Source organism: Hoplias malabaricus, chromosome Y (genome assembly GCF_029633855.1).
Source record: "Hoplias malabaricus isolate fHopMal1 chromosome Y, fHopMal1.hap1, whole genome shotgun sequence".
Classification (NCBI taxonomy): domain Eukaryota; kingdom Metazoa; phylum Chordata; class Actinopteri; order Characiformes; family Erythrinidae; genus Hoplias; species Hoplias malabaricus.
Genome location: NC_089820.1, coordinates 22,192,898 through 22,264,986, shown reverse-complemented (window position 1 = coordinate 22,264,986; position 72,089 = coordinate 22,192,898). Strand labels below are relative to the sequence as shown.

At 39.8% G+C, this 72,089-nt stretch overlaps 3 protein-coding genes across 11 annotated transcripts; 1 reads left to right on the top strand and 2 right to left on the bottom strand.

The window, feature by feature from the left end:
* Positions 1–7,325: 7,325 nt before the first annotated feature.
* Positions 7,326–17,879, bottom strand: LOC136678215 (MOB kinase activator 1B). The gene is made up of 6 exons (XM_066656179.1): positions 17,634–17,879; positions 12,854–13,020; positions 10,587–10,680; positions 10,253–10,386; positions 9,880–10,043; positions 7,326–8,909 (listed from the first exon to the last, which is right to left on the bottom strand). The coding sequence occupies exons 1-6, from the start codon at positions 17,645–17,647 to the stop codon at positions 8,832–8,834; spliced, it is 651 nt and encodes a 216-aa protein (XP_066512276.1). The 5' UTR covers positions 17,648–17,879; the 3' UTR covers positions 7,326–8,831.
* Positions 17,880–18,772: 893 nt separating this feature from the next.
* Positions 18,773–23,856, top strand: LOC136679259 (G-rich sequence factor 1-like). Of its 3 annotated transcripts, none has more exons than XM_066657689.1 (11): positions 18,773–18,899; positions 18,995–19,153; positions 19,323–19,464; positions 19,631–19,783; positions 20,497–20,631; positions 20,729–20,867; positions 22,050–22,147; positions 22,291–22,370; positions 22,985–23,120; positions 23,479–23,535; positions 23,619–23,856. In XM_066657689.1, the coding sequence occupies exons 1-10, from the start codon at positions 18,837–18,839 to the stop codon at positions 23,529–23,531; spliced, it is 1,158 nt and encodes a 385-aa protein (XP_066513786.1). In that variant the 5' UTR covers positions 18,773–18,836; the 3' UTR covers positions 23,532–23,535; positions 23,619–23,856. The 3 variants fall into 3 exon arrangements, with proteins under 3 accessions (XP_066513786.1, XP_066513787.1, XP_066513785.1); XM_066657690.1 differs by having other exon boundaries at positions 18,788–18,899; positions 18,998–19,153; positions 23,619–23,855; XM_066657688.1 differs by having other exon boundaries at positions 18,818–19,153; positions 23,619–23,847.
* A 734-nt stretch (positions 23,857–24,590) lies between these two features.
* Positions 24,591–44,594, bottom strand: LOC136678970 (protein RUFY3-like). 7 transcript variants are annotated; one of them, XM_066657186.1, is made up of 19 exons: positions 39,476–40,114; positions 36,222–36,281; positions 34,281–34,454; positions 33,566–33,683; positions 33,371–33,472; positions 33,149–33,272; positions 32,821–32,885; positions 31,939–32,004; positions 31,763–31,832; positions 31,243–31,335; positions 30,866–30,949; positions 30,590–30,757; positions 30,294–30,391; positions 28,637–28,756; positions 26,789–26,912; positions 26,590–26,666; positions 26,478–26,502; positions 26,049–26,123; positions 24,591–25,683 (listed from the first exon to the last, which is right to left on the bottom strand). In XM_066657186.1, exons 1-19 carry the CDS (start codon positions 39,651–39,653, stop codon positions 25,540–25,542), a joined length of 1,965 nt encoding a protein of 654 aa, XP_066513283.1. In that variant the 5' UTR covers positions 39,654–40,114; the 3' UTR covers positions 24,591–25,539. The 7 variants fall into 7 exon arrangements, with proteins under 7 accessions (XP_066513283.1, XP_066513282.1, XP_066513284.1 ...); XM_066657185.1 differs by lacking the exons at positions 36,222–36,281; positions 39,476–40,114 and adding an exon at positions 44,149–44,593 and having other exon boundaries at positions 26,819–26,912; XM_066657187.1 differs by lacking the exon at positions 36,222–36,281 and having other exon boundaries at positions 24,592–25,683; positions 39,476–40,112.
* Positions 44,595–72,089: the final 27,495 nt, after the last annotated feature.

Here is a 72,089-nt window from a genome sequence, read left to right as displayed (position 1 = left end):
ACTCTGGGACATGCTGTGTATTTAAAGCATTTGCAGTCAAGTAGACAGCCCCTTGAACCTCACACAACTCAGTGTGCCCTTGATTACACTTTCTCTGGACAGTTTACTTCCAACCAAAATGTTTTCAAGGTCACAACTAAAGTCTTTCCTTCACAAACTGGGCCAAGTCTCAGCACAGCATCAAATAACTGTAACCGATAAATGGCTCACCACAGCACTGACTCCTTTACACTGAGCTGTTGGGATAAACTCAGTGTGACACTCCTGTAATGATGGTGGCACTTTCTGAGCACATTCTTTATAAGTCACTGGCTCCTGAAACTGAGATATGCACGTTACTGCAGTGTGCCACAGTGGGCTACGAGGAGAAAACTGGGCCACTTGACAGTAATGAGATGTTGAGAAGTTTTCCAAACTCAGAAAATGGCTGGCCTTGTCTTCAAAATTGCAGATCATTTCAAAAGAGGAAATAATCACTTGCATTTGGTACACTCACAGTGGTAATGGATTATAAATACAAGCCTGAACTTAGGGTGCTGCCACACTGCTCCAGTGTCATACACCGAGACGCTGAGCACAACAAAGTGACCAGAGTGAATATTCCACTAATGACGCATGGATGGGGCTGATTTCCATGAATTTCTGATTTCTTGGAGTGTTGGATCATGTGCTTTCAAATGTCATCCATTACTCTCTGAGTCTGACCTATGCAAGGGTGTCAGATTTCCACATGGTCAGTTTAGTAAATCAGAAAATGTTGTAATGGGTGATCAACCATTACCCAGAAGGTCACAGGGATCCCACACTGTGGGTTTTGACCATCTCCTCAGTTTTTAGCTGATACTGAATCTGGGGACGAATAATTTTAGCAAGAATCTGCATCAAGTTAAATTATTACTCAAAGACTGTGACAGTCCTGTGACTGGTTTTAACAGGCTTTACCTGGTGATCCAGACTGTAGGCATAAACGTGATAATAAACGTGACCAAAATAGAGTTACACTCACTGAACGCTTAAGTAGGAACCTCCTTGAGAAATCGTTTTTAAAACTATGCCATGAAACTTAATACAATGTCAATTACAAGTCAGTTTTACTGCTGTACAGAGAATGGCCTAGCACCCATGTAACATCGTGTGACAATTAATTCATCTATTTTACTTGGGCTGTCAAGAATAATTGATGCAAAGCACAGAATTCCTAAAAAATAGTGATTATTTATGAGTGAGTGAGTGAGTTACAAGGAGGTGCTTCACAACTTGTAACAATATTGCAACTGTAATTGAAACTAAGCTCCCGGTGTTCCATCTCCTTGAGATGGCCTGTTTGTGAGCTCTGAATTATTAGGTCAAACCTTAAACCAAGACATCATTAAATCATTCAAAATATAATATAAATACCATTCATTCATTCATTCATTATCTGTAACCGCTTATCCAGGGTTGTGGTGGGTCCAGAGCCTACCTGGAATTATTGGGCACAAGGCGCCAGTCCTTCACAGGGCAACACACACACACTCACTCACACCTACAAACATCTGTCACCATTTTGTCAACATTTGTCATTGAGTCACCAATCCACCTACCAATGTTTGTTTTTGGACTGTGGGAGGAAACCGGAGCACCCGGAGCAAACCCACGCAGACACAGGGAGAACACACCACACTCCTCACAGTCACCCGGAGGAAACCCACGCAGACAAAGGGAGAACACACCACACTCCTCACAGACAGTCACCCGGCAGAAACCCACGCAGACACAGGGAGAACACACCACACTCCTCACAGACAGTCACCCGGAGGAAACCCACGCAGACACAGGGAGAACACACCACACTCCTCACAGACAGTCACCCGGAGGAAACCCATGCAGACACAGGGAGAACACACCACACTCCTCACAGACAGTCACCCGGAGCGGGAATCGAACCCACAACCTCCAGGCCCCTGGAGTTGTGTGACTGCGACACTAACCTGCTGTCCCACCTTGCCGCCCCTAAATACCATTCTTGAGTTTGAAAATTATTAACATTTCACTCCCAGATTCTACAACCCCAATCCCAATGAAGTTGGTACATTGTGTAAAACAGAAATAAAAACAGAATACTATGATTTGCTAGTACAGGCCACGCCCATAGAGGCTGAAACAGGGAGGTGAACTCAGAAGTTTTTGGGGAGGAGTTCAGTGTGGCTTATGAATGCGCATGAAGCCGGATCCCCGTTGGATAAATTAATGTAAGAAAAAGGTGGAGACGAGGTGGAGCAAGTTTGTCTGACACAGAAATGACGTGAATTTGCAGGGTATATATAGGGCTGAGAGGAGGAGTTCTGGCATGGTTCTACTCCCAAAATTATGTTATTACATGACTTCAATTTACAAATCCTTTTAACCACCATTCAGTTGAATACATTACAAATATTCACTCATTTTGAATTTGAGGCTTGCAACACGTTCCAAAATGAATTGGGACAGGGGCACCAAAAGACTGGGAAAGTTAAGGAATGCTTAAAAAAACACTTGTTTGGAACATTCCACAGGTGAACAGGTGAATTGGAAAGAGGTGACTGGGTATAAAGGGAGCATCCCTGAGGGGCTCAGTCATTCACAAGCAAGGATGGGGTGAGGTTCACCACTTTGTGAACAAATTGTTTCTCAACATACAATTGCTAGGAATTTAGGGATTTCATCATCTGCAGTCCATAATATCATCAAAAGATTCAGAGAATCTGGAGAAATCTCTGCAAGTAAGCGACAAGGCCGAAAACCATTGTCAGTGAACACAGTTCGTCGCTCCATCTACAAGTGCAAGTTAAAACTATACCATTCAAAGCAAAAGCCATATATCAACAACAGCCAGAAACGCAGCCGGCTTCTCTGGGCCTGAACTCATCAGATATAGACTGACGCAAAGTGGAAAAATATCCTGTGTTCTGACGAATCCACATTTTTGGAAATCATGGGCGTCATGTCCTCCAGCCAAAGAGGAAAAGGACTGTTCGGATTGTTATCATTGCAAAGTTCAAAAGCCAGTATCTCTCATTGTATGGGGGTGTGTTAGTGCCCATGGCATGGGTAACTTGGACCTCTGTGAAGGTGTTTCATTAATGCTGAAAGGTACAGCAACATATGCTGCCATCCAAGCAACCTCTTTTTCAGGGATGTCTCTGCTTATTTCAAATGTGTCACACATTATGAAGCGCAAAATACGACAACGGAGACCCCGGACTGTTGAGCAACTGAAGTTGTACATTAAGCAAAAATGGGAAAGAATTTCCAACTACAAAGCTTCAACAATTAGTGTCCTCAGTTCCCAAACGCTTAATGAGTGTTGGTAAACGGAAGGGTGATGTAACACAGTGGTAAACATGCCCCTGTCCCAACATTTTTGGAACATGTTGCAGGCCTCAAATTCAAAATGAGTGAATATTTGCAAAAAAAAAAAAAAAAAGTTTATCCATTTGAACATTAAATATCTTGTCTTCGTAGTGTATTCAATTGAATATTGGTGGAAAAGGAATTTGAAAATCATGGTGTTCTGTTTTTATTTATGTTTTACACAATGTCCCAACTTCATTGGAACTGGGGTTGTACTTCTTGAGTTTGTAATGGACATGGCACACTGATGTTCCAGAGCATGCCTCAGAGACAAAGTAAGCAACACGGAGAAAGCCAAACCCACTTACTCAGCACTAAATATTTTACATTTCCTCTTGGCCTTTACTTTCTCCCTCTATCAGATCTCCAGCCAAGCCACCTGTCTGCTCTGTGCAACTCCTGTCTCCACTCTTCTCCACTGTGGGTCCACAAGATGAGACATTTAATAACATTCCTGCACCAGAGATATTTGAAACAAAGACACTGGAGAGTACAGTTAAGGGCCCTAAAACATTCCCTGTCATCTTTAAAGCTGTCCGACACAACGTATGCCTCTGGCACATTCCAGACCTTAGTCTGAGGCACAAGGGCAGTGCAGGATTTTCCGTAGAAGCACAGACAAGGCAAAAGACTGCAGCTCAGGCCAAAAACAACCACTACTCAAGGCTCCTCACACAATACAGATGGGTATTAATGTTGGATGTTATTTTGAAGTGTTAAAAAAATCACTATCTACAGTAGAGTAGGGGTCTGCAGTGGGACGGTGTTACTGGATGTCAACAATGGATGACATGTGACCTTATGCTAATGTTTACTGTGTGTGAAACACTGATAATGTGTGCTTTGGTGTTATGAAGCATCATCCGATATATTGTCACTGTCCAAAGATAAACATACATTTATTCAATCATTCATTCATTATCTGTAAGTGCTTATCCAATTCAGAGTCGTGGTGGGTCCAGAGCCTACCTGGAATCATTGGGCGCAAGGCGGGAATACACCCTGGAGGGGGCACCAATCTTTCACAGGGCAACACACACACATTCACTCACACACTCACGAACATTTTTGAGTAGCCAATCCACCTACCAAAGTGTGTTTTTGGACTGTGGGAGGAAACCCACGCAGACACAGGGAGAACACACCACACTCCTCACAGACAGTCACCCGGAGGAAACCCACGCAGACACAGGGAGAACACACCACACTCCTCACAGACAGTCACCCGGAGGAAACCCACGCAGACACAGGGAGAACACACCACACTCCTCACAGACAGTCACCCGGAGGAAACCCACGCAGACGCAGGGAGAACACACCACACTGCTCACAGACAGTCACCCGGAGGAAACCCACGCAGACACAGGGAGAACACACCACACTCCTCACAGACAGTCACCCGGAGGAAACCCACGCGGACACAGGGAGAACACACCAAACTAAGATAAACATGTATCTCCGAATTAGTCTAGTCTGTTTACTGGAGAAGGGAAAAAACCTTCTTGACGTTGAATTAAATGCGAGTCATTCTGGAGCGTTTCGTTTGATCCATTCATAATGAATTATTTACAGAATATGAAGGACATCTGTTTAAATGGTGTAGTAAACTAAAAATCCACAAAAATGGATTTTGTAATATTTTTAATGTTATTCATTTTAAAATAAATGTTGAATGAGCTGGTGCCCACAAATATTAGTCGTAATTAATTACACACTAAATAGGACAGATTCTGCAAAACAGAGGCTGAGATTAACTGGCTATTTAGGGTCAACTGACACCCCCCTGTGGTAGGAACATAAATACTGCATGCAACAAACCGAGGCACATGGCACATACCATATGACATTGGACTATCACAATAACACAGAAAGTTATCTTTTCAATACATTCATGTCCATGTTCTCCCACTGCTGCACTGAGCTGTAGAGGATGCCCCCAAATGTACTCAATCCTTCACTCATCATCTGTAAAAACTTTATACTCTTTAGAGCCACAGTGGGTCAAGACAGGAACACACCCTGGACAGGGTATCACACACTCACACAAATACACATTTAGACAGTTTCACACAACCAGCCCACCTACTAATTTGTGTTTTTGGATTGTGGGAGGAAGCTAAGCAGCTGAAGTAAACCCCCCACACACACAGGAAAACACAGAACTCCTCAGAAAATGAACCAAGGCAAGGATTAAAACCCACATCCCCAGGACCCATTTTTGCCTTTGTTTTGACATTTTTCTCAGGAGCTGTTGAAATGTTAGATTCACCTCAAACGATTTTTACTTGGAAAAGCTTTTGTAAAACACACCACAAAATCTAAAGTGAGGATGAGGCCTTTGTACAAAACCCCCTTGTATCTGTGTTCACCTGCTGAGGCAGACAGACAGCTCTGACTCAGCAAGCCTCAGGAGCCAGAAGCTGTGAACTGACATTCATCCAGCTGCAAACAGCAGCATCCCACAGCCAGCAGGGCTGAAGTGAGGCCCTGAAAGGCCTGGCTGGGGAGACAGGGGCTCAGACATGATGTGAGAATCATAGCTGAGCTAAGACCTCTTCAAGCTATCAACAATAACAAAAATCTTCATGATTGTGATGTCACAGACACAGTTCATACTCTTACTACTGAGAATTTAATGGAATGACTGCAGCAAGTCTGTACATGTGTCAGTTTCCAGTGGCCTCTAAAGAACAGCCTGTTTCAACAGGTAGCATTAGCTAGATTATATTTAATCATGCACTGAATTCCGTATTCATAAAATACCTTGCAAATATTGGACACCTATTTTATATGTACTTTGTATTTTCCTGTCTATTACCACACGGTCCTCATATGTCATACAGCTGGGTCATTTCTAAAGGCAGGTGGTAGGATGACAAAATTAAGAGCCCCACACAGAACTGTAAAAGTTCCACTAAGGATCATGAAAAAAAGATAGTAGCTTATGCGACCAAGTTCACTCGCTTGTGTCATTTTGACACAGAGGGACACACTGTTATCTATTAAAAGAATGGAAAAGCTCAAAACAGTAGTAGCATCCATGCTAAAGCCTGAACTTTAACTAAGCCTTTGTTCATTAACCTCCATTAGCTTCAGTGCAAATCTAAAGAATGAGAGTTTGTTTCGGCTGATTGAGCAGTCAGGGTTAAGAGGATGGAAAACTCTGAATTCAGTTGTTTTGAACTTGAAATTCCTTTAAGAGAAGATCATCAGAATACAGAGCTGTAAAGTCTATTTGTTTTTAACAATACAGGTCAACTCATTAATTTACCAGTTGCTCGCTTATTACAGCATTAAAAACCTAGCACAGAAACGATGACCGAGTTAAAAGACTCAGCTGTTCAGAGACGCCATTGTTTTTTTTAAGATAACGCACAGTAGCAGCTGCCATTAAGGCAACCTCCAGCAGATGGCACCCTACAGCAGTGGGTACTTCAAACGTACCAACTTGGAGGAGCTAAACATGACCAATTTAGCAGATGGCAGTAATTTCTGTAAAATTAAACAAGGAAATTATTGTTTAGAAAACAATCCTTCAGCAGTAAGACCTTAACTGCAAACGTAAAAATTAACCGTAGTCATTCATTTTCTTTTAACTATATTTTCACATTTCAAGGTCGCAACAGGCCCTACCTGGATTCACTGGGTGCAAGGCAGGAACACACCCTGGACAACCCACTCACATCTTTGCACTTACTTATGAACAACTGCCTACCTACAAACATGTGGGAGGATAACTGAGCATTCGGGAGAAACCCACACAGACACAGGGAGAACACACCAAACAGCTCACAGGCAGTGACCCGTGGTGGTGTTTGAACTCATAACCCCAGGATCTGCATTGTTGCCATGCCAACCAATAAAACACATGCTGTATGATTTAATGAATAGAGAAAACTCAAAAGACAACATTGGTCAAACAAATTTTATTATACTATAAACAGCATTCAGTATGGTACCACAAAATCAAAAAAGTTAAGCTCTTTTCTCTTCTTCCCACTGCAAACTTAACCTGTGTACATTATTTACAAGTCTTATATAAAAAAGAAAAAAAAAAAAAAAAAGATAGTGTTTAATCACTGCTCTCAGGATTTTATTTCTTATATCATTTTGAAATAAAGTCTGTGGAAAAAGTCAAGCAATCATTTCCAGCACTAGCTCCTACCTATTCATTAACATTCATAAAAAATATGACATTCATGGGGTGAAACCAAATCAATCAACAGCAAATAAATGCGATTTCATTCTATTGCAGTAGGGACACACTTTACACAAACCGATAAAATCTTCTTTTGCAAAATAGCATCATTATCATAAATCTGGGAAGAGGTAGCTTTAGTGGAACTCACAACCTCTTAATATGCAAACAATTCAAAGTGCAAACAACAAAAACCAACCAATAGTACATAAAATATTCAGATATTCATATGGATTTATGCTTAAAATGTTTACACTGATCATATATTCCATTTATGCATTTCTTACAAGTCCAGGTTTCCCTCTTCATATTTGTCTCTAATGGGAAAAAGCATTAAGGAAACATCTTCAGTCAGAACACAACAAACTTGTAGGGTTAATGTCAGAGAGAAAGAGGGGGAAAAAACATGAATGAAAAAGCCGGCACTATGAGTTTTTCTCCAGACGTTTGCGGTTACTTCGATTTTACTCACACAAGGGGTCCACAGTGGGCTGGATTATTGGCACTAGCTGTAATTTCACGGCCAAAACCTCTACAAATGTGGTCTATGGTATGAAGCGCAAAGGAATACAGAGATTTAATGAATGCAGATATTGCATAGTAATCTTATTAGCCCCATTTCCTTCCCACCAAAATCTAAAGGCCCACCCGCCTGTAAGGGCATTCGTATGTAAAATCAGAACGTTTCGATGCATGTAATTAGTGTTAATTTCTCAGTTACTCTACTAGTACAAAAAGGTCATGTTAGGCAACTACAGGCCCAGTGCAAATTTTTATTTTCGTGTGCAGCACCACTACGACTAATAAATGATAAAGGCTTACCCAAGAGAGAAAAAAAAAAAGGTCCAGCTATGATAGATTTTAGAACAAACGGTACAAACTGCAAAAGCAAGCAGGGCTCATCTTCATCTCTTTATGTCTGAATCGCTTTTCCCTTTTCAGTGTGATAGTGGTACTTCTTTCATAAAACAATTACAATTTGAAGGTGGACGTACGTCAGGCACTTACGTAGATACGATCTGCTTTGAGAAATAACCTCACACGGACATTGGTAACACAGGGAGTTATCATTACCCAAGTTAAAGGAACCTTTTGTAAAGTTGTGGAGAGTAAGACACAAATCTATGGAGGACGCTTCTACAACGGTTCGGTTTAGTCTTCACTGTTCCAGGAGCCAGCCTCACAATTTGAGAGCAAAGCCAGGCTGTTTGTGCACAGTAACCAGGGGGAGACTGGAGCACAAGTAAAATGTGTTTTGTTTTTATCTGTCCTTGGATGTCAGCTTCTCGATCAGCTCCTGAAGGGGCGCAAGTTCCTTCCTGTCAATCAAGTTGAACTCCTACAAAAGAATAAGAAAAATTAGAGGGGTGCACCTTCGAGAAAGGGAATGCAGATTATGCAACTAATCAGGGACGACCTTTTGTTCAGCAGAATAACAACAAGACATCGCGTTTTTCCTAAAAGCAAAACCGACTGAGAAGTGAAAGGCCACAACATGGAAAACATGCCTCACAATGGAAAGGAAAGTGTCAAGAGGAAGAATCTTTGGATAAAGAGGTATGGGGGAAAAAGTAAAGGATATTGGTTTACATTTTTGTGTGAATATTAAATGTACAGGGGGTCCTCGACTTACGACGTTGATCCGTTCCTACGTCGCAAACCGATTTTCGGTGCAAGTCGGAACATACGTACATACTGTATAAATAACATACTGTAAGCACTCATCCCCACAACTATCCTCCTCTGTCCCGAGGTATTCTTCCGCCGCACACACCAAACACGGAGTTCGCGTTACGACGTTTATGACGCAAAACCACTTAAGTCAAAACAAGGCTTTATACAGTAAATGGGAGATAACCACGAAACATCGTAATTCAGGACTGACGTAACCCGACGACCTCCTGTACATATTATGGTATTTTTGATTATAATATTGATGAGGTTAAATCAAAGTTGTGGAAAACATGATGTAAAATGACTACAGAACAGTTTTTTGTTTCTAGTGATGTACTTATGAAGAGCATCAGGACCGAGTTAAAAAGACAAAAGACTCTTAATGTACTTTGTAAAGACTATTCTCTGGGACACTAAATATATGAGAAAATGTGTATTTATGTATGTGATTAAATGTCTAGGTGTACGTCTGTATACTTATGTCTGTACATGAATATGTAAGCAATAATTTTCTTTATTGATTAATAAATTTTAAAACAATTTGTGAAAAATACTGAATTTGTTTTATTTATTTATTTTTTTAAAGGCAGCTTCATAGCTTTTCGATTGCACCAAACTATATCACGCCCACACACCTGAACGAAGAAGATGAAGTGCTTGAAGGAGGTGTTGAGATGGGCCTCCTCCTGCAGCTGGATGACTGAGTCAAAGTGCTGGTGGTAGATGTGAGCATAGACACGGAACAGTCGTTTCAGGATGGTCTTCGCCACAGACATGAAGTTCTTTGGGAAAGGGACACCTGGGATACAGAATTGAGAGGGACTTAAAAAAGGACTTATAAATGAGAACACATTCTCAAAGTGATCCATTTATTTCAGAGCAAAGCTGAAAATGTATAGAACTTCAGGACATAATTCCAGTCACTTCTTAATCATTATCAAAACATTTTAAACGTAGTACATTCAATACAGACACATCAGTTCATTTGCAATAAATAAATCTTCCTACCGATTTTTGAAGGAAAGAGTGTTTCATCATCAAGCTGGTCCTGAACCCAGGTCATCAAGTAATCAATGTACTTGGGAGCGGAGCATTTGATTGGCTTTTTTATGTTGGTTCCATCAGCCCAGTGATATTCATACCTGGAGATCAATTCAGATCATATTTATAAGCAATACATAACAATCATGAATCACAGAATGACGCTGATCTCAAATTGATTGCACACCTTAATGCATGTCCTGCTTAGCACAGTTACAACACAATAACTCTTTTATTCAGTATAGTTTCTCCTGAGATATTTGGCACAGAACAGTTAAGAAGTGCAAAAAGTGTCACTTACTTAGGTCCAGCAGACATTAGAGGGCAGCTTTCCTCAGTGCAGAAGTCAGTGATGGTCCCATACAGCATGTTGATCTGATTAAAGAAGTCCACAGCTGGGGGAAAACACAAAGATATGTATTAGTAGCAAATCAATGTGCAATATGCAATGGGCACATTAAGAGGGACTGAGAACATACATTCATTAAACAGGCTTTCTATAGTTTGTATGTCTACTGTAACTTTAAGTTTTAAAAAGCTTTTCCCACTATCAAAGGGAAGAAAAGGGGTTAAGAGCGCATATCCATTTGAACACAATAACAGCGAGAAACTGAAAGGGAAATTTACCTTTACATGTATAGTAACTTCAGTGAGATGCAGCATGTTTATATAAAATGTCAGTCTGCTTTGCTCTTACTAGGCTTAAGCCTTGAAGCTACACCCATTTGCTCAGTCCTCCGCAATTAAATGAAACCCAACACCATGGACGTATCAACCAGACTACTGCCACTGAAAACCGCCTTCGCCTGAGGCTAACAGACACATTAGAAGCTAGTTCCACTGCCTTATCTCCATTGTTCTAAACAGGCTGCAACCAGAGGCAACAGTCAATGCCTCAAGGATAACACAAAATGGGTAGTAGCACACTAGAAGTAGGCTAACTATGTATAGAAAGGAAGAAAGCAGAAAGAGAGATGAACACAAACCAATGGAATGCAAAACAACATTGATATTACAAAGGGAGGGGGATTATGAAGCTATATTGTTCCACGTTAGAGTACACACTGGGAATCCTATTTTTACCCCTGTCAGTTCAGTGTCTTGGGAAAGTCTGCCACAGCTGAATGGGGCAATGGGCCACTGAACCGTGTGGAACATCAATAGAAGTTGTATAATGGCTTGTCATAAAAGTATGCAGCCTCAAAAGATGCAATGACCCACACCAGTATGTATGTTCACTGATCCATGGCCACTAATAAACCCATCTAAGTTGTACACAAAGGGTGGAAAAAGCTTCTCAAACAGTAGTCAAGAGTTAGCAAGACTTTGAGCATGGTACCAACTAGGGATGCCTGACAAAAAGGGAAAAGACTATTTACAGGAATTGAAAAAATTGAAATAGGCCTACAACAAGCGGTCAAAATCTAATGAGAATCGAAGACATCAGTGTTTATTGTCAGCATAGACATGAAGCAGCAACAAATCAAACAGCCCCAGTTCCACCCCACCCCCAGCTCTGGGTGTATGCTCACAGCCCCTAGTGCAGTGGTGTGTTTCACAAACAGAAAATTAGTGAATCAAGTTGTTCAATAAAAAAATTGGAAATCTTTTTTTTTCTGTACTTTTTTCAGTAAAATAAAAGTTCAAATGAATTAATAAATTATATGTGTTTTATTGTATTTTACAAAATGTACCAACTTTTCTGGAAATGGGTTTTGAATATAGTGAATATTTGAATATTTTTGGAAACATCACTAGAATATACTCCAATTTTATATTCATAAAATGTATGTAGGGGCGTCACGGTGGCGCAGCAGGTTAGTGTCGCAGTCACACAGCTCCAGGGACCTGGAGGTTGTGGGTTCGATTCCCGCTCCGGGTGACTGTCTGTGAGGAGTTGGTGTGTTCTCCCTGTGTTCATGTGGGTTTACTCCGGGTGACTGTCTGTGAGGAGTGTGGTGTGTTCTCCCTGTGTTCGTGTGGGTTTCCTCCGGGTGCTCCGGTTTCCTCCCACAGTCCAAAAACACACATTGGTAGGTGGATTGGCGACTCAAAGTGTCCGTAGGTGTGAGTGTGTGAGTGAGTGTGTGTGTGTGTGTCTGTGTTGCCCTGTGAATGACTAGCACCCCCTCCAGGGAGTATTCCTGCCCTGCGCCTAATAATTCCAGGTAGGCTCTGGACCCACCGTGACCCTGAACTGGATAAGCGCTTACAGATTATAAATGAATGAATGTATATGTATATCCAGGATTTATTTTTAATCATGTTAAACATGGCAAACACTGTTTTATGGTTAATTCACACTAAATCTGTGTAGCAAAACATAAAGTTTCTTGTATTCTAAATATAAAAAAATAAATATGTTGAGGCCTACAATAGACCTCACCTTGTTTTTGAGATTTTTTTAAAAACACTGTGCTTCTGAGTAGACGCACAGAGTACCAAAACACCAAACTCACAGCATCTTTAGAAGACAGAAGCTGGTTGTAAATCTAAATGAGTAACAAAACCCTGAAGCAAAACTGAATCATACTGTATGCACATGCAGGAGGATCACATGATGCTTACTGTTGACTGCCACCCATTCATTGAGGTCCTCTCCATCCGGGAGCATGACGGCCATGCGCAGGTTCCCACTGCCCAGGGTGGCCTCGGCATGCTTCAGTAACTCATACTGGTGAGAGCCCTCTGGAATATTCTTTTTCGGCTTGAACGTCTTTGACGAGCGGCTTCCACTGTGAGAACGTAAGAGGAATCAAAGTGAGAAACTATTCAAAGTAAAAGAGAACACATTGAAAAACAAATAACTGTGTTTTTTTTGTTTTGTTTTTTTTTAAAGTTCTCATGAATCCACTGGAGCCCTTTCTTACTAAAACACTACCTTCCACAACCTCCTGTTTTGACCTTGAAACCCAATTCCCCTAAGGAAAGTTTTAACTTTTATCCCTGAGGACAGCTTTAACACGCTGCAGTGCGCACAAAGCAATTCTGCAATGCTAAACATGATCAACACAGCAATATAATATCCTCTCATCAGGGAAGTGAGTCGTGCAATGCAATCAAATATCACTTGAGGCTTAAGAACATTTCTTTGACCTTGACTCTGAAGGGAAAATACAGAAAAAAGAGAATATTTAAATTTAATTTTATTTTTTGTATGATTTTGTGTTTTTCATACATGCAGAATATAATATTACCATATTTTCTATTTTATTTAAAGTATTGTAGCAACAAATTGCATGTTAAAAAATAAGTAAACATGAAACATAACAGTTGCACTGGCAAGTTAGCAAGTTGGCCCTCAGTATTCTCATTATTCAGCCCATTAGCTGTTACAGCTACTTTGATCACACAGAAGCAAGGCCCTCATTAAACTTGCAGGCAGCATAACAACAGTTTTCCCAGGTCAATTTGTGCACATACGGAGTATATAACAGGTATAAGACTAAATTAGAAGAAAACATACAAGGGTATACTTGAGCACTAATCTGCAAAACACAAATGGAGAATCGATGATGGACAAATTGGAACTGGGGTTGAAACCTAAAGCCAAAAGCACCTAAACCATTACATCATGAAAAACTGAGCATGTGGTATTTCTCTCTGGGTCTGACCAGTCCTTTATATTCAGCTCCATTCTTTTCAACACCAAATGTTGCTGATATCAGACACCACAGTTTCTGCCTTCTTCCAACTGGGCTTGGCTTTAGAAGGCAAGACCTTTCAATGGTGGAGTGCAATCGAGTGACTCACTGTTATTTTTACAGTAGCTTCTAGCAAAGAATTGGTTTGGGTGTGAAAGCTGTCGGACAAGAACTTCATTCGATTAATCGTTCAATGTGCCGGGAAACAGACACTGAATTCCAAATTCAAGGGTTAGTAATGTTTTGTCACAGCAAGATGGAGAAAGTACACAGAAAAACAATTCACTGAAACTCTAATTTTAGTTTGTAACGCAACCGGAAATGTAAAGATCCCATATAAACATGAGCAGATACAAGTTCTCTGTTCTCTTTTAATTGTGGGCCTAATGGTAAGCACATTCTATGAACCCCCACTGTTGCACCGTGTGCTTACGAAGGGTATTAAAGCATTTTGGGAAATTGCAGTCTCCTAAGACCTCGCCAAAAAAAAGGCAGAGATAAACCAATAAAGGAAATTGCCTTTTTAACTGCATACTTCTTCATACGGAAGAAGTTCTCTGCCTCGGAGCCAAATAAATGCTCTTCACAACAAAACCTATAACCAGCACAGGGCCCTACTGTATGGTGGGTAACAAACTGATTCAATTTAACTCAAGACTTCATTACATTATTGTCTCAAATGACACTGCCTATGGGCACTAGAGTGTTTTGAAACAACCCGTTTCATGCTTCAGTCGGACTAAAGTGTGTCTTTAAAAAGATTTAGAAGAGAACAGTAAGCTGCTGAGTCAGAAATCTTCAGTCAAAACAAATAAAAGAACCGAGGGGAGAACGGTACCAGCTGTTAATGTGTTTTTATCTGCTACTAAGATCTATCGACATGTTATTACATGCTACATGAGTGCCTTGTTTCTATCTTTAAATGACTAAAACAGATGAAACAAACTGATGTCACTGTACCGTCAGATGTTTCATTTAAGGATTTACAATTAAATCAGGTTCCTATAACTACAGGCAGATTACTGCTAAAACACTAGCTTTGGGCAGTATGTTTAAACCTGACCAATGTTTCAAAGAAATATTTGATCAAAATATTTTTGATTATTTAATACTGCTCTCCAGAGCAACACCATGGATCAGTGTCAGAGTAAAGTTTAAACTGGGTTATCTGTTTTTAAACATGTCACAAAAATGAATAAATTGTATCCAAATTAAAAACATTTGCAGTTGAGGGGGCCTGACAAAAGATACTGGACGATAGGTTTAAACACATGGTGTCCAAACAGACTGCCACAATCCTGAACAGCAGCATTTGGGGTTTGAAGACAGAGCTTACCATAAGAGCTTAAAAGACCAAGCACCAGCGATATGAAAGTGTCAAAAAAAGTGTTAAACTCGGTGGCTCAGATCATACTCGGCTACGTAGCTGCATTACGGAGGTTTATAGTGTCGGATGAATTCGAGTTCGACTTCGATCACATTTACAAGAATAACGGTACCTCTAAATTTGAGTTTAGCTTATTGCTAGGCTATTGTCATGAATAATGTTGGTTATTTAGCTAGTGATAGCTAGATACTGTCATAACAGTCGGTCATAACGGTGTTTTACCGCGGCGTTGTTCAGCTGTTGTCCACCAATGACGTCACGGTTGCGTTCAAGAATTTCCGTAGCGAGCTCTGGTTTTTCCGTCAATTTAATAAAATTGTCAGTTTTAAAGCAAATTAAGCTGTTATTTTCATTTTAATTCATACTTATATATGTCAGTAACTACAATAATGTGAAATATTCATGGAGGTCCATTAAGTGGTGCTTAGCCTTTAACATAAAACAAAAACCACTATTTAATCATATTTTGATGGGAATTACATCTGTAACATGGAACAGACTTTAATAATCTTTAATCTCTGTATTTATTATTCTGATTAGTTGTGTCATGTGGATTTTATTAGAAGTGTATTACCATATCAGTTTCTTTAGTCATTAACTGCTTATGGAGGTCTTGTCTGGGTATTAAAATTTAATATTTTATAATAACGCTTTCTACTTGTTTCATATGAAAACTTCTCATAATTTGATCTTAAATTTGTAAGCAGTTTCAAATTAATACATCAAAATATATCTGTATGGGGTTGTGGATGTCACCAAACAGTCATTTGACAGTTTCCACACTATCAATGATTTGAAAAAGCCTAATGAAGGTCAAGAATAACTTTTCAGTTTTGGGGGCCTCAGATTTATTTAAAAAAGAGGAGGTTTACTACAAAACAAACGTTTAATAACAACTGTTTTTATCAATTTGAGAAAATCTTCCTGGTTTCTCTTTCTTAAATTACAGTAGAATTTAGGTTAAGTTCTCTTTGGTGTCACATTAAGTTATATCAGGCTTGAAAGGCATTTTAGAGTACACTGTTGGTAAAATGGTTCTACAAAAGGTTCACAAATGTGCAATGAAAGTGCAACATCTTAAAGTGCTAGACAGACTGATTTTAAACGGTTATTTGACTTTACAGAATGCACCACAGTTTTATTCATTAAAATGTAAGCATCTATGCTTTGGTCCTTTGGTTTTTCTAAATTAAACAATTCCAAATAAATGGATAAGTATTTTATAGGTGCAGCAGTAACACAGCTTCATTAACTTTACTGCCACATACTGTAATATTTGATATTGTGATGTACTAATATTACCATTGAATAAACTTCTAAAAACTCACCTGTTCTGTGCACCAGTCTTACAAATTTAAAAAACAATTCCAAGCAAAAAAACCCTAATGCCCTTAAACAGTGGTTTAATGTAAGTTATTTGCCTTCATTCAGTACGTACAGGTGGATAAATATGAAATGTTCTCAGACTTATTTGAAGGAGTTGGTTCTTTAAGTTTGTGACGTATTAATCCCTGATTTTCTGTCTTTGTAACACTGTTGTTTCAAAACAGAAAGCCATTAAACCGATGATTTGTTCTGCTCATGATTTGCCTTCTATAAACAGTATTAACAGAACCACACAGACATGTTATCACTAGCTAACAATTTCAAAGGCTTGATGTTCAACTGCAGTGTAATTTAACGACTATCTCAAAAACATGAAATCAGAAACAGAGGGCTTTCTTGTGCCAAACAGCCAAGGAGCCAATCTCCCAAACTCATTCTTCTTAAAACGTTTTAACTGAGCTCAAAATGCGACGTTTACGGTGAAGTTGACCGTTATTAGCAAGCCTTTTACTTAAGATATACGTTCCACCTTAAAATATCAGAATTTTAGCTATTAATCAAAGACTGGTTTTTTCTTCCTTTCGCGAATCTGTGACAAGGTTCAAATTTAACTAAATGTAAACGTTGGCTGAGCGGTAATATTGAAATACTGGAATATATTAAAGATCCCAAATAGCTGGCTAGCTACGTTATTGTGAATCTGACGAAGCTGAAGTTGCTGCTTCGTCGAATATTTCGTTCCACCTTAAATTCATTTAAAATATGTGAACGCTTCCTTCTAACAATACAGCCTAGCTCTGCACTGGTAAATTAAATCTGGTAAACACTAATTAAGCAAATTTCGTGCTCGAATTCGCCCGTCTCCTCTTAAATTTAAGGTGGACTGGGAGAATTCGACTAAGGAGCCAACTTCAGGCTCATCTCCTGCGGTCCCGCCGCAACAGCGTTAGCATAGCCATGAATAAAGATAATAAAAACAAAGCATACTCACAATAAAAAGCTCATATCTAGGGCTAAATAGGTCCAGTTGAAACAGAGTCGAGTTATGAGCCGCCGCGGTCTTAAAAAGAAGAGAACTCTAAAAAATCCTAACCGATGACTCCTTACACCCTTCTCTCCTCCAACAGTTCTCCCGACTGAGCCACAAAACTTCTCGGCTGCATCCTAAAGCGCATATTAATGCGCCATGAACCCTACACAAAAAGACGTACTCCTCATTGTGACGTCCTATTACTAACAGACTATCTAGTGCGCTAAGACGCTATTTGAAACTTAACCCTCCTCTAACTAATCCCAAATTCTCAAATTTTCTCGCGATATTTATTCACCATTTGTATTTATTGCATTTATTTTATTTTTATTTTTGTTTAAAGTGCTCTTCATTATATGTTTATACAATATTTATTTATAGAATAGATTTCATTTACATTCTAATTATTTTAACGTTTTTATTAATTCAATATTTGTTTATAAAAGAAAACCATAGTGGAGCAAAAATGTACACACCATAATTGAATACTTAAATAGGAATAAATAGGAAGCATAATAGAAGACTTTTATTGGTGAGTGTGAAAGAAGCCAAAAACGAAGCTTTTGACGTCGAAATTCTTTTCTAAAATAAAAGTCTCAACTCAACATTACTCTACTGGCTGTGATGCTACATTATTATATATTATACCATATATATATATATATATATATATATATATATATATATATATATATATATATATATATATATATATATATATATATATATTAAAATTTTTATTATATCTTGGGGCAGTGTGTCAAAATAGCATATCAATTAAGAACTTCACAGATTTGTATTCCACAGATATGCACGTTAATATCTCATGAGTAGGACTACGTTATATGACACGGAGTAGAACAGCATACGAGTAATTTAAAGCTGTTGGAACTTACTAGAAGGCTTCAAAATGAGGTTTAAATAAGACCATGAGAGATTTGCGCAGGTATGTTGCCATGAATACTGAGATAACAAGAAAAAAGTATAGTGTTTAATAGCGTTCCAAATGTGATATCTGCACATTTATAAATGATTTTGCCGTAATATTATTTGATGTATTGTATTTGGATTTTTAAATGTAATTTATTTTGTTTGTAGGAACGCACGAGGACTATTATTTTGAAATAAAGCCATTTTCACGGTAAGCATCCCCACTCATGTCCTATGTCACAGTGGGTCAACGTGAACATTGAGGAGCGGTATAAGTCCTCAGAATCCGTGTGTGAGGTAATTAAACTGCTCTGATGTCTGTGTTTGCGAGGGGAACGTTGTTCCACTCAGTATTGCGCTGTTTTAACAGACGAGGCTCTTTATGTCCTCAGCAGATCAGTTCTGTTTCTGATCTGAAAGTGTGTGTGAGCTCTGTCTCTGTGAAGTTCCCACACTCCAGACAAACACACTCCTGGACGGCTAAAAGAGCAACGTTAGATCTCCACTCCTCTTTTCTCTTAATACCACAGCGGAGAACCCTGACCACAGAGGTGAGGACGTTATTCCTGCAGTAAGCAAACCATAAACAGAGATTAATTTGCCTCCTAATGAAAACAGTACCTAAGCTTTCCAGTATACACTGACCAGTGTGGAACAGTAGATTGATCTTCTTATGAAACCCACGGTGAAATATTATAATAATGCATTGATTTCTCCTAGGCACCGTACAAAGAAGATGAGTACCCACCTCTTCCTGAGTACAGTCCCCCTCAGGACACAGACACAAAGGATGTCTTCATTGTCAGAGTCAAAGGGCTGCCGTGGTCCTGTAGTGCTGAAGACCTGCTGAAGTTTTTTCATGGTATGTGTTTAAAAGTGTCTCTGATCAATATCAGTCAAGCTGGAATGCCTCATATCTTTTCTCATCTCTCATAATTCTGGGTGGTACTTTTTAAGGCTCTGTGACCTCTCCCTCTTTCTCCTTTATTTTAGTTTATTTTAATAAAGATGTGACTGTGTTCTTGTAGATTGTCAGATTCGAGGTGGTGTGAATGGAGTCCATCTAATGCTCAAAAATGGACGGCCGAATGGACAGGCCTTTATCGAGCTAGAGCATGAGAAGGACATCAGTAAAGCCTTGGAGAAACACAGGGCATATCTTGGCCCACGCTATATAGAAGGTAAGTTATAAAGCCTTTTTTCAGACAGGTATGTCTGATACAAATGTTGTTAGATCTCTGACGTAAGCAGTGCAGGGTTTCTGCAGTCTGAACAATAAATGCTTTCTACAGTGAAATAAAGCTTTTTCACAGTGGTGCAGCAGGTAGTGTCGCAGTCGCACAGTTCCAGGGACCTGGAGGTTGTGGGTACGAGTCCCGCTCTGGGTGACTGTCTGGGTGACTTCTCCCTGTGTCTGGTGCTCCCACAGTCCAAAAACACACTTTGGTAGGTGGATTGGCGACTCAAAAGTGTACATAGGTGTGAATGTGTGTGTGTTGCACTGTGAAGGACTGGCGCCCCCAGGGTGTGTTCCTGCCTTGCGCCCAATGATTCCAGGTAGGCTCTGGACCCACCCTGAACTGGATAAGGGTTACAGATAATGAATGAATTATTGAAGAGAATCAGTTTGAACAAAGTATTAAAAAGAGTATCCAGTCAGACGTGCTGTGGTTTTTTATAACCCTCTTACTGAATTAGTTGTTAGAGATAGGAACCTAGTCTTGTTTCCCTAACCCTAATCCAGGCAGTGGGAGTAACTGCCTGGCACCACCAGATGAACATATTTTTCCTGTGAGGACTTTGGGTATAACCTCCCAGCTCTGTTTCTTCAGTGCAGATCTGAAGACATATCACATGAAAAATTTTTAAAGCAATGGCTTGCTGTATATTTCAGTGTACGAAGTAACCAACAGCGACGCAGAGGCTATTTTAAAGGGCACAGATGAGAAGCCCAGTAAAGACGGAGTGGTTCGTCTCAGAGGTCTTCCATTTAACTGCACGGAGAGGGAGGTTACTCAGTTCTTCTCAGGTGAGAACTTCAAAAACTCAGGTCTTTAAAACCAAATCACCCTTGTTCCACACTCATTACAGTCTCTCATTCACTCTGCATTGAACAATGCTTTCAGGACTAGACATTGTGAAGGATGGAGTCACATTCGTGCTTGATCATCGAGGTCGAAGTTCAGGAGATGCTTTTGTGCAGTTTGCCACTCAGGAGATGGCAGATCAAGCCCTGCAGAAGGACAGAGAGGTCATTGGAAACAGGTCAGGAGGATTTTTTACATGATATTCCACAGTGTTAAGTTGATTTACACAATTGCACTGAAATGTGAGTTGCCTGAAGAGACAACAGTATTTAAAAAAGGCACTGTACGGCCATTTTGTTGACACCTACTCATCCCACATTTCTTCTGAAGTGAAGAACTGTTTGAACATGTTTCCATGTGTTTGAACATTTCTGTGAGGAATAGACTTCATTCTAGACTCGAATATTGGTGTGAATCCCATTTTACCGCTTGCCCCTACCACTCAGCCCCCTGCCTTTTTATTTTTTTACCTAGGAGTGTCTCAGTTCTTGTTGGAATAAAGTGGTAGAGACACACGTCAAATGGATTGTTATGATTGCCTTGTCAATCACTGGCAAAATTGCTGTCATAAACCCCAGAAATGTCAGCATTTTCTTCTTTAAAATGTATGATAACCATTGTACTATTTTAATGTATTTTCAGTATATTATGACACGTTACTTTAAAACAAGCATAACATATTGCTAGTAGTATGCTGATGTCTCTATAGTTAGCTAGTTAATTCACAGTTCCACCTTAAATGCTGAAGAAATTACATGAGGGCACCTGACATTTCTACAGCATTTAAGTGTACTTGGATATCACCTTTAAGGTGGAACTTTGTTTTGACCAAAATCTGATGAATAAGATGCTGAATTCAGCTTCAAATCACAGAGAGTTAGGAGAGAGTTATAATATATGATTGTGGAGCAATTCTGAAGCATATTGTACCTCAAATTTAAAGTCCAGCAGTGTGATTGCAGCACTGTAGTGGTCCTCTGATATCACTGCAGACTGGCAGAGCTGCTGAGGATTTATCAAATACACATTTTAACTCTGAGGTCAAGGTGAAACAACAGGTTGAGATAAAAATATGAAATGGGATTGGGCCTTAGTAAGGTCAGGGATGTAGATTAGTTGGATCAATATTTGTGGATCACCCCAGAGATATTGGATGGAGCTCCATCCCTCCTGAGAACATAGATCTACTGCTCCACAGCCCAGAGTTGGGGGCTGTATACCCCATTAATGACCATAGGCTTGTGAGTGGCTGGATCAAAGCACCCCAGTCTGTTCACTTGTTATAATGGGTGCCATGATGTATTAATCTTCCAATGACATAATCTTAAGACTGTAAATATTTTGCTTGCTGTTTGTACAGGTACATCGAGGTGTTCGCCAGTAAAAAGAACGAGATTCAGACCCAGTACACCAAAGGGAGAGGAGAGGCGTCAGGAACAGCGTTCCGCACACAGAGGAGTGAGTCAGGATCAAGAGTATTTATGTTCAGTTAAGATACTGATAATACAAATGCATTACAATTAAAATAAAATAAATATATAAATAAAAATCATTTAAATTATAAAGTATAAACCTACATCAACCCTCTTTCTCTTCTACAGTGAACAGCACATCTGTGCCTATCCACTATATTCACATGAGAGGACTTCCATTCCAAGCCTCAGCAGCAGACATAGTAAATGTAAGACATATTTTAAAGCTTTGATTTGGTTATTTTAGTGTGTGTGTGTTGCCCTGTGAAGGACTGGCGCCCCCTCCAGGGTGTATTCCCGCCTTGCGCCCAATTATTCCAGGTAGGCTCTGGACCCACCGTGACCCTGAACTGGATAAGGGTTACAGATCATGGATGGATGGATGGATTTGGTTATTTTGCCAAATCAGTGTGTAGAAATATACCACATTCCTGATCCTCTTAGTCCTTTTGAAAAACCACCCTACCTCTTTAATGTTGAAATATAATTTCTATTTCTTTTAAATATGCACATTCCTAGCAGCATTTCAGAGGAATTTCTGCAACAAATTCAACAGTTTTAATGACTGAATATAGTAATAACATTTGTGAGTGTGTGGAAATTGTCTATCTCTGTGTGAGAGACTGGATGATGATGATGTCCAGGGTTTACTCATGTCCTGCACCCAATGATTCTCAGGAGGCTCTCACAGAAGATGAATACATGCATGAATGACTTGACATATATATGACAAAGACCTTGATCCTTTTAGGGAAATAATTGTTGTTCAGAATATTAATGATTTTTTTAAATGAATATATCTCCTATTTTTGGTTTGTCTTAGTTTTTCTCTCCTATTCGAGTGGAAAAGATTCTAATGGAGTATGGCTCAGATGGACGTCCGCGGGGTGAGGCAGAGGCTTATTTCACTTCACACCAGGACGCAGTGACAGCAATGTCCAAAGATAAAGAGTGTATACGTAAGTTGTGTGTGTCGGTAATGAACACAAGCTCAATCTTACCTTCCCATTCATTAAAATAAATGATAGCGCAATATGTCTAAGTATCAGCCCTATCATTAGGAGAAGGGGATTTCTATCCTTGGGGCTGCTTTAGCAATTCCGAGAATAATTATTCTCCCTCTCGCTGAGTGTGTAGGACAACCCTCTTCCCCATTACTTAGAAAGATATCAGCCAACACTAGTGTTTGGTAACTGACAGCTAGTGTTCTCCTTCTAATTGGTTATATTCCAATAAAGTTGTGTGTGAACAAAGCTTCTATGGAGTGGACACACTTGGTTTAATTAATTTTTAACAAGTTTTTCCTTTTCTATTTAGAGGACAGATACATTGAGCTGTTCCTGAATTCAGCATCAAATGAAGGGCAATGAACAAGTGAGTTCTGTTTTTCCGTTTTTTTAAGATTAATCACCAATCTACAGCTGTTATTGACACCGTGTTTTTTTTTCTCTTTTCAGGTGTAGAGCTGTGAAAATGTACAAAGCATCTGCAGTATTTATTATAGTAAATGTTATGTGATGGTAATTAAACTGATGGCACTTGGAGGACATTCCTTTGAAGTTGTGTACGGTCCAGTTTTTTTGTTCACAACAGCAGATCTGTAATAGAGTTAAATATGTTTTCAGAAGTAATTTCATACTGCTGTTAATTTTTGGAAAGGGCTTTACATGGTTTTGTGAAAAGATTGGAATGGCAATTTGAAATTGTGTATTGCTTTTATTGGCCGAATGTGAAAACAGATGACCATGTCTAATGCCAAATGTTGGCCAGAGGGGTACAAAGTCCCATTAGTGTGAGTCCCCTCTTAGGTGTGAGTTGAATTGGGAGTTATGATTCAAAGAAAATCTTCCACATGGATCATTTCCATCAGATTCTCGTAGAAATATTGCAGCAGCTAGTGTAAAATATATTAATTCATTATCTGTAAGCGCTTATCCAGTTCAGGGTCGCGGTGGGTCCAGAGCCTACCTGGAATCATTGGGCACAAGGCGGGAATACACCCTGGAGGGGGCGCCAGTCCTTCGCAGGGCATCACACACATACTCACACATTCACTCACACCTGCGGACACTTTTGAGTCACCAATCCACCTACCAACGTGTGTTTTTGGACTGTGGGAGGAAACCGGAGCACCCGGAGGAAACCCACGCAGAGACACAGAAAACACACCACACTCCTCACAGACAGTCACCTGGAGGAAACCCACGCAGACACAGAGAACACACCACACTCCTCACAGGCAGCGGGAATCGAACCCACAACCTCCAGGCCCCTGGAGCTGTGTGATTGCGACACCTACCTGCTGCACCACCGTATCTATCTATCTTTCTTTCTTTCAGAAAATATTTTGGATTTGCAGGTGTTTTCAAACTTTTGTGCATTTCAAACTTAATGGAAGTTATGTCATGAAAAATTACGTGAATTAACTCATCCAGACAGAACAGAATTTTTATTGAGGAGTTTTAATACCCAATTAAAATACATTAACATTTAGAAAACCACATCCCATTCTTTCAGCATGATAGACAGTATGACTGTAGTAGTAGCTCCCAACACCTGGGGAATATGTAGAGATGATTAAGGAAAATGTTTCAATTAAAAGGTTATAAATTAACCTTTAATAAAAACAAAAATGGATGCAATGCACTTAAAAACGGCAAGTAAACTCGAATGCTTTGGCTCAATAAAATGTGAGTTTAGATTATGTTCAAAAAGTAAAAGGCATCCCCAGACTGTTTACAACCCTAGTGCTTGGGGCCAGCACGCTGACATGATTTCAGTGTGTATGAGCTTCATCTTCTGGCTGTGGAAACATAACATGGCATCTCCATGTTCACCTTCTAACTAAAACTAACAGCATTACTATATATAAACAGTTCATGATGAATGGATCAGTAGAAATGCTCAGAATGATCTAGGGATATTATTTGTAAATGAAAATTAACTTTAAATTGAAGGTAAAAATGTATTTCCTTCTCTTGAATGCTTTAACATATTGGACATAAATGGTACTTACTGAAAGTGAAGATATTCTGTGTATAACATTTAAAATCATCTGAGGAATTAATAGTCATTCTTTGTCTTGGTGTCTGTGAATGATTGTAATCATCTCTAATCAAAATCATACACAGTTCAAGTAGTACAAGCCCACTTAGTGGACAAAACTCATCCCCACATGGAGATGAACTCAATTCAGATATAACGACTCAGTTAAGGCACTCAAAGAGCACTTAAATCTATCCCTTTTCACCAGCAAGCAACACAAAAAAAAAGCTGCTTGAGTGGCTGTTGCTGGTAAAAAGGTTTAAAGTACGATATCGAAGTCAGGGTTCTCCAGTTATCATCCTTTACTGATTTAAAGGTCCGTGTAGAAGAGACTCAGGTGGGGGTGGAGACATACTGCTGCAGTAGGGAGGAGTAGCAGGAGTCGCACACGTGTTCTGGGTAGATGGAAGACGGAAGCGGGAGCTCATTGGAGACGCAGCTTTCACAAAATGTGCCTCTGCAGTGTTTACACTCGCGCTGAAACAGCAGAGCAACAAATAATTACTCACCATATAGATGCATGTTGTAGCTCTACATTCATAGATTGTATCATGTTATTAACAAGCCTTTACGCCCTTTTCATCAATAGTATCCACAGGATAATAACTGAGCAAATGTTATATGACTAGTGAATAATTCACAGCACATACATTCATTTTCCACCATTGCATTGTCTACTCTTTCTTTAAAAAAATCATTGGTGTGGATCCAATGCTAGTAAAAGCTGCTCTGTGGTCTTTTATAGTCAATACAATACCAATAAGGCTGCACTGAAGATTTGGACAAGCTAATAAAGTGACCTATTAATGCTCCTTAGAATTTCTCAAATAACTGTAACTCACCTTAGGCTTTGTTACAGACTCTGGACATTCACACATTTGGCAGATGGAAGGCTCTGGCTCTTCTGTAGACTGTTCCTAATAAAGAAGAACAGCTTAAACGATTACAGAGCATATTAAAGCTGAGATATTCTAATTAAAAACTGATTGTATGTTTCTGGAAATAGACAAGCACTGAACACTAGGTAAAATGTAGTCTTTGCTTTCGGGCTTCACCCACTTTTGCAGAGTTTAATTGACTGTTGGGGGTAGGTGTGTGTGGTGGGGTATGCACTGCTGAGCCCAAAGTACAGAAGACAGAGGCTCTTATTTCTATATCACAGGTCAGTGAAGCTGTAATTTTAAGGTAAAAATGATACATATGATTGCTTTAAGGAGGGTAAGGTGTGTGGTTTCTTTAAAAAAAATGATAAAAAAAAAAATGCAACATACTTGTTCATCTTCATGGGACAGGGACCTAGAATAAGTAAAAGAGTTAGTTAAAAGTTTGCAGTCCTAAAATATGTATTTTTCTGTTTTAAATAACAACAAACAAGTGACTTACAGACTAGAGCTGAGGCTTGTTTTCTCCTCCAGCACATTTCGGAGAGTGTCATTCTCTTTTCTGACCTTTTCCAGTTCCTATGTGAAACACAAGGTTTAATTTTACTGAAGGACATCATCTTTAAATGTCATCTAACGACATAAATAAGTGGGATCTGTAGAGATGGAAGTATCAAATTCAATGCAAATTGGAGCACTACTTTTCTGATCTCTTCCACTTGCTGCCTCACGTCTCTCTGTGGAGGTGTTCTGCTCAGCAGAGCATCAGGGGCCTGGACTCCTCTCCGCTCCCTCTCCTTCCTCAACTCCTGTTCCAGACTGCTCCTGTACACGAAATATTAAACATTTCAGTGCATTGTAGTCTGTGACTAAGCCCTGTGTGGATGGGTTAAGTTTTAAAGGAGGAGGGTAATGTGAACTCTAGCTCTGCTTGAATACACCATGTCAGTCATTTATATGAATTCCTGCATCAGTACAGAACTCCTTTCACTTACTTTAAAATGACGTGTAGAGATAAGCCCTATTAATACGTTTAATAATATCAAGCAAACCTTTATGTGAATACTGTCATTAGTTGTGAAAATGTGGAAATACATTATTAATAACACATATAATGTGCTAAATGCTACTATCCGCTCATCTTGCATCAGTGGTCAGTTATTGGTCACATGATACTGCACATTTTGTAAAAAAAGATAATGTTTTTGTTTGTGTGTGTGTGTAAGAGAGAAATAGCAGTGAATATATCAAGTAGCCATTCCCAACTTTACCCCACATTTATTCATTTATTCATTCATTTTCTGTAACTGCTTCATCTGGTTCAAAGTCACAGTGGGTCCAGACCCTACACAGAATCACTGGGCACAAGACAGAAACCCAACCTGAGGCAGGGCTCCAGTCCATCACAGGACATCACACACACCCATTCACTCCAGCTATGGAGAATTCTGAACTGACAATCCAGCAACAGCATGTGTTTTGGACTGTGGGAGGAAAACAAACTTCTCACAGAATTGTGAATTATCCAACATTGCCGTGTTTGAATGATTTTAATCACGTCTTTTTTTTTTCCTTTCATTTTTAAAAATAATTTAATTTTTTAATTCTTAATTAGGGCGGCACGGTGGCACAGCAGGTAGTGTCGCACTCACAAAGCTCCAGGGACCTGGAGGTTGTGGGTTCGATTCCCGCTCCGGGTGATTGTCTGTGAGGAGTGTGGTGTGTTCTCCCTGTGTCTGTGTAGGTTTCCTCCGGGTAACTGTCTCTGAGGAGTGTGGTGTGTTCTCCCTGTGTCTGTGTGGGTTTCCTCTGGGTGCTCCGGTTTCCTCCCACAGTCCAAAAACACACGTTGGCGACTCAAAAGTGTCTGTAAGTGTGAGTGTGTGAGTGAGTGTGTGTCTGTGTTGCCCTGTGAAGGACTGGCGCCCCCTCCAGGATGTAGTCCTGCCTTGCGCCCAATGATTCCAGGTAGGCTCTGGACCCACTGTGACCCTGAACTGGGTAAGGGTTACAGACAATGAATGAATGAATTCTTATTTTTTATTAATTGCTATTTACTGTTTCTTTTAATTCTGTAAAGCACTTTGAATTGCCACTGTGTGCAACGTGCTTTACAAATGAACTCGTCTTGCCTAAAACTGCTGCGATATGCTGCTCCCTAGTGCCCATCAATATGAAATGCAAACTTATAAAAAAAAAAAAAAAAAAATATATCAGCACCTTCAGCATTAAGTCGGTGGAAAGAGGGAAAAACAGCCATGTGCTTCAAGTAATATTCACAGTAAGGCAAAAAAAAAAAATCATAGTAAATTTGTAGTAAAAACTGAGTGGAATTTCAAAATTTTAAAAGGTGCAGTTTCAATAATACGCCATGTTACTCGCAGGATTGCTCTATATTCAAAATAAAAACCTCAAATATAATACAATATGATGATGATTTTGAGGGAAAACAATTCTAAATTTCAACTGACAGAAATAATCTCATTATATTTGCAATGCTGCAGGTTTGATTTTAGTCCAATGTCTCCAGATGTTTGAACACTGCATACCTCTGCTTTCGTAACTGCTCCACCTCTTGCTGCAGACTCTCTATTTTGTCTCCAAACTCTTGCTTGAAGAGCCTGTTGGCCTCCTCCGCCAGGTCCCTCTGCCTCTCCGCCTGCTTAGATCTGAGCCAGATGAACTTAATGAGCTAAAAAATGAAAAACTAAAAGCCATGCCAAGGAGGAGAATCTCAATAACGAAAAATTATAGTGAAAATAAAGTGAAATAAAAGATGAAGTTGAAGTAGAGAGATGCAGTACAGCCGGTGCAGAGGCGACTTGGGTGTTAAAGAAAGCAAAGAAGTCCAGATGCTTGTGTTTTGGTTTTGTTTTATTATGCTACTGTACTACAGTTTACATTTATTGTTAAAGTCCAGATACACTTTTCATCATTCCATCGCTATTTAGAGAAGAACTTCATCCATCCAAACCTTAAAAGAATCTATTTTTGGGCTTACACAAGACTGTGGCTTTCACATTTGGCATCAACTACCACCTCTGGCTTCTCTGCAAGCCGTTCACACTGTGATTTAGGTTTAATGGTGCTTTAATGTAATTCAGGCACATGATCTTCCACCAAACACAAAACTGCACACAGAACCTCCTGAGAATCTGCTTTCAGGTTAGAGTTATTTGCATAATTCTTAAACAGGGGAGTCTATTTTAAGCACACTTAATATCACAGAAGATATTTTCCAATTTGTCAGTGCTTATTCCAGTCCATTTCCCTTAAGAATGCTTGGTAAACGTTTATATTATTCAACGTTTTTAACTGATATTGTAGTTTGGCAAAACTATTTATTTAATTCTATCCTGCACATGTTGAGTTGTTGATTTTTGCTTAAGAACAAGAATCACGCATGATCTTCGTCGTATATTTTTGTACGGAAACTGAGCTATGCTTTACATGGGCAAATGCTTCACACAGTACGAATTTTTTATAATGTCCTACCAACTGGACTGTCAGAAAGTACAGAGATACTTTAGAGAAACAAGAGAAATGCAATGCTTTGTTGCCGCTGTCTAGATATAAACTGCTGGCCCAAAGCTTTCCAAAATCAGCACAGAAGTTAAAAGCCAATGCAGACCTTGAGTCATTCTCGCACGTTCTGAAACGGCTGCATTTTTGTATCTGGTAAAACACAAAGACAAAGAGACTAGAGATATGAGAGCTGGTTTAGAGTATGCTATTGAAAGTAGAGGCAAATAAATGGTAGTCCATGTGAGAAAAACTGCAACAGATCTGGAACCCAATACAAAATAAACTCCCTAACTGTTTCTGTAATATGCTCAATTTTCTCTCAAAACTCAAATTTAGGCTCTGTATTGATAAAACTATTATTTGCAATCTATTTATTGTTGCTTTTGCAGCAGTTTTCCTGCAGCTGAATTCAAGGTCCGTGCTTGTTTGACCATGTCTTTCTCGCTGGCCAGAGTAATGAAGAGGGAGAAAGGAGGATGTGGAAGGGATGCAAAATGAAAGAACAGAGCAAGATAAACAGAGACAGGCAGTAGAGAGTTATTTAAGGAAAAATAACAGCACTTGCAGAGAGAAAAAGCAAAAGCTAATACATCACTTCAAATAAGTCAAAGGAGATGTGTCATTCAGTGAAGTCAGTACTGAACTGGTGATATTACTGCATGATAAAAAATGAGCTCCTACCTGTTCTCCAGCTGTTTGATAGTGGTTGCCATCTGGTTTGATTTCTCCTCAAAGCGACTGATGATTTCAGTCTTCTGTTTCACACTGGCATCTGAGGTCTACACACACACACACACACACACACACACACACACACACACACACACACACACACACACACACACACACACACACACACACACACACACACACAGCTCATTTAGCAAGTGCCACTTGAGCGAGGCAAGAATCTCCACAGAGACTGCACATACTGTAGTTCCATAACTGTTTTAAACTGTGTAATCCATCTTTGTTACCTGGGACTTGTGGGACAGCTCTTGATTGAGTCTGCGCAGATCATCGAGCTGCTGTCTGAGCTCCACCAGAGCATCATGCTTCTCACAGATGTCCTTCTCCAACATCTTCATAGACAGCTCCATCTCCTGTCTCATTCCTATCTGCACCTCCAGCTCTTTCTCTACATCCTACACATGAGCGCACAAAAAAATGTGTAAGGTTTTTTTCATTCATTTAAAAAAACAAAACAGTTCAGCGATCAATGGCCCAAAAAAGCAAATTTTGATCTCCCTGACCAGCCGGAGTTGAGTCTCCTCTTTGAGCTGTTTTCGAGTTTCCCCAAGTACTTGGCCATCTGCTGTTCCTTCTGGTCTTGAGGCCTTAAAGAAACACAGAAATCCCATCAGTCCTGAGGTTGGATATTAAATACAACTATGTAAAATCTAGTCTGGATTACTGACAGCGTTGGTATTGTACTGGCAGGGGTGAGGAACTCTGGTCCTGGAGGACTAGTTTCAAACACACCTGATTAAACTCAGCAGGTTTAGTTTTTGTATCAAATCAGCAAACTGATTGACTCTGCCATCATTCACCCATTCAAGTACTAAAGAATTAATAACACAACTCCCTGTTCGTGGGGGTCCAAAGACCATGAGACAAATAGGAAGTGTACCTTGCGACTAGACTCCACAAGGTAAGAGCTCTCTTCTTTCACCCTCTCCACCTCCTCTTGTAAAGTGATGATTCTGTTGTTTGCAACCGCAAGCTGTGATATGAGAAGAGAGACAATGTCAACGTTGTTATAAAACAGCTGTTAAAACAGACACATAGTAACCTGGATGAGTATGTGATTCTGTACTCAACCCATTTTAAACAGGACTACCCCTGTGCAAATGACCTGCTCTATGGAACATAAAACTGGTCCGTGCAGGCCAATGTAATTTGTTCCTTTATCTCATGTGAGAAGCACCTTATGAAAGCAAACATATAAAAACAACATATAATCTCTTTCATTAACGTACGTTTACTAGTTTCTATTGCTCTATTAAATCTCCAAAGACACAAAATCAGAGGATTTTATAGTGGAAACCATTGTGTCTACATTTGCCTCATGCTTTTTTCATTTTCATAATAGTTTCTGAAAGTCCAGAGAGTAATGAATAACCCTAGATATAATCAGAAATATTACACACCTCCTCTGTTAGTTTTGTGTTAGATTTCTCAAGAGCATCCACTTTGGCTTGTAGATTATTCACAGAAGCACTGTAAAAAGGCGAGAAATTACACGGGTTTCACCATCTCCTTTTAAAAATAGTGATTTAGGAACATGCTACAGGAAACAGAAACATAACTGGAGAAGTGAGTGTACCTTAAATGTCTGTTTAGTTCCTCAACGTAATTTTTCTGGTCAAGGATAGCAGTGATTTGTCCGTCACTGAATTAACAAGGAAGACACAGAGATTACAACCTTAGAAATAAAATAGTAAAACTATTATGGCGTTTGAATACTGGCAAAAAGATATTGGCACACTAATATTCCACAATCATTGTACATTTTATCAGTTGTACTCACCATACAGTTTGCTCTGCATTCTCTTTCACCCTGTTCTTCAACCATCAGGACCCCACAGAGATTCTGGCACATATGTGGTGTGGATGTGTCAGTGTGTGCTGTGCTGATACAAGTGGATCAGACACTGCAATGATTCTGGAGTTTTTAAACTCCTCAGTGTCACTGCTAGACTGATAATAGTCTACCAACACAATAACATCCAGCTTGCAGAGTCCTGTGGGCAGTGTCCTGTGTAAACTGATGAAGGACTAGAGGGCGAGCAACACACACTGTGCAGCAACAGATTACACACGGTCTCTGATTTTATATCTATTCATATCTATATTTATATCTATAAGATGGAATAATGACGAAGGCGTGTCAAAAAGAGTGGACAGTGTTTAAAACAATGCACTGCAGTTTCTGTTCTACTCTTAGCAGCACAACACACTCTAACACACCACCAATGATCAACCACACTAATCATACCTTCTTTGTTGGTCCTGTGGAGGTCCTGACCTTTGAAGAACATGATGAAAGGGGGCTAACAAACTAGGCAGAGCAAAAGATGGACTACAGCCTGTAAATCTAGACCTACAAAGTGCCCCCATAATCAGTGGAGATGATAAAATGGATAATGAACTAATTAGAAAGTGTGATATTTTTGGCCAGATCAGATTTCTAAGGATATCCGCTCACCCCTCTGTGCTCTTGCTGCTGTGACCTCCATCTTTTAGGTACATGGAAAAATCTATCACCCCAACCTGTGGAGATTACAAAGAAATAAAGGTGTTAAAGGTTAACAGATTATACTGAATGAGTTACCAAAACATGCAATGGGTTAAAAACTATTAGTTTAATTGTAGTTTATTTCTAACAACCAATATTTTCCATTTGAATAATTGTTTTTTTGAATTGAGAGTCAATTGGACCACTTGATTCTCTTGAAAGGCACACAGAAAAATTAACATATCTTTATTAATACCTCACCAATCAATACTATGCTCCAATTCACTAAACATCGTACCTGAGAATCCAAGTCTTCTCCCTTCATACACAGGTTTGCATCAATGACATTGAGTCCCACTAGCAGTCCAGCAATTACTGCTCCTTCTTCCTCCATCATCAAAGCATTGGGCTCGTAGAACTCGCTAAAGGGAAACACCACTAATCAGAACGATTACAACAATCATCAGAAGGGTAACACGGGTTACAGCAACATCACCTCATTACGTTTAGTAGGGCCAACCTTAAAAGGTCCTTTCTGTTGATGATGGTCTTCATGTAGTCTGAGAGCTTCTTCTGCATCAAGGCCAATCGCAGCCATGCTCTGCCTCTTCCCAATGGAGTTCTAAAAGGAGGAAAGAGTTGGGAATCAAAAGCATGGAAAACACCCAAGAGGAAATCATACTTAAAGGTTAATAGAAGGGAAGACTCGTCTTACTTGAGCCCTGGAAGGTCTTTGACGCTAGCTGTGATCTCTCCAGCTTCTGGAGTCAACTTTTCAACAAGCTCCAGAGGACCCCAAAAGGACTTGTTCTGACCAAGGAATGTCTTCTTTGCTTTAACACACAAAGAAGTGGGACAAATGTGAGGACAATGAATAAAAAGTGCAGCAAGATGAAAGGTTATGCATGCTTTAATGATGCATTTAAACTGGTCTGATGGCTGCTGTATGGTGTCTGAGGTCCAGTGTTATATTCATGGGGTGGGTGTGGTGCCTCAGAAGATTTAACGTAATGTAAATTAGCGTCTGCAACACAATGTATGAGACATTCATATCGCTTTTCAAAACTTCCAGTAAAGCACAGAGGGTTCTTGGTACCTCTATTAGGTTTAAAAAGCAATACTACGTCATTTTATTTAGATAAATAGCTAATTAGCTTATACTATGCTGCCCACCAACCAGTTAATTTAACATTACAAAGCCTAGTTAAACTGTTGTGTACTCAAATGTATAACATAGCTAAAACGTGTATGTTTCTAATAGATATATCATGGAAAATAACAAAGCATCCATTAGTTAAATACAGTTTTATTAAGACTTGATTCTAATCAAATGCTGTAAACAATGCCCACATGCAGCCAACTAAAGTTGTGGAACATGTTCCCATCTGTTGTCAGACCAGTCTAAATGCAGTGTAAATCCTGATGCATACTTTTAAGTCCATGTTTCAGACAGTGCTCCATCACGACGAAAAACTGCTGCAAAGGAGCATAGTCTGAGTCCAGAGTGCGTCCCAGGTTTAACGCCGACTCAATGAGGCCTTTAATGCTCAACTTGGCCATGTTCATTAGGTTAAGCCTCTCGATTGCGATGGGGTCCTTTGGATCTGAGGGCACATGAAACATCACACACCATGTTATAAAGCCACACTGTTGAAAACTGATACAGTACTCCATCATTCTCTTCTGAAAGTCATAAAAGAAATGACCAAATTAGCCTCACTATGGGTGTGATATTTGTCGGTGCACCTAAACTACCATGCCACTATAGTCTGTGGAATTCATTTCAACATTGGTGTTGAGTTTCTAGTAGATAAATAGGTTCTTAATTTCCTCATTCCTGTAAACGCAAGGTAGTTCTACAGCACAGAGAACAAGAAACACCAACCATACTATACTTCCACACCACAGAAAGGTAATTTTAATAGGCGTTTCTGAAACACCAGGCACTCAGATGCCCTGCAGACTTTTGAATGCATGCCCACTTTTTGCATAATGCATAGAAAACAAAGTAACATCATTATTTTTTTCATACAAATTGTTGCAAAATGTATGGAGCCATTGAAGTTTATTAATCATATTATGGGTTATTTAATACTGTTGTTAATCAGACATTTTGTCCATTTTGTTTTTGCTTATTTCTATATACACTGACCAAATGCCCCAAGAAAACCTAGACAGATTCGCCAAAGAGAACCAATGACACCAAGTGTGAGAAAGCTGTTTTCTGTAAATTAAGTGGACCAAGTAAATATAGCAATTTACAGTATCTCTGGCATGTATTGACCAAAAAGTGAGTTTAGTTAAATAAAGGTTTTATTCAACGTTTATACAGCATCTCATCAAAAATAGACAAGTTTCTGATCTAATCATAAGTCACCCACAAATGTAGCGCATAACCCCAATTTAATAATGCTATCGGAGTGTTAGAAAAAGATTTAAAATCTTAAGCAATTTCACCTTATAAACACTGAAATACCCAAACTGAACCCACTGCCTCTTGCATCATTTGTCTTTTAAAAGGAGGTGCTTGCACTGTCTGAATGGAGAAAAAAAAAGCTGAGTAATGCTTCTGAGTCAATGCCCAATTAACCTGTCATTACAGGGCACAGCACAAAATAAAAGAAGCCCCATTAGCTCCTCTGTACGTGTGACGGGGAAAAACAGCCTTTTAGAAAGCCGAAATTCATTCTTCACTATTCCGAGCTTGAAAAAGGTTATAAACATCCAAGGCAAGACGGTCCAGCTTAGAGGTAAATGAGCTGATTTGTTTTTATATGCCTCTCTATATCAAAGTAAGCATTCCCTTCTCTAGTTGACAGTCCAAGACTCACACAAGGTCAGAAAAAACAAGTTCAAATCAGCATCTCAGTACTACAGAAACTAATTTACGGTGCAGATTCACAAGGAAATGAAGTGAGTGTGAAATGCCTTTAACACCATGCAAGTGCCAGGAAGGAAAACAGCCAGTGAGAACGGGTGGGGCAAATGGAGAGAAAGAAAAGAGGGACAGAATCTGAAGAATAACACTAGGACAAAAGGAGAAAAAGCTCATCTAGCTCACCAGCTGAACAGCTATGTGCTAATGGATCTAGAAAGTTAGTAACTACAACTAGAAACTGGGTGCCTAGGACCAGTAGAGGAACAAGAACAGAAATAGAAATAACATTAAAAAAGAAGTAAAAGAAAGGCAGAAACAGAAACAAGCATGATCAGTGAGCGTCAGCCTTTTGAGCAGCCGTGCTGTGTGCTGTTCAGATGAGCCGCAGCTATTGTGTGGGAAGGGCAGGGCTGGATGTCCACTTAAAGAGCTGTTATGTCTGGATGGAGCTCGAGGTGAGAGTGATGGAGAAAAGCGATGCCGCCATACGCACCTTTAAACTCATCAAGCATTTGCATTTGCTCCACCAATTCTGTGAAATCCTCCCATGAATCTTTGCAAAGGGCAATGAAAAAGAAAAAACAAAAACAAACAAAAAACAAACAAAAATTGTTTCATGTGTTTCATGCTTATCATTGGTGTAGACTAAAGCAACTCTTAAAAAGCAGGACTCTGCAGGCCGTGTAGCTCTGTCGTAATAGTTCCATTATCCACATGAATAACAACAGTAAATGCCAAATCAAATGCTTCAGATAAATCTGCAAACTGCTGCTTGTATATTTATATGCTCGCTGTGAAGTACTACAGTCTCATTTAACACTCCAGCAGAGTTCCTCTTAAATCAAGAGCAAGTGCAAATGACAAAAGACCATAAATCCAAAAGCTTATCACTTCTGCCCAGCCACCATCACCTCTGCAAGCAGCGGAAATGAACGGTCAAAAAAAAGTCTATTTTTTTGTGGCTGTTTTATGGATTAAGAAGCAATAAGAAAGGAGTGAAACAGCAATCCCTGAGCCAGGAATACAGCACAGAGTAGAAGTGTTTCGGCCTCAAAAAATGGTACCCTGAGTCTAAATTACAGTTTACACTCTAAAAGACACTGCTGTATGATCCAGACACTTGAATGAGGCCCATGGGCTGCTGTGATAAATTAGTTTTACTGCATTTGTAAGTCTACAATATGCCAAATGTGTGATATTAAACAATGTAGAATAGCTGTATTACCCAGGCCTTCCCCTGCAGTGCTTCTTCACTCATTAGGCCCTCAGTTTCTATTTTAATGCACTACTATGCATTAATGTCACTTTCGCTAATGGACTCTTGGACCATAAATATATTTGGGGGGGGGGGGGGGGTGGGAAATGCTAAAACCTCACCAGACTGTGAAGAAGCCCAGTGCTTAACATGTTTCTGTAGAGAACATTTGTCTTCTCTAAACTAAAACCAACATTGGTCTAACTGAATGCCTCAGGAAACAGTTTAATATTCCGTTTCCATCTCCATCTCACTGGAAGTAATACTGCTTTTGTACACATCCACAGAGCAAAAGGCCTGACTTCTGTTGGCGCTGCCCCAACTACGTGGATTATGTGTGAAATCTAACCATGAAAGGCTCTCCGTAGGGAACTGCTGAGTCAAATGCACAAAGACAGGCGCTACAAACAGTAGCTCAGTCCATCCATACAAATAACAGTACAGAAACCCAGCAAGTGACTTACTGACTGACGTACAGTGCGTAAATGCAAGTTGACTTTGTCATGGTATCGCATGTCTATGGAGATAACCTTGGAAGGAACGTTAATCAATGAGGCATATCTCCTCTGTATTCAAACAAGTCTATCACCAAATGGCAAATGTAGTTAGAGTCAGCTGAATTACGTGAGAAAAATATATAACAGCATTTTTTTGACAAATACTGCAACTGTGATTATCAGTTGTGCTTGTTTTTGATGTCTGTTTTTTTGTTGGTTGGTTGCGCAGGCAGTTCACTAGCTGTGTGATATTGGTGTAAACAAGTATTGCAACATCTCTGATTATGATATAAAAACCATATATTGTGCAGCCCTAAATGTAGCAGTACGTTTGGGAGTTTACAGACTTGTAAAGTTAGTTTAAACAGATTAATTCCATTACCATTGCTTTAAATAAAGAAAAGTCTGCTCTACTGCAAGTGGCCCACTGACTGACTTGACTTTAACTGAATTTCTTGAACAATGAAAATGAAAATTGAAATGGACTTTCACAGGGTATTTCAGAAAAACAGAAAAGAGAAGTATGACCTTTTAAAAACAGAATGGAATCACTATAACCCTTAAAGTCTTAATGCACTACCTAGAAGAGCAGATGCTGTAATTTACTCTAAGCCCACTGGCCACATCTGTTCCTATGGGAATTGATCACGACTCAACGCAATAATTCACTGAGTGGCAAGCGCACCCTCATCACCACGGTAACAGTACCACTGTCAATCTGTCATCAGTTCACACCCACATATGCCTTTGTGGCTCTCAGCTCTCCAGGGATGAATTGGTTTTACTGAATGCAACATCAGTGACTTTTACAAGCTCTGGAATCAGTGGACATCCTTACATCCATGATTATACAAAAGTCATAACAAACATCATCCTCCTAATTCTGATTTGGATCACAGAGGTTCCTTTAAGGCCTGCAATCATATTACAGTTTATCTAAACACAATATTACAATGTCTAATACACTTGTGTTCTCAAGAGGGTACAAGACAGCTCAAGAGAAATCACAAGTGTGCTCGTTAATCTGAAGTGAAACTAAAAAACCCGCTGTCTTTTAGCATTATCTATATTTTATTGAGGAATAAAACAAAGGAAATGCTCCAAAATAATGGGGTAAAACAAACACAGAGTAAAGTAAAGACTGCTTTTTCCTCACCTGCATCATTTAAATCCTGTAGTTTTGGTCAAACAGCAATATTATACTTCTACTGTCAAGTACATTACCAATAAATAAACAGGACAGAGCCTCAGGCCTTCTGCATTAAAGCACAAGAAAGAGTTAAACATTTACAATAGAACTGGAGTGTCCACACTTAATATGTACATCATGACTGTACTTTCCTCAAGATTCCATTGAAAACCAGCCAGTGGCAGGGCTGAATTTTATTCGATTCAGTTCTCAGTCCAAAAGGACCAAGGATATACACACCTTCAGATACAGAAAAGTAGCTGTCAACATGATATAAGCTCAAGTGTAAGAAATATAAGGAAAGTTGCTGGTGACTAGACTGAACTCCAACAAAAAAAAAACCTTGCTCTTAGAACAGCACTTATTTGAAACGGTCACTTTAAAAGAGAAGGAAAAAACACAACTCTGAACAGGAGTTGAAGGGACATGTTGTTCCGGAGCATTTCTATTAGGCCATAAAACTAGAACAAAATGTAAAAGAAAGCTGGTAATTGTGTCAAAAACTAACAAAATACATAAATAAATGGAGGCCAGTTTTGTCTTGAAAGTAGTGGTGCATTGAATCCTTCAAATGCTTAGTGAAGAGTATGGATCTGTGGCTACATTTAGCATTCAGGGCCTATTTGACACGCCTTAAAAGACAAACAAGCATCCTGCACTTACAGCTGAACAAAAAGAGGACAAATATAAAGCCTTCAGATCAAGGCCCCTTAAAAACTACATTTCCAGGCAGGTCTATGGAGACACAGGCAAAAGGATGACGGAGGGGTGCTCGGCCAGTGCGGTCCGCCGTTGAGCGCACATACCTTCATGAGCTGGCTCGGGGTCTGGGGTGAGCGAGATGTCATTGAGCTCGCGGAGGCACAGCCACTCGCCGTCCACAGACACGCGGAAGTTGCAGAGATAGATGGTCTCACGGGCGGCCTGTGTGATCTTGTCTGTGGTGGGGGTAGGGACCTCGCTTTGGGGTGTCAGATCAGACATGGTGACTCAGCTGCTAGCGGAGAAACGACAACAACAACACCGTAGCCAGCAACAGAGGCCCTCTCCAAACAGGGCCAATCAAAGGAGGGGGAAGGGGGAATAAAACTCCACTCAAGCTCCTGTGGTCCTCGGAAACACAATGGACATAGAAGGAGAAGAACAGAGAAAGAATAACAATGGGGAAAGCGAGGTTGAAAGAAGGCAAATAGCAACCACCAACAGGGCTCCAAGAAGCGATGAATTTCCTCTTGTCTGCCCCCCTCAATTCCCTCTAAGAAGCAAATCCACCATGAGAATAAAGGCTGCACTGGCCTCCGCTCTGGCTCAGCAAGACCGGAGGATTGAGATGCTGATTGAGGCTGAGTGGTCGAGCTACAGTCACAAGCGTCCCCTCTTTCTCTCTCTCTGTCTCTATCCCTCCTCCTCCACAGCTCCAGATCAGAATAAGCTGGATTGGCTGTGCACTGCAACAGAGTGGGTGTTGACCAAGATGGCCGCTGTGATGCTGAGCAGGGTTGTGGGAGTCACGTGAGCAGATGGTGCAAGCGCGGAGAGATTAATTCCCTCGAGGCCGGGCTGATGCAGGAGTGTGCTCATCAGTCATCCACTTCTCTAGGCTCAGAGAGGCAACCTGAGAGAGATGCAGCCTCGAGTAGTCGATCCTTGATAGAGAACGGATTGCAGATTCCAAGAATCACAGTAAAATGTAAAATATCAAATATCCTTTAACAGGGAGAAGAGGCAAAGAAAAGTGTTCTCATGCCAAAATGTATGTATAGTTTGCATTCAAAACTGACATGAAAATTTGTTTTTAGTACAATATTGTATTTTATAAACAAGGCCTAAGCATATTTACTCCAAAAAAAACCCCTCTAAAATAACAGCATCTGCAGTGATTACTACAAGTCTGGAGTAATCAATATAATTCAGTCATCAGTTTTTCTAAGTCTACCTCAGATGTATTGTACAACAGCCACACATGGGTATAAATAGACCCTTCCAAAGTCTTCCAACATAATCAGCAGTGTGCCTCTTTTCAAGTAATGAAAGATCAAAGAGCAACATATTACAACTGCAATACAATAGGTTCCTGCCAGCATACAAATGTGTAACCCAGCACAATCACATTTATTCATTCATTCATTATCTGTAACCGCTTATCCAGTTCAGGGTCGCGGTGGGTCCAGAGCCTACCTGGAATCATTGGGCGCAAGGCAGGAATACACCCTGGAGGGGGCGCCAGTTCTTCACAGGGCAACACAGACACACACACACCTACAGACACTTTTGAGTCGCCAACCCACCTACCAACGTGTGTTTTTGGACTGTGGGAGGAAACCGGAGCACCCGGAGGAAACCCATGCAGACACGGGGAGAATACACCAACTCCTCACAGACAGTCACCCGGAGGAAACCCACGCAGACACAGGGAGAACACACCAACTCCTCACAGACAGTCACCAGGAGCGGGAATCGAACCCACAACCTGCAGCTGTGTGACTGCGACACTAACCTGCTGCACCACCGTGCCGCCCTACAATCACATTTATTTAGACTGCAAATGGGTGAAACCTGGGTCAAAAACATTAAAAATTAAAAAGATATTTCAATCATTTCTTGGCAGAAAAGTGCAAATGTAAGGAATGTATTACAGGAAAATATCATTGCCTCACTGTGTTTTATTATGGAAACCTAATTTGGATTATCAGATATATTATCACACATAAGCTTAAATAGTCATCTGATTTGCAATAACATTGATCTGATTAAACAGCAACATAAAAAACACATGCTGGGACACCCCAACCACATCCTTTATTTAATTCATAGGAAGATGTCATTTCACAGTTTGCAAATCTCATTTCTAAAAACTATGAAAAATGTATATAAAAACAATATGCAATGATATGCAAATAACTCAAACCCTACATTTAGTAGTACAAAGACAACATTTCAGATGTTGAGCCTCACAAATTATTATTTTTTGAAAAACATTATGCTAATTTTGAATTTGATGCACAGAACACTTTCCAAAAAGATGGTATAGGGGCATAAGTATCACTGTGTTTAGCTAGTTTAGACTAGTCTAGCCCCTGGACCTTCTTACCAAGGTGCCATGCCATTGTTATCCATGCAGAATATGGATTGGCTTGTCTTACTGAAATAAACATGGCCTTCCCAGAAAAAAGACATTGTCTGGATTTCAGCATGCTGATCCAAACACTGCAGATATCATTCAACATTAACGGTGCCTTCACAAATGCGCAAGTTACATATGTCATGTCCACTATTGCACCCCCATACCATTATAGATGCTGGCTTTTGAACTGTGTCCTTATAGCAAGCAAGATTGTCTTTCCCCTTATTGGATGCTGGGGGACACTACCTCTCCTTTATAGCCCTGAGGACAAGGCATTACCCCCCCCCCTCTCCCCCTGTAGGGCTAGGCAAATAATCAAAAATTAACCTAAATTGAAATTCAAAATTTCTAATCAACATAATCTTGTCTATATCAATTACTTTTATTGTGTCATGTCTCCACTGTTTGTTCATGTACTAACCCTTTGAAACCATGCTACCAAGCTGTAGTCATGTGATTCTGCCCCATTTGCCTCATGGAAGCAACGTAAACGCAACCCAGCAACATTAGAAAAAATATCCCAGCTTTAATATGAAGCATATTTACAGTACAAGCCACGTCACTGAACTATGAGGGTCACATATACAAAAATCTAAATAATCATTCATTAATCATAATCTTGGAAAATGTACAATTAATTGTGATATTGATTTGTGCTCATATCATCCAGCATTACCCCCTGAGTAAACATATAATCCAGTTAACCTAAAAGCATTCCTGAATCAGCTGCAGCCTATTCAGCCACATCAATGGAGCCTATCTCACCCATAAAACCTGAAGACTGAGATTTTGTTGCCAGTGTGTCTACATAGCCACAGGTGACACAGGCCTAGTTTCATTTACACCTTGTATCTGTCTGCTTTATTTGAAAAGTGTTATGATACTTCACAAGCCTTGTGATATTTGCCCAAAATAAGCAGTGTTTCTGCAATTATAATATCAGCTCATGTTCTCCGCCTCGTAAATTCTGTCTCATCATGGATCACCTGCTTCTTCACAGGCAGAGAGAAGCAGGTGAGGCCCAACACCACTGCCAACACTCATAATCTTCACCAAGACTGTAGTCTTGCATTGAAACTGCAGTGCTTGCGTCCTGCCTCAAGAGCTGCTTATTCAATTTTACCCTAAAGGGGACATATTATACTCCTATTTCCACAAGATAACACAATTCTCTTGACCCTTGATGAAACGTGCGAAAGATAAAAACCAAAAGGCACTTCCATTACACTGCCTAGTGTAAACTTTATTACGAAACTTTATTTATTCCAAAAACATACAGCTCAGGAGTGAGAGATGATGCACAGGGTTAAGTGTTTTTAGTCATTTTTGACTTGATTATGTTCTTCTCTGTTCTCATTTTCACCATATTTAATAAATACTCTTATTTCTGGGAGATTGGTCTGTTTGTTTTGCTCTGTTTAAACACACCTTTGTACTCTCACATTAACACGGGCCAGTGCTGTGATTTGAGAGACTCATAAGGTGGTGGGAAAGCTCTGAAATACCTGCCATCAACGCAAGACAGTTTATTTTTTTCCCCCATCATCTGTGGATTTATAGGCATTCCAGAGCCCCAAATGACGGTTTTCAAAAACATGTGCCCAATGCAACAATCGGCAGGTCATTTATTAAACTAAAACTCATCTGTTTTCACCAAATATATGGATCTGGAAATTATTCCTGAAACAAAATGATTCCCCAATGCCTCAAACGTTTTAGATGTACGTTTACGCTTTCCCATTCACTCAGATCATAGACTCAGATCTATGAATATGCAATTATTCCCTACAAAATTCCCCCAACACTCAGCATCTCAAAACACACTAACACACTACATCGTCACTGTCACTGCAGTGTGATTGATACATCACCAAAACACATGTTCTGTTGTGGTCTTCTGTGAGTCATGACTACTGAAGAACAGGTGACAGGGGCAAAAAGTATGCAGAGCAACAAATGGACTACAACCTATGAATGTAGAAATACAAAACTGTATGGTCAGTGAGTTAATAAAGTGTGCAGCGAGTGTAGAATACAATGTGAGAAACTGTGTTTTGGCCGTGCATTGTAGTACGGCAAAACAAGTATACAACCATCAGAAAAGATGTTAATTCACAGTGTTATAAAGTGTTTTTGGAAGGCTAGGGCGAGTAAAATCACTTTGAATCAGTGAACCGATTCATTAACGACTCAGTTCAAGTCTGCTGTGTTGACATTGAAACCTAATCCAGCGCTGCTCTACGGACAGTTAGCTGAGCTCCACGTAAACAAACAGAGGGCCAACAGTGAAAAACACTCAGTTAAATTGGGCATAAAAGAGTTTATCCTCGTTAAAAGAGGATGTGATACACTCACTCTTGGGTTTCCTGCTCCTTTCGATGCTGAACTCATACTGCACTGTGACTGGATCTGGGAGAGTCGAGCTTTTCTTGGTGACGTTGAGATGGACGCTGCCAGAATTTAGCGCTTCTTTAAAGTAAATAACGGATGTTGGGGTGAAAGGCTCATCCGGACTCGAGGCTAAATGTCCGTTGTTGTCCTCTTGATGAAGCGGGTCCAATTCCCCTGGACTTTGTGCCGTTAAACTTTGAGAAACTTGGGTTATTCTCGGCTCCGGAGTCGCGTTTAAGTCGAACTCCGCCATTTTCCGTTAGAACTCATGTGACCGTTCCTGTCTGTCTCTCAACTGCTGCAGCAGAACCGCTGTAACCCACTTCAGACTCTCCCTTCGGGAGACCGTGAAGCTAACTGTAACGGTGCCTGCGAGGTGTAGAGAGCAGCAGTGAGCCGATTTCCTGCTTCATAACAAGCAGAGAAAACTTCAAGCAGCGGGTCACACGGTGTGACGTAGTGCGCTTTAAAGGCACAGCAGAGTTTAAATCCAGGCTGATTCAGCAGTTTCTCTGTAATTTTACTACAGTAAATGAGTAGCAGGAGCAGGCTACAGCACTAAGATGTTTGGGAAAGCTGCATTTGTGTTTGACACATTCATAACTGCTACGTAGCCTTCATATTGCACAAGTATGGAGTAGAAAGTGATTTGAAACACAGCCTTTATATTGATGTTGATGTTGGGTAGTATCTAATGCATCACGCGACACATAATAATTTATCACACATCACTCAAAACATAATAAAGCGAATCTGAAGTACCAGTGATTCCCTGTCCTCAATTTAACCAGTTTTTAAAAGATTTTACATAATTGTTTTTACAAGATGGAGAACTCTAAGACCTTTCACAGGCATCAAACATGATTCTGAACTAGCGTTTCTTCTCCTCAGTGCATAAGTAAAGTAATGGGTTCTGCTCTGTGGCTGGCTTCAATCACTGTACTGTGGTGTGCTGCTGGACTGGAAGAGTTAAAAGGGAGAGCCTGCTTTCACTGGCACTGCTCAGCAAACTGCCTGATATCATCACTGGTGGAGCCTGCTTTTTCTACTCACCTGGCTGATAGAGAACATATTGATGAGGAGTGCTCACTTAGTACTCTGCTTTGATGCTAGCAGAGAATGTCCAAAATCACTGCCCACACACAGTGCCATGCAGACAGTAACTACTGACCACATTACCATTAACTACTCATCTTCTCCCTGCACTGCTCTATTCCCTGTGAGGTTTACTACACTTAGCACAAAAGTAAAGAAATGTGTTTGGTAGATTATTTATTTGTTGTAACAATGCTTCTTGGCAATATATCTTATACAGTTGGAAAACCTGTCAATTTGTGCCACATTTGTAAGAGAGGACTTGGCAAAAATCAAATTGTGGCTGAATACAAAGTATTTGTTTTGGTCTGGCACAGCAGGTTAGTGTCGCAGTCACACAGCTCCAGGGACCTGGAGGTTGTGGGTTTGATTCCCGCTCCAGGTGACTGTCTGTGAGGAGTTTGGTGTGTTCTCCCTGTGTTCGCGTGGGTTCCCTCTGGGTGACTGTCTGTGAGGAGTGTGGTGTGTTCTCACTGTGTCCGCATGGGTTTCCTCCCACAGTCCAAAAACACACGTTGGTAGGTTGATCAAAAGTGTTCGTAGGTGTGAGTGAATGTGTGAGTTTGTGTTGCCCTGTGAAGGACTGGCGCCCCCTCCAGGATGTATTCCCGCCTTGCGCCCAATGATTCCAGGTAGGCTCTGGACCCACCCCGACCCTGAACTGGATAAGCGCTTACAGATAATGGATGGATGAATGTATGTATGTTTTGGTCTGATAGGCTGGTGTCCTAGTGCACAATCTGGTGGTAGAATTTCAGGTCATCACTTACTTATTTAGTCATAAACTTATTTATTTTAAAAATGACAGATTTAGAAGTTACCTCCCAGAAAAAAATCTAATAATTGTGATAACTGATAATGAAACGCCCATCTCATAACTTAATAAGATTGGTCCCATAGGTTTCGGAGGTTAAGAAATTCTTTAAATTAGCTTGCTCACTTGAAATGCTCAGTCATGGCATTGTTCAATTCACTCATAATACATCTTCCGGTGTATAAACAGCATGGCACTGACATGTCAACAAAAATAAGCACTTTATTTTAAATGGATGAAATGTTTAAAACATAACTTCCTCACAGAAAAGCTGAGACCTTAACTCTGAAGTGTCTGTGGAAAACAGATGTGCTTTATGGAAAAATAAAGGACAAATATGAGGTTTTCAGAAAACAGAACAACATACATCTTAATAGCTTGGTTTTGAGGATAAACATTTCACCAAGCACAAAAAATATGTTATGTCACAGACAGTAAGAGGAGTCCAAGTGCTGTGTATGAACGCTGTTAGTGGCAGAGCTAAACAGGGTTAACTAATGATAAAAGGATAGATATGGATAGGAAGGAAGTGAATATGAGATGACTGAGGGCACTTGACAAAACGGGGATTAAACCACCAACTCCTTTCACTCTTGGTGAGAGCACTATCTAAATTACGTACTAGTGAGTGTCTAGCTGAAAAAGGAAACCAAGGAGACACTAGATAGCAAGCTCAAATTGTGAAACAACTCTTCTTCACCGTCCTGAACTAAAAAATGCTTGATTCTTCAGTTTCCTGATCTTTTCTGTTAACATTTCTCTGGTTCTCTTTTCTGTGTCAACAGCTCAAAGTGTCAACAGCTCCAGGGGTCATATAGCCATCTCTCCAGGTGAACATAATTCTTACAATTTCCCTGAAGCATTATGGGAATTGTAGTTTTGGTTGAGACAACTGTATAGCAGCACCACTGTTGTCTAGGGTGACCAGACGTCCTCTTTTACCCGGACATGTCCTCTTTTTTAGACTTGGCGGAATGGCGGAATTTCACAAACGTCCGGGATGTTGTTCTTCTAGAGCTTACATAGAATTTCGAGAAGTTTCGTTCACAAACTAGTCCCGCCCTCCCCTACTCTGTTTGGTTTGCTTGAGTGAGAAGGGGGCGTGGTAAAGTAGCCTAAAATCTTCTGATTGGATGATACCATTGTAATGTGTGCTTTTACAGATGGTTGCTAAGAAATTGATATGTTTTTTTTTGGGTTGTTTTCCATGCTGATGCCTTTTGGATGGCATTCATTCATTCATTATCTGTAAGCGCTTATCCAGTTCAGGGTCGCAGTGGGTCCAGAGCCTACCTGGAATCATTGGGCGTAAGGCGGGAATACACCCTGGAGGGGGCGTCAGTCTTTCACAGTGCAACACACACACACACACACACACACACACACTCCTCACAGACAGTCACCTGCTGCACAACCGTGCCGCCCCTTTTATAAATATAATGGATGCTAAAATATTAGCAACAGATAAACCTTGTCTTGTAGTTGCTAAGGTGTTGCTAGATGAGTGCTAAGAGATCAAATGTTGTTTTCTTGGTGTTGTAAAATAGTCACTATTGAATTCAAGCAGCGGGTTGCTATAGTGTTGCTAGGAGGATGCTTTTGTTTGAACACTCTGACAATTTAAATATCCTATGAAATAGCTGTTGCCCTGAATTTAGGATTGTCAAGACAAATAATAATAATGATTAGTTTTATTATAAATGATAATAATGGCAATAATAATTTTAGTAGTAGAATAAGATTTTTTTTACTAATATTAATATTTAATACTAATAATAGTATTAATAGTATTAAATTATAATGACTTCCCTGTAAATATTTAGCCGTTGCTTCAACGTTGAAATAACGTAATGACTGCCGTCTAATCAACGTTCTCTTAAGGTTGAAAATGAAATGTTAATGACATTATTGTACATAAAACAGGGGATAAATTATTTCAGAAAACAATATTTATATGTTCTTTTATTCTCCACAAGAACTAATTCCACTCTCCATATATAAGTGAAGGAACATAGGCTGCTGTTGCTCTTCTGCAGAATGGAGGAAGTAGAGAAGGAGGGAAAGCAGACAAGAGGCAAACACTCCATCCACCAATTCTCACCAGCTACTCTTCCAGAGACGAGGAACGTCATGAAGATCATTTCTGAGAATGATGTCATGAACCAAGACATGGAGGAACCTCAGGCTGTACCTTTTCTCCACAGCTCTGGATCCGAAGTCCCAGAGTCATGGCACCGTGCTGTGGATGTGTGTCTTGTTCTGTACAAGTTGCATTGCTCCTGTCAGCACAGTGCTCCTCTATATGCTGTGTCAGGAAGTCGTCTCAGTAGAGTTGACCAGGAAGAGGAACTGCAGGCTGTCCTGCTCACCTGCATTAACAGCTACATCAGCCAGGAGGTACAGCCCCTTTTTAGTGATGGACACCATGGAGGACATTTGGAGAAGCACCCTGGACACCATCAACCGCATGAGTGCCAAGATGATGAGGATTAACAATGTCCCAGAGTACTATGCAGAGGCCTAGTGTTCCCTCAACCCAAGACCTGTAGCTGGGAGTGTTGTGCTCATGGCCTGCAGGAGGGTGCCTCAGCCACATGGTGGAGACAAAGACTCAGGAATCCTCACTGTTAAGCAGCTTTAGTCAATTCAGATAGACGTCTGCATGGTATGGCAGGCAACTGAGGTAGATTGTAGGCAGAATTATTCCCCTCCAGCATTACATTCAATCTGACCTATAAAACTTTGAGAATGAACTTATGATAAATAAGATATCCATGCTGTTGCTGATAAGAGTCTCCTGATGAATGATGTTGATTTTATTGTTAGCATTAATTTAATCAAACATAACATGCTACAAGTTAAACAGATCATTTCATTGTATTATTTATCATTGAATAACTATTTTGGGGGTCAAATAAACCCCTGTAAATATTGAAGGACCCCTCCTCTGGTGTCAAGATTACAGTATTTTAGTCTGTGATGTATAAGGTAAATTATTAAAATGACTGTTGATAATAATGTAGGTTTGTGTATCTTCATATTAATTGATTAATTAAATGATTATAGTATTAACACCTTATGATAACAGATACTCAAATATTAAATATGATAACACAAAACCTCACATACATACTAAGCACATATAACACACAGTATACAATATTTATAATAGATATGATATAATTGCAGATATAACCAAACTGTTCTTTAACTAATAAATAATAATAAATTATTATTATTATTATTATTATTATTATTATTATTATTATTATTCAATTAAATCAATTAATCAACCAATGGTTCCTATAGTTTCATCTACTTATGGTAGTGTATTAATGGTAGTGTTTAAAGTTTTAATCATATAATACGCCAGTAAAGACCCTTAAGGCCAGTTTACTTTCTCAGGTGTTTACTATCATCTCTTGGCAAAACATCATTTGCCTTGCAGAGAGAGTGAGAGAGGTATTTGAGGTAGTGATGGGTGTGTGTGTGTGTGTGTGTGTGTGTGTGTAAAGGACACCTGGCTGATGCTATCAGGTGAGATAGGCGTGTTGTTGATTGTAAGCTCAGTGTTGGAATGACAGATTATTTTCTGGGGCTTGTTTCTTTTAGCTGCTGTTCTCAGGCCTCAGCTTTAAATGAAAGACTGGAGACTGTTGTGAGAGCCTGCATCAGCATCTCTCCTGACACACACACACACTCACACACACACACACACACACACACACACACACACACACACACACACATGTGATTAGAGTAGGAGGAACTGAGACCATTTTATTTTATTAAAAGTTTAGTCGAGATGAAGAGGGTACATTCTAATCTTTAAAAAGACATTGTCTAAAAAAGGCAATGAAAAGGCAAAGCCTTGCTTTTAATGGATGTTAAAGGAATGACTTTTTTCCAGGTAGTTTCAGGACATTTCTATTTGTTCATTTGTCCTGACATTTCACAGAAACACAAATCATCACCTGTGTTCAGATGATGCTGGAAAAATAGAAATTGAGAAGGATGCATGTGTTCTTTTTGTAGAGTGTATAATTATTTTGTGTAAGATAAACATGGCTACATTTGCCCCCTGGACGCCTCCCACTGGTGGTATACCGGGTGAGTTGTAAGGAGGCCACTTTTGTAATAACTCAAATCTTTTCAAACAATTCAGTCCAAAACTATTGAAGTGATGAAGAAAAAGAAAAAGGAAAATGCATGATTTTTATTATTAATTAAATTACACATATGAACTTCTTGAAATCATTCATAACTTCTTTATCAATCTTAAATAATTACGTTTTAAATTAAAAGTTTCTAATTAAAGACAATGCAGGTGTGAAAAATTCATAATGAATGGACCAATAGAAATGCTCTATTTCTGCCTAAAAAAAGAGAAATAACACAAACAAACAAACAAACAGATAAACAAACATATTTCAGCTATACATCCCCAGTCTGTAATTAGTTGTTTGATAAGGAAGTAAAAAACATTTTGTTTTCTTATACAATGACAGATCTACTGTAAATGCTCTGTTTTTTTACAGTAGTTTCATTGCCCCATCCTCGACTCTAATAAACTCACTTGTGCTCAGAGACGCAGCATCTACAAGTTGTCAATAAAATTTTTACCAATGATCCTATGATGGTTAAAGGCCTGGAAATCCAAAGACAGCTGTCTCCTAACTTTGTTTGATCAAAGATTAAATCTAGTGCATTTTTAGACTGGAATTCCTGTGGTGAGATTAGATCATGATCTTCTCATATTTACAAGAGCTGTTTGAAAGATTTAGCCATTTCTTTCTCATCGAAGCTCCTGTTCGTCTCCTCCAGTGCTCCCAAAGTTACTCCTCGACAGTAACACCTTGACACCACAGTAACACAGCTGAAACATTGAATGCATTAAAGCAAAATAGAAGTCTGTGCTTATGAACACCGTGCAGGTTAATGCAGTGACTGGATTTGAATAAGCCATAGTCAGATAAACAAAGTTCATGGTTTCGGTTATATCCGAACTTCCTTTCCTCCAATAATCCTCCCTTTTCTTAGCGTTTTCACAGAGGATGTGTGCAGTGATCCCTGATGTAAATGCAGCCAAATAAATCCCTTAATTAACCTGAGTGGTTGCTCCAAGCCACTTTATATGCAAGGCCCCCTTCAGTATCCATTTGATAGGGAAAATCATGGTTGTGGCAGAGTAAGTTTACCATAAAACCATTGCCTCTGCAGAGTCACCACTGTGAAAATATTCACACCCCAATCACATGCAAACACCCAGTTAGGACCCGTCTGCACAAATACAGCACCCTCTGCAATGTCTGGAACAAAGGCATCATTTCTCAAGTCTTATGTGGGCACTGAAACAAGGGCCAGGTCAGTGGATCTGCTTAACTCAGGTCTTTCCTGGATAAGAACGTATTCCTTCTGCCAACAGAGTAGACTACATTTTATTACATAAAGATTATTATTAAGAAAAACATGGATTTGTCTGGGTCCAATTCAGCCAACTATAGAGCTAACAAAACATTTTATGGCTATTTCTAGCTTATTTGTAGCAGCACAAATTCTATAATTACCCCATATAATGTTGTAGAATACAGAAAAATTGTAAAATGGATAATAATGATATTATTGCTACTACTGTATATTTACATTGAAGTTACATGGGTGTTTTGTTGCAATCCAACACGTGTTTTAAATAAAATGTAGGCTTTAAATATGATTATATTATGATATTATCGCTAATATTAGATGTATTAATACAATAACACCTGCTGTTATTATGAATACTGTATATAATACATTATAGAATATAGTACATAATATTGTAGCTTATATCTACATTATATATTAAATACATAAAATATAATAAAGGTACCACTACTAGTACTACTAAACATAATTATTCCACACTGAGAGTGAGGTGTGTGTTCCACAGTGAGATCAAGGTGTGTGTTTGCTCAGCGGCCACGGCTATACTTAACCTAGATTACTGTGGCTTCCATACTTTGACTAATAGCTTGCGTATTCCAGGTGTGAGCCAACAAAAGGCACGTTATATATAGTTTTACATGCGTCGTCTGTCAGTGGCTGGATTGTTGGTTTTACATCACTGAAGCGGTGGACTGCCAGGTGGAGAATTTACTCTAATAAGCCTTTCACATTTAAATCAAGATTTAAACAATCTGTCTAGTCATCATTCTAATGTCTGGCTTCAGTAAGTGTCAGTTGTAATGAGTTCATTTCAATGTCCATATCGTATATTACATCTGGTCCGTGTCTGATATTTTAAAATTATGTCAAATTGATCAAACCACATACATTTCTCTTATTATAGCGTGTAAGTAAACATAATGACACAAAATTAAAACTAGATTTATTAAGCATTTAGACACGTACCGTCTTTATTTAACGTAGCATCTTTACATTAACGTAACCCCTTCCCAACATCCCGACCAGTGTTGCTGTGGGTTTGGCGCCGGAACACCACTTGTGTGCCATACTGAATGTGACTGTTAGACATAAATGGGTTTATTTGGCCATGAAATCCTATATGAAATGTAGAATGTGTATTAATAAGTAATTTTTATTATTAATGTCTGTGAATTATAAAATATCTAGTATGACAAATTCACTTTTAAAAGGAATAATCTGAGTATTAAGGATTACACGGTAGGATGTTGTTTTATAAGGTGGTAAATAAAAGGTTAAGGGAACAGACAAAAATTATTTTTATAATCTTGTAAAAACAAGCTGTATATGTCTGTGTTTTCTGGAAATAAAGCAACCAAAGGCATGACGTGACCACTGAAAGGGCCTCTCCTGTTCTTTTCTGTGTCTTTGAGGTGTCCACTTCGTCCACCTCGTCTCAATAAAGAGCCTCAAAATGTCCCCCTTGTGGCCAATCATCTGCTCTGAGGTCCTGCAGCTCTTTTTATCTTTGGAGCCTTGGTCACTGTTTACTATTTATCTCTGGCCTTCATGTTCTACCCTGTAAAAGAAGAGGCTTTTCAGATTTACAGACAGGTGCTGGATGTCCCTCCATCACAAGAGCTCTTTAATTTCAGTTGGGTTTGCTTGCAAGGCTAGCAGCTCTAACCGGACTCCAGGGACTTCAGGCTTTTCTGATCGAGAGCAGCGCTGGAAAATCTTTTTCCAGCATGGTGCAGGACTCCAGCGGGGTCATGATGGAGGCTGGGGGAGGAAGTGCTGTCAGTGGAGCTTTCTGAAGATTTTCTTTGTAGTTGCAGGTGTTCTGCCACTCACTATTATCCTCCAGCTCTGTGTTCAGCAGCCCAACCTGCACCACATCTGCCCAGCAGGAACTAGCTGAAAGCACACAATAAAATAATAGCCTAGCCCATGTACCCAATTTCCCTTTATATACAATATGTCCTGTTTGATGGTCAGAGTTTTTTGCCCAGGATTTTCCTTTTACCCCAAGTGTAGACGTATCTGATTAGATTGCTTCTCACTTTAGCACTGGAGCTATGAAACTAACATTAGCGTAAAGGCTCCTGTTTGCCCAACAGGAAAAAACATTAAACCCTCTTAAAGTAGACTAAAATGATAGCCTAACAGAGAAAAATGTTTTCAAATATTTTTATTTTTAATGGGCAGACTGTGTTGGCCAGTATTTTCCTTTTATTGTCTGGCTCTACTGAATTCCCAGAGTTAGCTTCCACATTTTAACACTCTAGCTACAAGGCTAACGTTGCTAACGTGTCCTAAACAGTTCTAAATTCATCATCAAATCAGTAAATTTACATTTACATTTGTGGCAGCTGACAAATGCTCTTATCCTAAAATCATGCTACAGATATAAGACTGTGCAGCCTAATATTCTTGCCACAGTTTCAAGGTTCCTGACAAAGCTGGGAGTTGAAACCCAGGCATAGAACACAGCTGTGTCTTATCCACAAACTCTTTGACTGTGGGTGCTTTTACCCTATCAGTATTTGATTTTAGTAAAGGTATTTGGGATATATTTTGTATCTCAATTTTCCCAGCTGTAGTCAATCAGCAAAGACATGTTTGGGGGCTGAGATTTGCTCCGTTGTTTTTCCACTGGAGCGATAAGTATTTGAATAAGATGAGCCGCTAAAATTCAAAGGAAAATGTAGCTATAGCCTAGTGCTATGAGCCTATTGTGCTGCTCCTTTATGTGAAGACAGAATTAAGAGATGCTGTCAGTGTGTTATACTCTTTTAAAGGTGGGCTCAGATAGAGTTGGTGGTGGTTGGGGGATGTGTCCCAAATCAAGACACATCTGGTGATTTAACTGCACAATGTGTTTCAAACTTGTCACACTGAATATTTTCGGATCCTCATGTGTGATGTCAGTAGAATACCTGCCCACCACAGACGAGCCCCGTGGCATCTGGGAGCTGTAAAAGTGTTAAAGCTACTTTATCTTACCATCATTTATCAACAGCCACATTGTGTCTCTCTCTCTCTCTCTCTCTCTCGCTCTCGCTCTCGCTCTCGCTCTCAAACACACACACAAACAAAAAGCAATAATACAGACTTTTGCCATTATTTTTAAATATGGAAATGTCCTTTCGTTTAAACACACTCACTCTTCATCTTCATTCATCTTTGGCTGCTTCATAAGAACAACTTCTCATTTTGATCCTTGTTAAAGTGGAACGTTCCTGCAGCACCCAGTAGCTGCAGACACAGTCAATTAGTGTGTTTTGATGTGCAATGCACTGTAGAGCCAAAAACAAACAGATGTCTTTAGTGGTGAAGTGATAAATGTCACCATCATGGCTTCAAAGTACTGAGTGATATTGGGAGGCCTTAGGGTTGAAACAAAGGGTTAAGAAAAGCTGTTATGATAATTGATATATCATAACTACAGTGGAATACTACGGTTTCAAAAGTGTGTAGGTCCCACTTAGGCAGCTATGTTTAAAATAGGCTTAGTACAGAAGCTTTGATAAATCCAGGCCACTAGGTGTCAGTATAATGGCTGCTTCATAATGTAGAGAAGACTAATTGTAGACTGATTAATCCATTAAGGAATGTTTTGATTTTTGAAGTGTATATTTCTTTCCACTTTGGGGGAATAAAATGTTCTTGTAATGTACATATGTTTGCATTTTTTTCTGGTGGCATGCAAGTGGAGAGGTGTGTCCTCCATCCACTGCAATGCCGGGCCAAAGGCCCTGGGCTTACTTTGTTTTCTCAGTAATGACAGATTAGTTTTCTGTAATTGCTGATCCTCTGACTACACACCTAGTGCTGTGTGTCCTTTTTAAGCTGAGCAAGGACGCCCTTCTCCAACCCAAAAGAATGAGGCGAGTATTTACACTGTGGGGCGAGAAGCTCAGGTATGCTGCTCAGCTTTTGTCAGTATAAAGACAGCTCACTTTGGCGGTAATTAATTTCTGATTCCTCTGTACACACATGGCATTTTGGACCAGCCCAAACTCTCTCTCTCTCTCTTCAGCATTCGAGGTTTAAATCCCTCTTGTTGTCGTTTTGTCAGCAGCTAGCATTCAGCAGGGGATTTTTTTCTTTTCCTCCCCCAGTGAAACGCATATGTGTGTGTAACTTTTTCACCCTGTTTGATACTCGTGACAACTTGCTGTTAATAAAGAAGTCAAAGCAGTGATTGAACGACATTTGGTTTTGAGCCTGAGTAAATACTTACAGTACCTGTATCAACTAGCAGATGATGAGGGCATCCTTCATCCAAGCTCTGTAAGAAATCTGAACTGAAGGGAGATGCACAAAGTTAGTGGTGACATGCTTTAAAAGCAAACCATCATCTACATTAACAGCAGTATGGATTATTTAAGTGGTGAAATGCAAATGTCCTTTAGGTTCGTGGTTCTTAATGGATATAATGTCCTTCATGTACCATATGTATATACAGTACTGTCTCAAAGTTAATTATTCATGTTTTAGCATGTTAAAAATTAAAACACACGAAATCCTTAACAACTAAATATCATCAGTTTCAGTTCTCAGTGTATCCATGCTTTGCCTTTATTTCAACTTCCATATTTTTCAGGAGACTTGCCTTGTGTTTGGCAATGTATGTATGTGTGTATGTATGTATCTTTACACTTATATAGCGCCTTTCTAGACACCCAAGGACGCTTTACAATCCACACTGCTCAGAACGCTCAGAACACTCAATCCACACCTGGAGGACTGCATCGGGCGCTAGGGCTTCACCCAGGACAGAGTGCCAATCCATATCTGGGGCTCACACACATTCACTCATACATACAGACACTCATTCACCAGGACAGTTATTGGACAGAAGCCAATTCACCTACCCTTTTTTTGATGAAAAAAATGATTCTTTTTTTTCACCACAGTTTTTGGACTGTGGGAGGAAACCGGAGACCCCGGAGGAAACCCACGCAGACACAGGGAGAACATGGAAACTCCACCCAGATGAGACTTGAACCCAAGATTGGGAGGAGGCACTGGGAGGCGAACGTGCTAACCACTAAGCCACCGTGCCGCCAATGAAAACACCAATGAAAGCACCAGAGATAAATTTGCCAAATACTTTTGGTCTATTTTCACTTTTCAGTAATGTTTTCTTATTAGCTCCACGTTCTTTTAGACCAAAGATCTTTTGTAGACTAGGTTTGAGTTGTGTTCTCCTCTCAGAGGAAAAGTGAACAGAAGCGAATAAATAAAAAACTTTTGCCTTGTGGTCTGATGCCAAAATCTATTTTTGCCTTTATTTTTAACAGTGTATGGTCCAGGGAACACTGGACCTCTGCCGTCACCATTAATATCAGAATTCAGTGTGATGATAAAAGCTCATCTGTGCTGGCAAACACTGATCAGTGTATTCCCATCTGCACACGTGCCTCTGAATCAAGCATGAAGAAGCCTATATATGTTCTTAAGCCATTGTCTCAGAGTACTGGTCAGCTTCCCATAAATAAATCTTTTTCAGGGCTTGTTTTGAGCAGCATTTCCAGGGCAAAGAGCTTCTGATTTAAAATGACCTGGCCCTCACCGGAAAGTACCAGTAAAAAAACAAAAGGCAACACCTGGAATCAATGACACTCCGTTCTCCAAAGAAATAAAACATTTCTGGCACACAAGGTAATCACATACTGGCCATCATAACCATGTCTGAGACTCCGACAAAGCCTGGGCTTTATGTGTTGTAAAGGTCCACAGACGGCAGAAGAGCTGTCCACAGAAAGGAGCCAAACGCATTGAAAAAAATCACAGAAATTCCTGTTCTTATTTCAGTGTTGGAAAAACATCCAGATGTTATTATTAGTGCTCATTATTAGTCTCAGGGGTTGTTAAAGTACCTTGTGTCTCCAGATATTTTGGACACCAATAGTGTTTAGTGAATTCATCTCGGTTTAACGTGCACCCTTTGTGAACACAGATGTTCCCCTTTGTATTAAAAAAGAATTCATAATAAAATGGGACACTCTATAGCTTTAGCACAAACCCCTTGATCACCATGCCCACAGCTGAGGGGTATAAAGCTAATGCTTAATGTCACTAATGTTCTCATAGTCTTCACAGTAACATTCCAACATCTACTGTAAAGGTCTCCCAGAACAGTAAACTGGAGCAAATTCACTCCCTGTGAATAGGTCCACATACACAGAGCAAATGTAAGCAGTTACTACACACCTCTGAGGCCCCCTGAAATGCTGTATATGTTTACTATTTTTTTTCTTACAAGCAACGTTCCATTTACACTACAACCGTGCGTTTTAGCTCAGAGGTATTACTGGGCTAAGTGGAGGAATTTGTGTCATTGAGAGAGCTTTTCTTTGCTGTTCAAACAGAGAGCAGTGAATTATAAGCTAGCTAGCTGCAACCTGTCTGGCCCTTGCATGAGGATGGGAGTGTTTCATCTTGAAAAAACAACATTCTCTCAAAAAAAACACATTCAACACAATCGTAGAAATGACGGATATGCGTGATTTGTCTTTCTCAAAGCGAGATGTTGCTCTGTTGATACATTTCCCTCCCACGCCATCTCGCTGACTGACACACTGTAAGAAAGTTCACGCCTCACTCTTAATTCTCTGACCTAAATTGCAACTTGTTGACAGTGCAGCTGTGTAGGAAAATCCAAAGTTGCGTTTGGTTGCAGCACACTGCCAAGTGCTTGGTGTGCTGCATAAACAGCAGCTTTGTGAGTTACACAGGTTTGTTGAAATGAACTGACTGATTGATGAGTTATTTGTTATTAATATACTCTGCTACACATAAACGCACAACACTGTTATGTAAAAAGTGACGCATTTGAACTGAACAATGTAAAGGTAGTCAGAAAAACAAAATGATATGTGGTTAAAATATTACCTACAGCACAATTTCTAAAAATCCAGTTAAGGACTGTAAACTAAACCACCTATTTATTTTCACATATTTTATTTTCATTAAATTCAAAACATTTTTCAATATGAGAACTGATGTCATTTTACCCAGCAAGTTATATTAATACATTTTACTTAGGTCCTTTAAACCCTGGCAACATGCATCCTACTATATTGGTCAACACTTAATAAAAGTGCAAAAGGGGAACAACAATTTTCAGAGACACATTGTAAACAGATAAATCAAACCCTCTTTAGAGGTGTTATATTACCACAGTTATATTTGTGGTATGAATGAACGGTAATACGTCCTGATTTGTGCTCAACAGCAACAAAGTAGCACTGATACCAATAGCAGCACAGCCCTAGCCAGAAAATACCTAAGCACAAACAGCATTCTGTGGGGTGTTTATAAGAGCACAGAAACCACACCAGTGCATATTCTCTGGCTACACATTCAAAAACATTGTAACATGCCAAACATATAACAAGAAAAAATATTTGTGGGGTGTGTCTGAAAACAAATGCCTAGAAAGAGTAACCTATGTGAGTTTCAGTGGAAATTATGTACAAATTCAATCACAATTATTCACTGAAGAGATATTCAAAATGTCAGGTGTAAACAGCTAGGTTTTTTGGCAATTACTTGTGATCGGATCACACAAGACATACGTTAATACCATGTGTGAACAGGGACTCAATCCTGAGTCTATAATATAACTTAGCCAGCTAGCTATGACAAGCCTGGACATGTTTAATATACTAACAATAACAGCCAGACCATTTTTAACTGACTGCACAGTGTAACTTAACCAGCAAGCTATGTAAATGCTAAATATATTTTTGCTTTTAGGGTAATAGGGTAACTTAGCAAGCTAGTTGTCAATGTTATGTTTTCACTTAGCTTCTATACAGTGTAGAAATTGTTCACCAGCTGTGCATTGCAATATTAACCATCTGGCTATCTTTCCATAATCTCATTATTACGCTAAGTCTGATTCTTATAGAGGGTGGCACGGAGGCGCAGCTCCAGGGGCCTGGAGGTTGTGGGTTCGATTCCCGCTCCGGGTGACTGTCTGTAAGGAGTGTGGTGTGTTCTCCCTGTGTCTGCGTGGGTTTCCTCTGGGTGACTGTCTGTGAGGAGTTTGGTGTGTTCTCCCTGTGTCTGTGTGGGTTTCCTCCGGGTGACTGTCTGTGAGGAGTGTGGTGTGTTCTCCCTGTGTCCGCATGGGTTTCCTCCGGGTGCTCCAGTTTCTTCCCACACTCCAAAAACACACAGTTGTAGGTGAATTGGCGACTCAAAAGTGTCCATAGGTGTGAGTGAATGTGTGTGAGTGTGTGTGTTGCCCTGTGAAGGACTGGCGCCCCCTCCAGGGTGTATTCCCGCCTTACGCCCAATGATTCCAGGTAGGCTCCTGACCCCACTGTGACCCTGAACTGGATAAGGGTTACAGATAATGAATGAATGAATGAATGATTCTTATATAATTAATTTTATGTTATTATTTACATCACACCTTCTACAATTTTTCTGAAGACACAAAAGGACAGTATTTTCGGGTAACTATAGTTGTGATATTTCATTTTCTGTAGCACTGTTTTTTTTATACCTCTGCTTGGACTGAATGTCCCCTTTTAAACCTTGTTAAGACGTTGTCCTTGACAATGTAGACTAAAAGTAAAATTACAGCTCTTTCAAATTATTATACATGATTAATCTTTCTGCCCTAATTTTATATTAAAAATATTGTGTGTAAAATAAGAATATTGTATGTTTATCCTGCAAAGTTAATAAGAGAGTTGGAGGTTTTTTTTTTTCTGACCATGATGATTTAGAACAGTCTTCATCAGGAGACACACACACACACAGACAGGCACACAGGGAGAGCAAGACAAAGTGCTGGTCAGTGTCAAATCTCTGATTGAGAGCAACTGAGTATAAACTGAGCTCTCCCATCCCAAATGAGGCCGATCCTTCTTCCTTCCTGATGCAGCAGCTTCTCTTCAGCAGTGTATCAGATGTCCAAAAACCCCAAAAGTAATCTCATATGAAATCCTACTCGATGGCTGCAGTCTACAAGTCTGAACTCCTCCTGATGAGTGTGCACCACTGGACGAGCTTTTCTTGATGGCCCGATAACAGCGGGAATAAATTGCCAGGTGTTTGATAGGGCAAACCTGAATGTGTACTGTCAAACCTCTCTCATTAATCATCTCACCAGTGTCAAACCCATTACTTTTACTTCCCGTCCCATTAACAAGCCATTACAGGCCACAGCTACAGAGCTGCACTGAGAATCCACCTAACCTGTGTCACAATGTTTTCTTTTGCATCTCTTGTTTTCCTTTTTTTCCCAAAGTGTTGAAAGGTATTCACATACTGTTACACTGTCCTTATTGTTCTTCTGTCAGAGTCCTTCTTCCCTCCTTTTCACACTTCATTCAATTAGTTTTTAGAGCCATATTTAGCCCAGACCTGATCAACATAGCTTAGGAGAAATTTCCCTGGTTTTTGCTGTGGTTGCTCTGAAATAGCTATATGTTTCTTTGCGATAAAATGAATGGTTATTGTGTCTGGTTTCTTCAGCTTTGCCTAAATGCCTCCATGCATAACACACTTGAAATAACATAACAAGACTCCTGGAGTTTCCCTAGCACCCACATCTTATTTAATACCTGTATATCTTTGTTGTAATCATTAACAGTAGGTTCACTCAGAGTTCAGCTCGCACCGAAGGACCATCAGGAGTATGGGCCATGACAGAGATTTGTGGTTTCAAAAAAAAAAAAGAGAGAAAAACCTCAAGAGAGGGCGGCAGGCTAAATTGTTCTGGTTAATGTGCACGAGAGTAATCCTGGAGTAATGGGAGCAAGGGCTAGCTTTTCACAAAAACGGTGTCTAATATTGCAAATGATTACATCTTTGTGAGAGGTTGCGTTAGGATACAGAGTGTGGTGTTGACAAGTCATCTGAATTAAGAAGTAATTCTGGCCTCTTGGGGGGCACATATATGAGTTGATGCAAGGCAATCACAGTTCCCTAGAACAAGCTATGGAACCTGATAGTAGAGCTTAGACAGGCGCCATTTTCCCCAAATAGTGATTAGACATTCTATCAAATATCAACCCTAACTTTAAGTGCTTCTCTGATGAAAAAAAAAACAAAGTCTTGTTGAAACCTGGGGAATGTGATCTTTTACATGAAAAATCACGTCAGCAGAAAGTAGGTAACAATTAAACTCTGGCATGGTAACCATTAGACCATCTCAGAACCATGCCACAACCTTTTTAACCCATTGCCAACTTTACTTAAACCTGTCTGTTTCCCCCCCCACAAGAAGAATCCCTGAGCTTACCACTGACAGTTTTTAAAATGAGTTAAAACAGGAATTCTCCGCAGCTGAGGCAGAGGTATAACTGCTTTCTTTAAAGATAAAGCCATGGCTAAACAAACAATCTTAAACACTGCAGATCAGTTCAGTAACCCAGCCAGGTCGCCTCTCTCCCCAAGCAACAATCACTCCCTACAGGCTTTGCTAATCCTGAAATATGGACCTGTGACTAATGTCGGAATTTAGCAAGAAATCAGCTCTGGTTTCACGAGGCTTTATTGGAATAAAGAATGATGCTGACCCCTCCCCGGCTGGTGATGAATGGGACGTGGCTGAGAGGCTGGGCTTCCCCACTGCTTGTCTTTCACTATCAGTTTAGTGTAAGTGCTAATGAAAAGTGTCAGAGAGGCATGTAACAAGGCGTTTCAGCCCCATTGCAGAACAGATAAGCCGTCATGACATGAGTGTAACTATGTCGAAGTTGCGTGAGAGTTGTTATGGTGTATGAGTCTGGGTGTTTTTCAGGAGAAACAAACTAATGTAAATTTACACTTTATGTTTATGCAGAGGCACCAGAATATGTCAACTTTAGCCTAAAAATAAATATCTTTATCAGGGAGTTTATGATATTTACAAAGTACATTTTGTAACACTTTAAAAATTTAGCTATAAAACCTACAAAAAAACATTCTTGATTCATTGACAATCAACAATGGCTTGGTATCTCCTGCAACAAGTTCATTTGAATATCAACAAATCATTATGAATTGCAATATTATTTATTAATTTATCTTATTACAGTATGTAAACTGGCTTAAAATTTCAAGATCATTGAATATCAAGTGTTAAGTAAACAGAAAATTAATTTGCTTTAAACTCATGTTCATTTATTAAGAAGTTCATTACAATTTAATTCGACACCATGTCAGTTTTTACAGCGATACACTAGAAGCTGTAATTCTGAAATATGAATGTGTATGAAGCTCTAGCATCAGCCAAGATATGTGCAAATTCCTGCTAACACAATGTTTACATAATAGAAATTTCAATTTGTTGTTACTACAGCATAAATACCATGTTTGCAAAAATTAGCCAAAAAATGTGTAAATAAATGGTGTGTTTGGATAAACAAGTTTATTTTGTATATTCTTTTAGAAAACCTCCCAAATAACTGAGACAGTGACAAAGAAACATGACATAAGATCCTGTGGAAAATTTCTGAATTCCACGAAAAGTGGACATGCGTGGAGTTACAGAAGAGCAGTGTGTAAACACAATCCTGGAAAAGCACATTTTCCATTTCTTCTAAACACAGGCATGTGTGTGTGTGTGTGTGTGTGTGTGTGTGTATACCAAGTTTCACTCATGTTGTGGGGAAAAAAAACTGTTTACACCTTCCCATGGTCCAAAAACACATGTTGGTAGGTGGATTGGCGGCTCAAAAGTGCCCATAGGTGTGAGTAAATGTGTGTATCAGTGGCGGATGCTGGTCTTTCAAGAAGGGGAAGCTCAATTTCGGCCTACATCATAAAATGTGTTGGGTTATTTATACGTAAAATCTACCCTCTGTTTCTTTTAAAGAAAATGATCTGTGACCCTGTCGTACCAACAAGGCGTCTTTTCCAGGGACTTGACTAGTGTCCTCTCAATGGCCAGCAGAGCTAGGCTTAAACGGCCTTGGCCAATGTGAAGTGTGTCCGCCTGTGAGTGCTTTGTGATGGTGGAGGGGCTCAGCAGCACCCGCTGGTCAGAAACTGAGATAGAAGTCAGAAAGAGTGATAGAAGTCAGTTTTTTCAAACTCAAGCAGCTACAAAAAAAACCACCAGAAATAGAAGCTCGATTTGTCGCTAGTTGTTTAAGTGGTTTAAGAAAGTCTCCGGTTCAACTCAGAACAGAATGAAAATGAAACGCTCGCACGGATCTTTACACCAAAGGATCGCTGATTCGTTCATTTCGCTGTCAATCAAAAAGGGATTCAGCCTCAGACAGATCATCCAATCATCATGCAGAAGCCCACTGTCCCATAGACCCCCAGAGACGCTGAACGTCCGATGGGCGGGACAAAGCCCAGCATTTTTCCAATGACTCGTCTCGTTTTGCTGCACATCGCTGCTTCACTATTGAACTCTGTGGACGCTCAGCGTCCTCACTGTTTAAAGCGCTGTGAAGCGGGAATGATTGAGAAGAAAGTGATAAGTGATAAGAAGTGATTTACCAGTGATAAGAAGCTGATTCTGAACAAAAGTTAATCACGTTGTAGTGCATATTTATTCAATGACATGTACACACAACAGTGTATATTTGATCACTTATTTTTTTACATTTTAGGAGAAGCTGAGCTTCCCTTGCAGTCTTAGAACAATCGCCTCTGGTGTTGTCGCCCTGTGAAGGACTGGCGCCCCCTACAGGGTGTGTTCCTGCCTTACGCCCCATGATTCTGGACAGGCTTCGGATCCACCTCGACCCTGAACTGTAAAAGTGGTTACAGATAATGAATGAATGAATGAATTAATGAATGTTTACACCCTCACATTTTGGGGACTTGTGCTTGTCCACACTATGCAAAATATTACATTTTAAGCCAAATACATTTTTTAATGTTAGATTAGGGTTAGGTTTAGGCAAGTAGTAGTTACGTTTATAGTAAGTCTCCACAAAATTAGTATAATCACTGTTAAGTAGCCAAAGCGCATAGAAACAAACAAATTACAAATGACCAACACTTGCAGTGATACTCGGAAATCGGTTTAAACACTCAATTCCTGCAAAATACTCAGCCTTGTGACATTTCCATTTTCATGGGCAGTTTTAGGACAGGGATTAAATTGATGAACTGACCAATAGAAATGGCCAAAAGTGATTTGCAGCAATACATTTTACATTGACGTTCATTAACATTAGGGAGGGAATTTTAAGCTAACTTATGACCGATGTTGGAGATTGATGTATGAATTTGATGGCATTCAATAACAGGAGCATTAAAGGGAACGACTATGATTGTGGGGAAATGCTGCTGTAAGCGCCATGTCTTTTAAAGTTGAACAGTATGTTTGACGGAAAATAACGACAAGTTTTTATTCACTGTTAGAATTACCACAGAAACTCATTTGTAACTCGAGTTGTTTAGTTTTGTAGCACTTTCGATAATGCAGTTAGCTTTCTCCCGAGTTTCTCTCAAGCTCATGTGCAGCTGCTCCAGGGCATCCCATTCATATTTGTTCCATTTCATTTCTGTGTGGTCACTATGCTTGCATGAGTTTCCTCCCACAATTCAAAAACATGTTTTAAGTGGATTGGCTGTGTGAAAATACCCCCTTCTGTGAGTTGGTGAGCGTGTGAGATTGTCTACACATGAGTGTTTGGTGCCCTGTGATGGACTAGTGCCCTGTCCAGGGTGTGTTCCTGCCTTGCAGCCACTAATTCTGGGTATGCTCCTGACCGAGTCCTCATGTAAATAGTTCAGTCAGAGTGAGAACCAAAATGACAGTGGAATTCAGCCAAAAAACAAACACGAAAAATAGTCAGACCCCTTAAACTTTTATTTACATACACACACACAGACCGGGCTGAATACACTGCATGTTCCAGTTCTGTGTTTGATGCTAAATACTGATTTCTGATAAAAAGAAACGGCACCCTTTGGGGCAGCTGTATTGTAAACAGTTGCTACCTGTATTTTTCAAGATAAAACTTATTAATCTTGTTTCATAGATAAACTGTAGCAGATAACTGAACAAATTGCATAAATCTTTTTGGCCACACACATTTTTCTTTTTGTGTTCTTTTATTTTTTTTTTCTTTTTGTCTTTATACGTAGTTTAATCCTTCTTTTGCTGAAGTAACAGCTTCTACTTTTCTGGTGAAGATTTTAACTAGATGTTGAAACATCTAAGATGTCAGCCACTTAAACATTAATGAGGTCAGGTACTGATGTTGATAATTGGTTCTGGATCAAATACACCACTACAACTCATTCCAAAGGCATTTGGTGGACTGCCATCGCAGAGTTATACTGTTTCACAGCCAACTCTGTCTAGCTGTCTAGCTGACACTTGGCATTGAGCGTATTTAACTGCAGATGTTGTCACTGTCTACAGAAAAAAAAACACCATGCATATCCTCGAGTAACTGTTTAGTTGAGGGTAAAATATATATTTTTTTACTTTTAATGCAGGTGAATTACATATATTGGCATGTAAAATTTGCTTATTTTATATGTCCAACACAAGGAGAAAATCAGGTAAAATCTGAGTCTTTTTTTGTGGGGTATCTATTAATAATGAAAATTAATAGTCACATTCATTAACTTAAAGATAACACTACCTATAAGAGCTGCTAGATGGTCAATTAGACCAAATCTGTTTGGATTGTTTGCTATCACTATCAAAAGCTTTTCAGCTAACAGTTTAAAACGCACAGTACTATAGAATACTCAAAACATGGATGCACATGTATGTGCTTTAAACCATCCTTTCAGATTCAGCTCCAATTGTTCACAGAATTAAAGAAGTGAGCATATGTGGTATTTTTGGTGTGGAAGTGAACTGCTCTTTTTCATAACGAAGAAGTGGAAAATATTAATTAATTACGTCTTTTACCATGAACAAACAAACCAGTCTTGTCCAATCTTTATAAAATATTTTTTCTAATATCTCCCTGTTTACAGTATTTCTCTTATTATCTCCAACATGAAAGTGCCAGATCCTCTTCCAGAAACACTATGTAAGTACGAGAACCCCAGCAAAGACCTACCAGATCACTCTGTTTTAAAGGGTGGGGTGGTCACACCAGCACACTGATGCCATTTATTATAATATTTTATCCCTTCTCTGCTCAGGAATATCACTGATTTCAATTTAAAAGACTGCAGTTTTAAAGTAGCCAACTTCACAGATGTGTCCATGAATTTTTGGACATACAGTAATTATGGTAAATTATGTAATCTCATGCTAATACACTGTGAACAGAAACTAGATCTGTATGTGAGGAAAAGACATTTTTAACTCTGGTTGTCTTAAACAATATATCTTTCCTTCATAACAGCTATATTTTCCCTTTAGGTAAACACATACAGTATATACAGGCTTTATAATCCTGTTAAATAAGCCCCAGCACAGCTTGAGATCACTGGACTCTTTATAGGCCATTTCAAGCCCAGATAGGAACTGGAGTAAGTCTTAATAATTCCCCTGGGTTTGGACTGCAGTTTGAGGAATGAGAACATGCACTATCAGCCTCAACATCAGCCTCAAAGTGCTTTAGCACATGTATCCCATTCATGACAAATGTGCTGTTAACATTTTTATTCCATAAAACCAGCTCCAGCCATTCTCACCCAGTTACTGAAACCATACACTCTAATGGGTTTGCACATTTTCACTTGTGGCAATTCATCTGATGAATCTAGTTGAACCATAAGTTTTGAATTTGAAATCAGTTTCCTTCTTGCTTATGAGGAACTTTTAACCCTCGGAGACCCTCTAAAAATGCGAACACATTTATGCCAGGTTCTAACTAAATGGCACTAAATCTAAATCTCCCAGATGTCCCTGAACTGTATCATAGCATCATTGGTATTGAAGGAGACTAGGAAATTCCTAACATGTTTAGTTTTTGGAAAACATTTCAGCATACAAATAGATGTATAAAGTTTCATTTCCAAAGACAAAGGAGAAAAAATCCTTATAATTTAATATTACATTAGTTAGAAAGCATTGTTTCATTCATTCATTCATTATCTGTAACCCTTATCCAGTTCAGGGTCGCGGTGGGTCCAGAGCCTACCTGGAATCATTGGGCCCAAGGCGGGAATACACCCTGGAGGGGGCGCCAGTCCTTCACAGGGCAACACACACTCACACCTACGGACACTTTTGAGTCGCCAATCCACCTACCAACGTGTGTTTTTTGGACCGTGGGAGGAAACCCACGCAGACACAGGGAGAACACACCAAACTCCTCACAGACAGTCACCCGCAGCAGGAATCAAACCCACAACCTCCAGGTCCCTGGAGCTGTGTAACTGCGACACTACCTGCTGCTCCACCGTGCTGCTTAGAAAGTATTGTTTGTTACATTTAAAACCAATGAAAATATATCTGTAGCATTGTCCAAGTTAAACAATATTGCTGTCTATTTATTTATTTCATTATTAATTATTTACATTGGAATATATCATATTTCTTCACACACATGCACACACACACACACACACACTAGGACACTTTTGCCTTAAATCAGAATCATAAATCTAAATATTTCAGGGCTTCTGTGGCGACTACCAACACAGAACTATCAACTTCCAGCATCTACAAACATCATTAGAGCCGAGGGTCATGCTGTAAATGCTGCTGACCCAGACAGAGGGCAGGACACACACAATTGTGTGTAACTCTTCAAAGCCTGTCACATGGAGCCTGTCTGGAGTCATTAATCAGGGCTTTATGCAGCAGAAGCACCTTGCATTCAAACAAGTGAACAGGCCTAGGGTTCATGTCTCGGCCAGGGCCTTGAGTGATGGAGAGGGTCCGGAGCTGCTGCTGTATATTATTGGTCATTTGTTTCTCCAAAAAAGCCCCTGCATTCTTTCAGCAGCTTGGTGTATCTAGCCCAGCAGTGGAGCGTGGCAAAATACTTTGGCATGCAGGTGTTGTTTGCCTTTTCTGGCAGATTTGAAGAGCTACCTGAGAAAGTTGTTGATCAAACACAAGATTCGGACCGTAAGGGGGTTTTTCTTTTTCTGGACGAATACATTTATGCTTCCATTAACCCCATGGAGGCGTTTTGATCAAACATTGATATTGTTTAAGTCTGGCCCAAGCATAACATCTCCATCCATTCTCTCAGGACGCCCATATCACACCAAGGGTTTGTACATGATCAGCAACCAGTTGTCCATGATCCTCCTGGTCAGTGAAGCTGGTCATCTTTCATGACGCACTCTGATCAATATCTGCCCTATGTTTTTCCCTCAACTGGAACTCGGACGAAAGATTAAACAGTAGCAGATGCTGCCCGTATATTCAACAGAAGAGTCCTCATAGCTACAGTTCTCACATCTAAGGGCCTTCTCTACAATCTCCTTCTGCCATCTTACAGCCGGCATCATTCAGAGGGAACATGTTGACATTAACTCATCACTATTAGATATTTTATATCACCACCCTAAAGGTTTGCATGTGGGATGTGGATTTTTCATCCAGAAATGGGCTTTAACTCTTAGAGGCCCATGGGGATGTTGGATCTTATTGCACAGGCGTTATAAAAAGACTGACACAGAGCGATTTTGTCAAACGTAACAGACATATGAAACATTAGCATGCAAATGCTGAAAGCTTACTATAAAACCTTCCACTAACATTTCATGGTCAAGGCAAATCCAGGATATTGACTGGTGGTCATTTACAGTATTTGGTGCTGTAAGGGTTAAAAAGTTACAATGTAAAAAACCTTCCACATCCTGATCAAAACAGCTTGTGAAGTGCAGTACAGAGAGTGGATGGGTACAATAAATGCCACTGAAGGTCTTTGAAATACAGCGTGTGGAAAGGTGTCGCACATTTTGAGAGCACATGTTCCTCATGGCTGTGCGATCGGTTTTGGGGGAGATACACTAGGCCCTGCTGCGTGACTGATCGAGCCATATTTCTACATGTGAAAGATGTGCATTATATTGATGTGTTGCTGGCCAACCCCCTCACACACACACACCCAGCACAGGTGGGTCACGCATGCACAGGCCTGATTTTAATCCATATGGCCACCCAAAATGTTCAAACTAACACCCAGCTCACAGTTGTAAAACAGGCTGGTAGGAAGACACTATGTAAGACTTAAACCATCAAGCTAAGAACTCACACACATTTCTCAAGGACGGACACAAACTGAACGGTGTATGTGACGATTGATGAGTCCAAAATTAGCTGCAGGTGATGGTGCTAATGAGAGGGTGGAGCCAGGAAGGAGCCAAACCATTTCCAGATGGGAAAGTGCAAGTTCATGTTTCCTAGAGGGGACACACAGTGAATACCTCTTATCTAAGGCAGAATCTATATCAACTAGAGTTAAAAACTTGAGTTATTCCTCAGTTACAGAAGTGTAAAATTAAACTAGCAAATGTTTTAAAGTTGTTTGCACATACATTTACAAGCATAGGCACCTTTTCTGGTGCATTTGTAAGTTTGTGTTCCTATATTAACCTCTATTATTTATTCATTCATTCATTATCTGTAGCGCTTATCCAGTTCAGGGTCACGGTGGGTCCAGAGCCTACCTGGAATCATTGGGCGCAAGGCGGGAATACACCCTGGAGGGGGCGCCAGTCCTTCACAGTGCAACACACACACACAGACACATTCACTTACACACTCACACCTATGGACACTTTTGAGTCGCCAATCCACCTACTAACATGTGTTTCTGGACTGTGGGAGGATACCGGAACACCCGGAGGAAACCCATGCGGACACAGGGAGAACACACCAAACTCTTCACATGCAATCATCCAGAGTGGGACTTGAACCTACAACCTCCACGATCCTAATATAGAATATAATAAATACTATATAAAATTTCCCATATTAAAACTTTTAATCTTTTGATTAATCCTCTATCTCTATATGGAACTATGTATAAAACTATATAAACTCTCTAATAATAATATTTAATCTATATTAATATTATATATACCTACCTTTATTAATACTGTGTATTTCCTAAATACAAACTTTCTATGGGCGGCACAGTGGTGCAGCAGGTAGTGTCGCAGTCACACAGCTCCAGGGACCTGGAGGTTGTGGGTTGGATTGCCGCTCCGGGTGACTGTCTGTGAGGAGTTGGTGTGTTCTCTCTGTGTCTGTGTGGGTTTCCTCCGGGTGACTGTCTGTGAGGAGTGTGGTGTGTTTTCCCCGTGTCCGCGTGGGTTTCCTCCGGGTGACTGTCTGTGAGGAGTGTGGTGTGTTCTCCCTGTGTCTGCGTGGGTTTCCTCCGGGTGACTGTCTGTGAGGAGTGTGGTGTGTTCTCCCTGTGTCGGCGTGGGTTTCCTCCGGGTAACTGTTTGTGAGGAGTGTGGTGTGTCCTCCCTGTGTCTGTGTGGGTTTCCTCCGGGTGCTCCGGTTTCCTCCCAGAGTCCAAAAACACACGTTGGTAGGTGGATTGGCAACTAAAAAGTGTCCAAGTGAATGTGTGTGTGAGTGTGTATGTTGCCCTGTGAAGGACTGGCGCCCCCTCCAGGGTGTATTCCCGCCTTGTGCCCAGTGATTCCAGGTAGGCTCTGGACCCACCATGACCCTGAACTGAAGCGCTTACAGATAATGGATGAATGAACAAATTCTCTATTAAGCTAAATATTAATATTATATTAAGATCTATAATAAAACTCTACATAAATCTTTATATGAATACTCTAAATATATTAAAACTGTAATTTACTATATAATCTCAATATTTATTTCTGTATTAAATCTTATATAACAACAATATATCTACATATATCTTTTTTATTAATACTACTGTATACTTATCTCTATATTAAAGTTATTTAAATCTAAATACTAAATTATTTAAATGCTTTATATGCTGAATAGACTGAACAGTTGAGGTGTGGAAAACATCTCTGCAGATTTATTTGAAAAACTGAAACCAAGTTTCCATAAAATAAAAATTACAGTTTAATGTGATGATGGACATAATAAAACATTACATGTTGATTTTCTATGTATTTACTTCTGTTATTTCTGACACCGAAATCATATGTACATTATGGCTGTAGACCGTAAACAACATTAAGGGGCATGCCAATATTTACACAGTGCTACACACTAGATTGTCCATTTATAAACATCCCAAAACTATGGTTTCTGATTTTTCCCCCTCATGACATTCCCACTGTTAGATTAACGATATCGAAGAGCAGGTGGATAAGCCTTCCCCTGGCCAGTTAATAAACCAGTGTTATGTTTCACTGCTAATGAGAAAGACCTGGTGAAATAACTGCTCTGACACTTGGATGGCTGGCTGGGTTTTAACGGAAAGGTGTATGGATCTTGTAATCTTTATGATACTATTGTTTCAAATCTCAGAAAACCTGAGCAGTAATAAAGACCTTGGTAGAGGTCCAGGAGGTGTCCAGACTGTTGGGTTTCATAGGTGTTAAGGGTTGAGGAAGAGAGCAGGGTGCCTTCAGCACCTGAGAAAGGAGACCTTTTGATGAGTTCTGAATGGAGGGCTGAAGGACCTCAGAGGTGGCAGTTAGCCAGAGGTCCATGCTAATTTTCCTGCCCTAAAGGAGGTGAGTTCCCTGTGGCCTTCATCGAGAGGGTCCTAACGTAAAAGTGGGGTCTCCT

Excerpts from the sequence above, each read along its gene's own strand:
- LOC136678970 (XM_066657184.1), bottom strand. The coding sequence starts at position 44,437 with ATGGCGGAGTTCGACTTAAACGCGACTCCGGAGCCGAGAATAACCCAA. Across the intron at positions 32,886-33,148 it reads GAGAAGACTTGGATTCTCAG|GTTGGGGTGATAGATTTTTC; the intron begins GTACGATGTTTA and ends TAATCTCCACAG. Across the intron at positions 25,684-26,048 it reads AGTCTGTAACAAAGCCTAAG|CGCGAGTGTAAACACTGCAG; the intron begins GTGAGTTACAGT and ends CTGCTGTTTCAG.
- LOC136679259 (XM_066657688.1), top strand. The coding sequence starts at position 18,917 with ATGTCTGTGTTTGCGAGGGGAACGTTGTTCCACTCAGTATTGCGCTGT. Across the intron at positions 22,148-22,290 it reads AGCGTTCCGCACACAGAGGA|TGAACAGCACATCTGTGCCT; the intron begins GTGAGTCAGGAT and ends TCTCTTCTACAG. Across the intron at positions 23,121-23,478 it reads CAAAGATAAAGAGTGTATAC|AGGACAGATACATTGAGCTG; the intron begins GTAAGTTGTGTG and ends TTTTCTATTTAG.
- LOC136678215 (XM_066656179.1), bottom strand. Across the intron at positions 10,044-10,252 it reads ACTCTTTCCTTCAAAAATCG|GTGTCCCTTTCCCAAAGAAC; the intron begins GTAGGAAGATTT and ends TCTGTATCCCAG. Across the intron at positions 8,910-9,879 it reads ACTTCATCTTCTTCGTTCAG|GAGTTCAACTTGATTGACAG; the intron begins GTGTGTGGGCGT and ends ATTCTTTTGTAG.